Source organism: Podarcis liolepis (genome assembly GCF_965112155.1).
Source record: "Podarcis liolepis genome assembly, chromosome: 5".
Classification (NCBI taxonomy): domain Eukaryota; kingdom Metazoa; phylum Chordata; class Lepidosauria; order Squamata; family Lacertidae; genus Podarcis; species Podarcis liolepis.
In genome coordinates, this window is record NC_139556.1 from 97656824 (window position 1) to 97727627 (window position 70804).

At 45.0% G+C, this 70804-nt stretch overlaps 3 protein-coding genes across 4 annotated transcripts; 2 read left to right on the forward strand and 1 right to left on the reverse strand.

Annotated features, from left to right (window-relative positions):
* Positions 1-5776: 5776 nt before the first annotated feature.
* LOC310707429 (lipocalin-like) lies at positions 5777-14265 on the forward strand. 2 transcript variants are annotated; one of them, XM_083504635.1, is made up of 7 exons: positions 5777-5985; positions 7382-7521; positions 9399-9475; positions 9877-9987; positions 10303-10404; positions 12932-12957; positions 14086-14265. In XM_083504635.1, exons 1-6 carry the CDS (start codon positions 5887-5889, stop codon positions 12955-12957), a joined length of 555 nt encoding a protein of 184 aa, XP_083360761.1. In that variant the 5' UTR covers positions 5777-5886; the 3' UTR covers positions 14086-14265. The 2 variants fall into 2 exon arrangements, with proteins under 2 accessions (XP_083360761.1, XP_083360760.1); XM_083504634.1 differs by having other exon boundaries at positions 5784-5985; positions 14079-14265.
* A 6086-nt stretch (positions 14266-20351) lies between these two features.
* LOC310707430 (lipocalin-15-like) lies at positions 20352-28194 on the forward strand. Its single transcript, XM_083504636.1, has 7 exons — positions 20352-20701; positions 21292-21431; positions 22941-23011; positions 25229-25342; positions 26539-26640; positions 27096-27117; positions 27995-28194. Exons 1-7 carry the CDS (start codon positions 20606-20608, stop codon positions 27999-28001), a joined length of 552 nt encoding a protein of 183 aa, XP_083360762.1. The 5' UTR covers positions 20352-20605; the 3' UTR covers positions 28002-28194.
* Positions 28195-33673: 5479 nt separating this feature from the next.
* LOC310707301 (cytochrome P450 2J2-like) lies at positions 33674-53284 on the reverse strand. Its single transcript, XM_083504319.1, has 9 exons — positions 53018-53284; positions 47515-47671; positions 44651-44800; positions 44150-44310; positions 42505-42681; positions 40756-40897; positions 39053-39240; positions 37877-38018; positions 33674-35070 (listed from the first exon to the last, which is right to left on the reverse strand). The coding sequence occupies exons 1-9, from the start codon at positions 53183-53185 to the stop codon at positions 34883-34885; spliced, it is 1473 nt and encodes a 490-aa protein (XP_083360445.1). The 5' UTR covers positions 53186-53284; the 3' UTR covers positions 33674-34882.
* Positions 53285-70804: the final 17520 nt, after the last annotated feature.

Consider the following 70804-nt stretch of genomic DNA (forward strand, 5'->3'; position numbering starts at 1 on the left):
GACGTGCTTTCGAACTGCTAGGTGGGCAGGAGCTGGGACCGAACAACGGGAGCTCATCCCATCACGGGATTTGAACCGCCAACCTTCTGATCAGCAAGTCCTAGGCTCTGTGGTTTAACCCACAGCGCCACCCATTATTTCTAAAAACAACAACCCCAGAACAGTTTACAACTGAGCATAAAATCATACAATAAAACACCCAGGAAACCTTCCATTGTAGTGTGGGAAACTGGCTAATGATGATGAATATTTTTATTGTGGACAAGGATCAGCATCCTTGGCTTCTGGTTCTTTCATCGAAAGGTTTTCTCTCCTTTATCTATATGCAATAAAGATCGACACTTTTTGGATGTGTGAGATTGAATTTTTTTATTGCGAGTTTTCAAACTGTATTTTACATTCTTGTACTCTGCCTTTGGAACCTTAGGGAGATGGGTGGGTAGTAATAAAATAACAAACAAATAATTTTTCTCATTAACTGATCAAGGTTGGTTTTCAAGGTAGAGCTTGTGATGAAGGGTGGTATATAAATCTAATAAATAATAATAAAAAGACGTTTTCAGCACAGCACCAATGGGCAGTGAATGGGGCAAGGGAGACCACCAGCCCCTCCTTTATACAATGGTATCTTAGTTTTCGAGCGTCTTGGAAGCCAAACAACTTCTGCTGCTTCCCCCCTCACAATTTTCTCCATTGACTTTGCAGACTGCCCTTTGCGCCGCAGTTGTCGAATATTTCGGAAGTCGAACGGCGTTCCGGAACGGATTACATTTGACAGCCGAGGTACCAATGTATGAGTAAAAGGGCAATATCCATCTCTCTCTTCCCCTTTGCAAATAGGGGTGTGTCTCTCTGTGTATATTCTTTGCAGTTGTATAGAAGGGAGAGAATTCTTGGCTCTGCACTTCTCCATTGCGGCGTTCCAGGACTGAAGGAATTTGCAGGTCAAATAAAGGCACTGATGCCTTTCCCTCCCGCTTCTTGCTGCTTGCACTGAGTTTCCCGCAGTTGCCGTGTGTGTTGTGTGTGTTGTAGAATCATAGAGTTGGAAGCGAGATCCTGAGGGTCGTCTCTTCCAACTCCCTGTGGCAAGCTTAATGTTATGAGCACCTCTAAGCAACCGAACTACCCTGATAGTGTGTGGGCGGAAGAATGTGCCCTCATTCACTCTGCAAAACAGGTACTGGAATTGGTTGAGGAGGCGAAATGAAAATCCCTTTTGTAAACAGCCGCTCTTACGTAAAATGTTGCTTTGGCAGGGCTAAGCAGAACAACTGGGAGTTTGAAGTGTGGTGAGGGGTACTTGAAGGGGTGGCAATTAAGGATCATATCCCGCCTGGAGGCAGACTGTTACACAATGCCGGCTTAGCAGTAGACAAATGGAAAACACTGGCCTCATGACATTTGTGTTTTCACATCACTGTCCTCTGAGTAGCTCACAGCAGTGGATGGCGTGGGACTGTATGTTTGTGTGTTTAAAATCTCATTCCAGCCTTGTTAAAGGTATTTGCGTGGACAGGCGGAGTCCCCAGATCCCAAGCGGTCCCCCCCCCCCCTGGTCATGTGGAATAACGACTCAAGACAACGTGCTATGGGATTAAATAAGCCACAACTTTATTAAATTTCAAATGTGGGTAGACCTTGGCTCAGGCATTGGGCGTTCTCCCTCCCCGGTCCCCAGCCGGGGACCTAGGGAGCATCAGGGTTATCCAGTGTGGGGGGGGCGGCTCTGGAGAACATATGTTCAAGCAGAGATAGCTGCCTCCATTACACCGCCACCGCAGGGGAGAGCAATGATGACCTTTCGGCGTACGGTCAAAGCCTCCCTTCAGAAACCCCTTTAATGGGGAACCCTGGTATCGCCGCCGCAAAGAGGAAGATGAACTAAAGGATTCCGCCCAAGGCCTGATACCGCCAAAGTTGTGACGTTTTGCTATGGGAAAGGCGAAACCTGCCAATGCAGGGAAATTCCTTTCCGGCCCTTTAACAGCGACCTTAAAGTAGCAGCGCCCGCATACCTGTGAAGAAAAGTTAACCTGCAAAATAAGACATTAACTGAGGGTGGGTAGGGTGGGAGAAGCTCTGGAGCCAAGTGAGGATTCCCAGGTAAAATCCTCCCTCTATTGTGTGGGCAGGTAATCCCTCCCCTACCTGGCCTGGTCTCCTTTGCAACGCTTCCCCCAGGTGGGATTGGACAACTGACTGAGGTAGGCGGAGACCTCCAGGTATCCCACCTGAGGGAAGGCAAAGCCAAGCCTATGCTGATGGAGCCGCTCCAGATCTAGGGGATGCGTGCGTCCACGCAAAGGGTGCCCCCCATTTTAAGCGGGGAGCGGTCATTGCCAAGCAGACAGCCATCCTCTCAGTTAATGCATTTTCACATTTGGGGGGGCCAAAGGAATGAAGAACTGAAGGCGCAGGGCCCCAGAATTTTTAATTTTTATACAAATATCGAAGCACATGGTCACCCATGTAATAGTAATAATAATAATAGTAATAATAATAATAATAATAATAATAATAATAATAATAATAATAATAATAATTTATTTATACCCCGCCCTTTTGGCTGAGTTTCCCCAGCCACTCTGGGCGGCTCCCAATCAAGTGTTTAAAAACAGTACAGCGTTACATATTTAAAACTTCTCTGAACAGGGCTGCCTTAAGATGTCTTCTGAATGTCAGGAAGTTGTTTATATCTTTGACATCTGATGGGAGGGCGTTACACAGGGCAGGCACCACTACCGAGAAGGCCCTCTGTCTGGTTCCCTGTAGCCTCACTTCTCGCAATGAGGGAACCGCCAGAAGGCCCTCGGTGCTGGATCTCAGTGTCCGGGCTGAACGATGGAGGTATATATGTATATATGCAAGTGTCTGCCTCGTTTAAGGGGTCATCTGCACTTCCTTTTGTGCAGCGTTTCTAGACACAAGTCTGGGTTTTAAAGCTGTGCTTGAGTGTGAGGTTGTTGTTTTTTTGGGGGGGGGGTTGGTCCAGGCACTTTCCCAAGGAAACCCTGTTTTTTTACCACTGAGTGGGAGCAAACAGCTATCGGATTTTTTTTTTTTTATTTTTTTTGCTGTTTGCTCTGATTCAGCAGTAAAATGGATGTTTTCCCTGGAAAGTGCTTGGACCACTTTTGGACCGCTTTTGTCTGCCAGGACAAAACAAAACAAAACAAAACCCGCTCAGATCTGGACCTGGGAATGTAAGACCTATGTCTAGAAAGCACAGAGCAAAAGAAAGTGTGGATATATACTTTGTAAAGGGAATATTTGTGTGAGTTAATACTTTATTATGCCTTTGGAGTGGTGCTGTATCTTTGTACTTATTATTATTATTATTATTATTATTATTATTATTATTATTAAATTTCTTAGGTGATTTTTTTTTGCTATGGCAACTCAAAATGACTTACAAAACATCCATCCACCCATCAAAACCAAGGGGGTGGAATACATTAAAACACCCCACTGTCTCTAAAAGGAGTAGATGTGCGGATGGTCTGACCCAGGTCCAAGGCTCTTTTTGCCTTCATTTCAATGACACTGTCTTACTTATTTGATTCATTTACTTCCACTTTATACCACTTTATACCAATAACAAACTTAGTTGGTCTCTAAGGTGCTACTGGAAGGAATTTTTTTATTTTGTTTCGACTACGGCAGACCAACATGGCTACCTACCTATAATTAATACCATAGTTTAAGTGATGTTCAGAAGGATACCAAAAGGATGCACCTTAAAATCTGATAAAATTAATTGTAACCCCCCCCCCAAATCACTCAAAATGCCCACCGAAACAAGTCATATCTTTAAAAAGTCTTTCAGTTAAACATAAAGAGGGAAGCAAAGGGTGCTCAGCTGCAGAGACAGGCTTTCCTAGCAGCCAATGAGAAGGAGCAGCTCAGAGGAAGATGGACACTGGAAGAGTGGAAGTGGAAAGAGCAGCAACAGAGACCTGCTCTGGAGGAGGAGTGAGGCCAAGGTTGTTGTGAACAACTGGGTACGACCAAGGACATGGAAGGTATTACAGAGAGAAGAAGCTGTAGGAGAAGAGCAAATGTATTTCATTCTCACTGAACTTCTAGCTAATGCACATGTTGCTTCAAACCACATGAGGGCACTGGTAGTGCAACATCTATCCAGCTGTTTGTCTAAGTCAGGCACCCCCAAATTTGGCCCGCCAGCTGTTTTGGGACTACAACTCCCATCATCCCTAGCTAAAAGGACCAGTGGTCAGGGATGATGGGAATTGTAGTCCCAAAACATCTGGAGGGCCAAGTTTGGGGATGCCTGGTCTAAGTTAACTCTGTCCCTAAAAACTAAGCCATTTTGTTTTGCTATTCTCTAGACAATATATCTGATGCTTTCTTTCTCTCGCCCCCACTCATCCTGTAAGTAATTCCTGCATGAATAAAGCCTCTGAATTACAAAAACTATAAGCGATTCCTTCAATCTAATTCACCCAAGCTGCAAGGTCTGCTGACAGAAGTTGTTTCCCATCACAGTTTCCCTTGCCCCCCGCCTTTGTCCCAAGGAACAGATTGGGTGAGCTGGCTGAAAAGATGCCAAAGTTCAATGTGGTTGAACTCGGTTTTAGTTCAGTTTGCCAGGGTAGAAGGTGGAGAGCCTCGCCAACCAGGAGGCCTTGCAACTGGCAATGGATCTTGAAACTGGAAGAACAAGTTGTTGCAGGAGCATCTCAGGGTGGAACTTGCCCTTTTTGCAACACTGAGGTCAGCCCTATGGCACACTCGGAATTGAGCTTGATCAACTCTAGACTCACAGTAAAGCAATTGTTTAAAGGTTTATGTATGAACTTGCTGTTATCTGTTGCTTTTACATTATGCTCTTGTGAAAGCTGGTGAACAGGGACTAGAGACTAAAGTCTTTCCCCTTTTTCTCCAGCTGCTCTCGCCTTGTAGCAGCTTTCTTGAAGGCGTACGCATGCAGCCTTTGCCTTTGCCTTGCTCAGACAAGCTCTTGCCTCCAGCAAGACCCTGAAGGTGTTGCTTCAGGTTTTTTAACTCAGTCTTTTGGGTTGCTCAATTTCCCATTGTTTGCATGTCGTAGCTGCAGTTGCTCTGTTAGTGGAGAAAGTGGCTGACATCATTATTAACAATCCTTAATCCTTGAAGCTCTGCATGCTGTTTAGATTCCTCCGTGCTTGCAAACGCAACATTTTCCCTGTGCAACACATATCAACTTAGGAGTGTGAGTTTCTTGGCAACTCTGCTCATGCCTACATCCAAATGTATCCAAGTTGCTTCTCAGCCTTTTCACAACACTGATTTATTCTTTTTTACAGATGGCTCTGCCCTTGGTAATGGCACAGGCGAACGCCGAATAGGACATGCTTTCTGTACTCCTACGCTGTCCCTGGCTGAACTTGTTGCTCCCATGCTGTCAAGTGATCTATTGTTGTTGACATGGAAAAAATAGATGCTTTTCACCTCTTCTGACGCCTATTGCAGACGATCTGGTCATTGTTGCTTTGCTAGAAACTATAGCCTGCTCTCCTTTATCTCTATCATTCACCAAATTTCCTGCGGTGATGCAGAAGCAGAGTGCCAGCAGAGTGCACCAGGTCCCAATACTTCAAAACCCTTCCCTGCTCCAGGCCACAGTAGGGAGTCAGCATTTCAGAGGGGGAATAGCGGGTGGGAAATTGCAGCAGCTGTTCCGCCCTCTCATGTTCTTTCCCTGTTCTCTCTCTTTCTGCTTTGTGTAACAGACTATATCAGTGGGGGTGGGGGGAAGAGAGGTCAGCGTGATCCCACCCTGAAGCATTGCTCAACTGGCCAATAAATAGCCGGCTGGCCTGGGTTTCTGGACAGGCTGTGCAGAGAGAGGCCAGCAGCAGACCCAGAAGAGCATTAGGCACAATGCGGACACAATTCTTCAGCGTCCTTGCCCTGACCGTGGGCTGCCTGTCCCAGGTACAGGCTGAAGTGGCTGTGCAGCCTGACTTCCAGCAAGATCAGGTAACCGTGCCTCTCCCCCCCCCTGCCCCCAGCTCAGGGGCCAAAGAGCTGAGTTCAGTTGTCTGCATGGAGCTTCGCTTAAACCTAGCAAGCCCCGTCCCTGGATTGTCTGCCCGGGACCCTTGCAGAATCTGAAATGAAATGACTTATTTCATTTCATTTATTGCATTTCCATCCTGCTTCCCCTCCAGGAGGTCAAGGTGGCGTGCATGACCCACACACCTCCTCATTTAATCCAAACAACAACCCTGTGAGGGAGGTTAGTCTGAGAGAGGCAGTGGCTGGCGCAAGGCCACACTCTCAGGGAGCTTCACGACTGAGGGTGGGAACTGAATCCTGGTCTCCCAGGTCCTAGTCTGGTGCTCTAGCCATTATGTCACAGTGGCTGTCTTTCAGTTGACCCTGAACAGCTCAGATCTAAGATCTTGGAAAGGGACCTCCTTGGGAGAGAGACTTGGCTCAGAGGTCTGCCTGTCATTCAGTGTCTCCGCTGGCATGTTCCAGGCATTGAAAAACGTATGCTTCAACTCCAAGCCAAGTCATGTGGAGGACAAGAAGAGAGGATGACCGACGTGAGAATGTTCTCATTGTCTGGCTATTGCCTGTGCAAAAGGAATGAGAAGGAAACTCACTCGCTACCTCTTTACACAATGCCTGTGCCAACGATCTGCATGTACAGGAATTTTGGAAGCTGCCTTAGACCAAGTCAGACCCTTGATCTAGCAAACCCAGTATTGTCAGCACTGGCTGGCAGCAGCCAGGATTTCAAGTGGAGGCCTCTCCCAGCCCCACCTGGAGATGCTGCCAGTGAAACAGCTGCTCTATCCAGGGAGCTAGAGCTTTTCATATCTCAGAAGCTGGGAATAAATAGGGAAGGTGTTTTGAAATTCTGGAAATAATCTGTTTGTTTGTGCCCCCCCTCCCCCCCGAAATGTGTTCAGCAAGGGGCACAACAAAGAGACGAAGAGGGCTAATTCTGACTTAGCCTTGTTAATTGTGTGGCTTATGTGCTCCCAACTCCAAGAGAGAGTTTTCCACCAAAGTTTCTTAATTTACGGTGGTTGGAGGGGAAATCTGAAGAGGCTTCTTCTTTAGGCAAAGCTACTCCAAAGAGAGGTGTCCGTATGCCTCTCCTCTCCCTGCGTCTTTAATGCCCAGGCCAAAGAAGACCCCTATGTTACTCTGAAGCTTGCACGGTTTTTAGCACAAGTGTGAGGGAGGAAGAGCCAAAGGCAGCGCAGTGGGCTGGCAAGCAATAAGGAAAGGTTTATAAATCAGGGAACTGGGGTCTCCCATCAGCCCACGAGGCATTGCATCCCAACCCACCCCGCCCATTTGGCCAGGCAGCAGATTCCAGAGCAAAACGTTTGTGCTAAAGCGGTCCCTGTGTTTGTAGTTCACAGGGAAATGGTACAGCATCGCCCTGGGCTCCAACGCCCGCTGGTTCAAGGACAAGAAGCAGGTGATGAAGATGTGTACCACGGTGGTCGTGACCACGGAGGACGGGGACCTGGATGTCACCTCCACTTATCCCAAGTAAGGAGGCACAGGTGGGCTGCCAAACCTTGGCCTGGCGTGCCCCCCCCCCACCCGACAGATGGAATTAATATTGTGGGATGTTGCACAGGCCTCTGGTCACAATGGCATCAAAAATCAGGGATGAGCAAGATTAATGGAGGGGTGGGTCTTTTGTCAGCACAGAAGGCTAGGAGCAGAACCTCCATGTTCAGAAGAAGAAGGGTTTGGATTTGATATCCCGCTTTATCACTACCCAAAGGTGGCTAACATTCTCCTTCCCCCCCCCAACAAACACTCTGTGAGGTGAGTGGGGCTGACCGACTTCAGAGAAGTGTGACTAGCCCAAGGTCACCCAGCAGCTGCATGTGGAGGAGCGGGGTAGCGAACCCGGTTCACCAGATTACAAGTCCACCGCTCTTAACCACCACACCACACTGGAGCACAGGAACACTGATGCCCAGATATGATGGGAGACTGCGGCTGCCTTGCTTGGAAGCGCTCCATGCTGAACTGATCCTGGAGTCAGGATGCTGGGCAAGATGAGAAGAGCCAGGCTGGATCAGGCAAAAGATCCACCCAGCCCAGTTTCCTGCTTCCAAATATGGACAGACAGATGACCTGGGGATAGTCCCCAAGCAGGGCATGAGGCAATGACCCTTGCCTGTTGCATGCTCCCAGCAACTGACCTCTAAGGGTACATTGCTTTTTGACATGGAGGTTCCATAGTGCTTTCAACATTGATCACTGCTGGCAGCAATGGACTCTTCTTCTTGCATCCATAGAACCCTTTAAAAAGAAAAACCATCCAACCCCATGGCCACAAACCTTGTGACTGGGAGTTCCACAGGTTAATGATGCACCGCTTGAAGCTGCTATTATTGTTTTAGACAGTCCATAGAAATTCTGCAATAGACAGATGTTAGGCAGATGTGGAGAGAAGCAAGCTGGCATCTCCCAGGGGGCTGATTTGCAGTTGATCCGTGGAGAGTTCTCACTCCCAATATTTCAACAATAGCAGGAAAATAAAATAAATCCTCTGCCACGGCTGGCCTTGCACTGGCCTCTCATCTCTCAGACTCTGTGTTCCCCACCTGTAAAATGAGGATATTCATGGGTTGCCTTTCACCAGGGCTGTATGCAGCTCTGTGGGTCTGTGTTCGAATCCTTCATCTATAGGAACCCAGCTGTAAATTTACAGTAAAGGTAAAGGTAAAGGGACCCCTGACAGTTAGGTCCAGTTACGGACAACTCTGGGGTTGCGGTGCTCATCTTGCTTTACTGGCCGAGGGAGCTGGCGTACTGGCTGAGGGAGCTGGTCATGTGGCCAGCATGACTAAGCCGCTTCTGGCGAACCAGAGCAGTGCATGGAAATGTTTTTTACCTCCCTGCCGGAGTGGTACCTATTTACCTACTTGCACTTTGACGTGCTTTCGAATTGCTAGGTTGGCAGGAGCAACAGGAGCTCACCCTGTCGTGGGGATTCGAACCACCGTCCTTCTGATCGGCAAGCCCTAGGCTCTGTGGTTTAACCCACAGTGCCACCTGCATCCCTAGATTTACAGTATGTACTTGTTTATAAATGTGAGCCAAGAGCATTGCATAAGCGAGACTCTGCCAACCTGGTGCCCTCCAGAGGATTTGAGCTGAACATTTGGAAGAATTTTCTGATAGTAAGAGCTGTTCGACAGTGGAACGGTCTCCCTTGGGAGGAGATGGACTCTCCTTCCTTGGAGGTTTTTAAGCAGAGGTTGGATGGCCATCTGTCAGGGATGCTTTAGCTGAGATTCCTCAAACTCAAAACCCTGAAGGTTGTTCCCGTAAGCCAGGAGGCTTCCTGAGTTGGCTGCCTGTGCTTCTCCTTCTTTCATCACTGTCATGCTCTTTCTCTGCTCTAGGCTCAACGAGTGCGAGACGAGGAAAAGCCTTTTTGTCCGGACTGAGCAGCCTGGCCGATTCCTATACACCAGCCCACGTAAGTGAGAGCCACGTCACCTCCCGTCTGGCTGGGCAGCAGCCAGGCAACCCTCAGTCTGGGATGGGTTGGGAAAGAGATTGGCGCCTTTCTGACTCCTGGTTGTTTCCAGGCAGGGCAAGGAAGAGCCATCCCTTGCCAGACGGAGAGGGAAACTGGTTCTAGCAGCTGGGGGTTGGGTGGGTGCCAAACCAAACCAACCTGCCAGTGGCTAGCACCATTTATATCATAGAATTGGAGTTGGAAGGGACCCGGAGATTCATCTTGTCAAACCCCCTGTAATCCAGGAATCATTTGTGTGGTGTGCAAAGCCAGTGTCTGGCAGTGATGGGGTGTGGGTGTGTGACTGTGTCTCCTTGCTGGCTCCATTTCCATTCTTCTCTTGCCTCCTTCGATGCCAGGCTCTGGAAACCGCCATGACGTCCGTGTGGTGGAGACCAACTACGATGAGTACGCCTTGCTGTATGCCAAGGAGCAAAACATGAAGAAGTTGACAATGGTAACACTGTATGGTACGTCTGTTCCTCCCACTGCTCTGCCACCAGGGGGCAGCCTTCCTCCCTTCTGCTCCACCACCCCCGCCCTTCTGGCTTGTGCTGCTCCCCTTGGGGACAGAGGACTGGGGAGCCTGGGTTTTATTGCACCAGATAGATTGGGTGGCAGGAGAGCTGGAGAGTTGGAAGGGACCGTGAGGATCATCTAGTGCAACCCCTGCAGGGCAAGAATCCTTTTGCCCAACATGGGACTCGAACCCACACCCTGAGATGAAGAGTCTCGTGCTCTACCAACTCTCCTTGCTCAACAGCACTTTGTGTTTCTGGTGGCAGGTAGAAGCAAGGAGCTGAGTCCCGAACTGCGGGAGAAGTTCACCCAGCTGGCCTTGGCAGAGGGACTTGGTAATGAGGACATTCTCTTCTTGCCCAGCACTGGTAAGTGGGAGAACTGGGAGCAGGAGCTGGACAGGGATTGCCATGTGGGGTTTATCATGGTTTCACCTGCCTCCTGCTTGCTTGGACAGAGGGCAGCAATTCATAAACAGTTTTCAGGCCCCTTCCCCTTGGTACCATAAAAACCCATCCCAGTGCCCCCATCCTATCCTAAGAAAAGGCATTATTTGGAATAGTGCTTTGTACAACACACTATTTTTCATTTTCATTTATCTATTAGATTTATATACCGGCATTCAGCCTCTGGGTGGTTCACAAGATAAAAATACAAAGTAAAAGCACAAGTAAATAATTAAAACGCTAACAACGGAACAACAACCCCCCCCCCAAACACATTTAAACATAAATAGAGCGTTAATCAGCCCAAGCTCTTGTTGAAAAGGAACTTTTTCACTTGGCACCTAAAGGTGTATAATGAAGGCTCCAGGTGAGCCTCCCTGGGGAGAATATTCCACAAATGGGGAGCCACTGCAGAAAAGGCCCCATTCTAATGTTGCCACCTCTCGTGGAGGAGGTACACTAAGCAAGATAGTAGGGCTATGACATTTAGAGCAGTAGCCATTGATTGTGCATTGATTCAAAATCCACTTAAGACTATTTAGTTTAATTAATGCAATTGAAATTATGTTTGATCCAGCGATAGCACCTGTTTCAAAGCCTGAAGGTCATTTACACCTCCATCACCCCCTGGTGCCCCCGAGAATCTTAGCACCCCACCTTAGGTAATCACTCACCAGAAGTTTGCACTGCCCACTTGAGCAGCCACTAGGCTTGGACGTAGGTAAAGTCTAGTCCATTGCAGCACTTAGTTTTGCCTCACCAATGGCACACGGCCCCAGAGAAGTTTTCTTGAGGGCAGTGTGGTTCCCCCTCCTTGGTTTAAAGGGGTCCTGTCAGATGGCAATGGTGATTGCTCGTGAGTAACCAGTCAGGACTCCAACCTGTCTTTTACAGGTTTTATTTTGGTGCAAAACTATTTACAGTGCAGAACCACAAATTCATGTCTGCCTCAATTGCTAGCAGAATCTGGGAGTGGTCGTTTCCAGGTCCTCCCCCAACATAATAGCTTAGTCACCCCCAGCCTTTTCCTTCCTTCTTTGCATTTTACACAAAGGTGGAAGGCGCAGGGTGGAAGACGGAAGAGGCGTGCTTCCCTCCTGGCAAGCTTGGCAAGTAGTGGTGCTGAGGCTCCCAGCAGCATCCTCTGGTCCCTTCCCCTCTTTCCCACTGGAGGTGTGGCTTTCCCCACCACAGGAAGAGGAACTGCTTCACAAGATTTTCGGAGGTTCCCTGTAACCCAGCTGCCCCTCAACTTCCCTTCCCTGTTCCGATGGCAGTCCCCTGACAGGTCTAGTTCCTGCCTGGTCTGTCTGTATTTCGAATTCTGAAACCCAAAATATTCCTTCACTCTTAAGCTCTGGCTGCCAAAACATAGAATCTCAGCAGTTTGCTTGGTTTTCTTTCCCTTCCCATTGATTTAATACATTGATCACATGCCGTTTTAAGAATAAGATCTCCATGACGTGTACAAATACGGAACTCAGAAAAATCTCCCCCAAAATATGAAACACCATTTGAACACAGCTTTTTAGAAACATCAGAAATGTGCAGCAGTCTTAGAGCTGGCACAAAATCAACGAATGATGGGGCTCCATGCCAACCTATGCTGCAACAAATCAAAGTGCACAACCAATTTTTTGGGAAAGCCCCAATGTAAATTGGACTCTTGAAAATGACAAAGAGGAGATGAATCAGATAAGAACATCTGAAAATACCAGTCAGGTGGAGCTTGCCTGGTTTCACAGGGAATTGAGTTCCGCAGATCCATGTGGGGACACACCACCTGCACCCTCACCAGGACTGGTTCCCAAAGCAGCTCACAGTTAAAACCCATCACCATTGTCATGCTATAGCCCATGTATATCATAAAAAGCATATTATATCCTTTCTTTTCAGCTGATGTGTGTTCAGGATCCACAGCACACTGACAATTGATCTGCCTGCTGGTCCTGTTTCTAGATTTTTAGCAGGGGGTATATGAAGAAAGAGGAGGAGAAAAACTGAGTAGAGAGGAGAAACAGGCATAAACAAGTTTCCTGCTGAAATTAAAAACTAAGGATATCTGGCCTTATGTGTCATGCATCCCATATTCCCAGTGTGAGCAACAGAGGGGAGTTTGCATCTAGACATAGATTAATGGTTAATAAGCCATGTTTGGTCTCTTGCAGCCGGACACTCTGAATTGCATTGTGGGGCGGGTGGGGCGGGTTAGTGAGTAGGGAATGCAAGAGTGCGATGGGCTTGCCTAGTGGTGCATGTGTGGCCAAGGTTGGACTAGAAGACCTCTGGGTGCCCTTGTTCCAGAGCTGTGATTTGGTGGCCACACAGGACTGTGCCCTGGGTAGCAAAGCAACCCTTTGCTCACCAGCATGCAGCACACACACCCCTGCCACCTTCAAATGCCTTTAGACTACTCCCTGATCCCTCTCCTTGCCTTCTCTCCGGACAGATCTTTGCATGACGGACGATGTGTAGGTGAGTTGCCTTTTACTCTGTGGCTCGTGGGAGAGGCAAGCGGTGGGCAGTGTTACATTTCTAGAAATCAAAAGGTTGGGGCTCATACGTGTCTGTCCCAAGGCCTTTCCTCATAAACCCTGACAGCGCATGTGTGTCAATTGCTGGGGAAGGAGTGCACAGGGCTCTGCAAAGCATGGTTTGTCAGATATGATAGTTGTGTTATGTGTGAGCCAGGCCACTGTCTTGAGCAAAAAGTGCCGAGGGCTGCTTGTTTAAGAACATAAGAAGAGCCCGATGGACCAGACCAATGGCCCATCTAGTCCAGCATGCTGTTCTCACAGTGGCCGGTCAGATGCATATTGTAGGAAACCTGCAAGTAGCATCTGATCACAAGAGCCCTCTCCCCTTCTGGGTTTCCAGCCACTGGTATTCAGAAGCATGGCTGCCTCTGACCGCAGAGGCGGATTATAGCCATGTCTGGTAGTCAGCGATAGTTCTCTCCTCCATGAGTTTGTCCGATCCTCTTCTAAATCTCTCAACATTGGTGGCCATCATTGCCTCCATAGTTTAACTCTGTGCTTGCTTAGATGACAAAGAAAGAGAGAGAGAGAGGGAGAGAGAGAAGAGGCATGGAAGAGATTTCAAAGGAGCAAGAGAGGCCTTCATTGTTTGGGAGCATCTGTGGGGCTGCAGGTTGGCTTCGGGAAGGCCCACAGAAGGTTGGCCTGATGATCAGCCATGGCAATTCTTCAGGACGCAATGACTGCCCTGCTGCTGATTCAGGCCAAGGGCCCAGTCTCCTGTTTTCTCATGAGCTGGGCATCGATGTGATAGTTGCGCTCAGCTGCTCATCCTCAGCAGGGGCTGCTCAGAAGGAGACTGTTTCTGTACATGGATGCTCTCTTGATAGACCTCTGAATCTGTCTTTTAAAGCTAATAGAGCCACATCTGGTGGCAGGGAGTTCTGCGGTCATGGTGTGTCAACAAATACAGTTGTGTGTAGTTTGCACCCAGCAGAGGGCTGAGCTTGCTAGGACATCACCAAGGGGAATTGAGACTTCTGAATCTGTTGGTTGGTGGTTGGGATTATATCCAGAATGCAGAAATATGTGGCACACACACACCCTTTCCTTTTCAAGCTCCTAGGTTGAAAATCCAGGTTTTGCTTCGAGCAAGGAAGCCCCATTTTCTGACCCGTCTGCCAATCCTTGACTTCTCCAGCGCTGACGTAGCACCTCTTCCCTATTCAGCCATTAGCATCTTTCACCTCTAACCCACCCCTGTAAAAGCTGATCCTTGATTAAAAATAAAAAATGTCACACAAAATGGTAGTGTTGATGTTTTGGTTTTGTCATTGGGGGAATCTCCAGGAACACACTCCCTTAATCCTCAGCCTACAGGTACATTAATTATTATTTGTTACTACTATTATAATGTCATAATATGGTAATATTTCCTCCTACAAAAAGTATCAGTTCCTGCCATCAGGAAATGCTGCATTTCTTCCCAGAGTTGCCTTTATTGATACCCCCCAGATTTATTATTATTATTATTATTATTATTATTATTATTATTATTATTATTATTATTATTATTATTCAAAGGCGCTTGAAGTGTCTATCAAATGCATTAGGAAGGCTGTCTTAATCCTTCAAGCTGTTTATCCATGTAGCCCACTGCTGCCTACACTGGCTGGCAGCAGCATTCTAGGGTTGTCTCAAACAAAAAGAGCTTGGCACTCCCCCAGGTCTCTGGTCCTTTTAGCAGGGTGAGTGTCAAGCTCTTCTGCATGCATAGCTAGAGTGTATGGGTGACTGTCTGGCACAGATGCTAGAATAATAGAATTGTAGAGTTGGAAGTTTGACCAAACTGCGGGAGGCAGTAGAAAACAGAAGTGCCTGGCGTGCTCTGGTCCATGGGGTCACAAAGAGTTGAACACGACGACTAAACGACTAAACAACAACAAGAGTTGGAAGGGACACCCAGGGCCATCTAGTTCAACCCCCAGCATTGCAGGAATCTCAGCTAAAGAGTTGTTTGACAGTGGAACTGTCTCAGTTGGGAGGTTATGGACTCTCCTTCCTTGGAGGTTTTTAAGCAGAGGTTGGGGTTGGGTGGCCATCAGTCATAGATGCTTTAGTTGTGATTCCTGCATTGCAGGGCATTGTACCAGATGACTCTTGGGGTCGTTCCAACACTACAATTCTTTGGTTCTATTATCAGTATGGGGGGGTGTTGAATAGGGGTGGCTGAATCAGGAGAGAAAAGGAAGTGTGGGGAAAGTGTGTGTAGGGGAGAGTTGAGAAAATTGACAAGGAGGGTGGAGGAAAAAAGGGAGTAAGAGTAAGAATGGGGATGCAAAGCCAGTGTGGTGTAGTGGTTAAGAGCGATAGTCTCGTAATCTGGTGAACCGGGTTCGCTTCCCCGCTCCTCCACATGCAGCTGCTGGGTGACCTTGGGCCAGTCACACTTCTCTGAAGTTTCTCAGACCCACTCACCTCACAGAGTGTTTTTTGTGGGGGAGGAAGGGAAAGGAGAATGTTAGCCGCTTTGAGACTCCTTAGGGTAGTGATAAAGCGGGACATCAAATCCAAACTCTTCTTCTTCTTCAAAGTAAGTTGCAAAAAGGAGGGTGTAGGAGGCTTGGGGATAGGGTTGAAGATGAAAGCAGGGGCCTGAAAGGGCCTGAAAAACAGGAGATGGAATGAAGCTGAAAATGGGTGCAAAGCAGAGCTGCAGAAAGAAGAGATCAGCAGCTCCGGAAATGAGACCTTCCTTCCAACTCACAGGCAAACTGGCCCCAAGTTGTTAAGGGCTTTATATTCTAACAGTAACACCTTGAACCTAGCCTAGTAGCAGATTGACAACCAGTGCAGATTCCTGAGCACTGGTGTTCTATGCTGAGAAGGCCTCACTCCTATTAGCAATTGTGCTGCAGCACTGTTCACTAACTGCTGCTCCCAGTTCAAGTGCATTGCAGTAATACAGTCTTGAAGTTACCAGTGCATGAACTGCCATGGCCAACTTTTCCCAGTACAAACTTTTTCCTGGCTATATTCAATCATTTCAGTGGGTCTAAATGTGTAAATGCCACCCACGGTCTCCCATTATTTCAATATTGTTGCTTCCCCGCCCCCCTTTCAAATAGGATGCTCCGCTCCTTTCCTGAGCAAGGTTCCCATGCCTTTCAGTTGATTAAAGCATAGCGGTGACAACCCTAAGGTTGCAGGTTCGATCCCTGAATGGGACAGCTGCATATTCCTGCATTGCAGGGGGTTGGACTAATTCAGGGGTCAGCAAACTTTTTCAGCAGGGGGCTGGTCCACTGTCCCTCAGACCTTGTGGGGGGCTGGATTATTATTATTTATTTATTTATGTATTTTAATATTCTGTTAGAAGCCACCCAGAGTAGCTGGGGAAACCCAGCCAGATTGGTAGGATAGTTAGATAGATAATTTATTACAGTCAAAGACCAGCTCACATAACATAACACGATAAAACAGCATTCATAAAGATAAAATATGCAATCAGAGCAGATTGCAGCAATAGCTCATGAGTTAAAATTAATATATATGCATATACACGTACAACTGAGATTTCGGCTACCATAAAAATTGACCCTGAGGCGACTTCAGCATTTCCCTAGTGAACTATTTTATTCTAGAGGATTATCTGTGCCTACAAATCTGGGCACAGAATCTGGCTACCAGCCAGTTCGTCTTGTTATCTTTGCCTAAGAGGAGAGAATTAAGTTTAGACTTGTCTGAACGATTGGCGGGCCTCTTCAGCAAAGGATAAATGGTGTCTCTACGAATCTCAACATAAAAAGGACATCTAAAAAATATTTTTTCGGGGCTTCCTATTTCCCCTAATGGGGTGGGTGGGGTATAAATAATAAATTATTATTATTAAATTATTATAAAAATGAACAAATTCCTATGCCCCACACATAACCCAGAGATGCATTTTAAATAAAAGGACACATTCTACTTATGCAAAAACACACTGATTCCTGGACTACCAGCAGGCCAGATTTAGAAGGCGATTGGGCCGCATCCGGCCCCCGGGCCTTAGTTTGCCTACCATGAACTAGGTGGTCCTCAGGGTCCCTTTACAATTCTATGAATCTATGAATCAACCTCTACCACTTTTCTTGCTCTGGGCACACACCAACTGGGAGGCAGTTGAGGTCCTTCAGGTTTTGCTGTTTGTTTTAAGAAGCCAGTAATTTGAAGGGGGCGTATTGTGTACATTTTCTCTTAAGGCAGCTTGGCTCAGCTGGAAGGCCTTTGCACAAGGGGATTTAGGAAAGCTTCAGGAGGATTTAGATAAAGGCAGGATTAGTTTGCAGGCCACTTCCCCTCTCTCTTGATTGCGGCTGGCTGGGAGTGTCTGCCCACTGGCAAGAAAGCAATGGCTCTTGGCACAGGTTTCAAGCCAGCTCCATCTGGCAACCAAATGACACATCTAGAAGACACCACATTGGTTTCCCCTGGACTAAACAGCTAAGGCTGGGTCTGATTCCCACCCCCAGTATAGGGCAGTAAATATGGAGGAAGGCACTTGTGGGCATTGAGGTCACCAGCATATCCCTGGATAAAGCTAGACCCCTTTGTGAGTCTGTTGCTCTAGGGCCGGGGAGTGCATTCCTGTCTAAAATAGGTTCCTGTCTAAAATAGGTTCCACCTAGATCACTATTATTATTAACCAAAGACTATCACCACCTAGTTTGTATCGATCTTTAGTTTGTTCACCATAAGTTTAGTGAACCACATGCTTAACATGAGTCAACAGTGTGATGCAGCAGCAAATAGGGTTAATGCTATTCTAGGCTGTGTCAACAGAAGTATATAGTGTCCCGATCAAGGGAAGTCATAGTACCACTCTATTCTGCCTTGGTCACACCACACCTGGGGTACTGTGTCTAATTCAGGGAACCACAATTTGAGAAAGATATTGACAAGCTAGAACATGTCAGTATATGGAAACATCACCGCTGCAGACAGACAGTTTGTTGACAAAACATGATGTGCTTATCTGTGGGAAAGAAGAATTTCCCAGGAAGTTCACAGGCTGGATAAGTCTTTGTGAAGAGTGTAACTTGAAACCCTCTGACTGCGCATGTTCAGGAAGTTTGTCAGACTTGCTAGAAGAACTGAACTGAAAGGATGTGTTTTTCTCTAGTGCTGTAATGTCAGAAATAAACATCATGTAAATAGATTTCTGACTTATTTTCTTTCCCCTGCGGAAGCAGAAGGGAGGGGTTGTGCATTTTACCCACTCTTGGGAAAATGTCGCCTATCAAAATCTCCCTGGTCTGTCTGGATATCAGCCAGAGGAGGTTACCGGTAAGCAAGCTCCGAGGACAGTGAGAGGGGCCAGCCTCTGTGGAGGGGGCTTGCAAACCGACAGAACATGTGCAAAGGAGGGTGACCAAGATGATCAAGAGTCTGGAAACCAAGCCTGATTGAGGGAGTTGAGTATGTTGAGCCTGGAAAAGAGGAGACTGAGAGGAGACAGGATAACCATCTTCAAATATTTTAGGGGCTGTCACATGGAAGATGGAGCAAGCTTGTTTTCTCCTGCTCTGTGTGTATCTTTGTGTGTGTTAAAAATTGGATTTTTTAACATTTCTGGGTAGGGCTGAGAGTGTCCCTTGCCAAAACCCATTGAGAGTTGCTGCCAATCAGTGTAGACAATACAGAAGGAGATAGGCCAATGGTCTAACTCTGTATAAAGCTGCTTCCTAGGTTCCTAACTTGTGCATGGATGCAATGAAGCCTTTTGGCCACAAAAACACAAATGTGAATTGCCCAGGTCACCTGCCAATCTGGTCTGGCCCAACCGAATAGACAGCCAGGGGCTCCAGCTAGCAACAGGGGAGAGTTTTGATTCAGTTCACATTTTCAAGGTAAACCTTCCAAATTTTCACTTTCTGGAGCAATGTGCCAACTGAAACACGGCTGCCCTTCGAAATTCTCTAAATTTCGCAGCTAACGTAAGTCAAGGAATATATCCAAAAATGAACATGCTAGTGCAAAGTGTGCATGGAATGCATATGCTTCTGAAAACAATATACAAAAATGTGTTGTATTAGGAAAAAATGCTTTGTAAGAATGTGAATGCATGCAGGTCTTGTGATCCGAAAATTCGTTCTATGAAAGTTCACTAATCTAAACACAAGGAATTAGTACTGAAACATTGCTATACACACTGCAAGTTCAGATATCCAAGCAGCCAGGCCTGCATAAAGTACTATAAACAGATAAGCAGTCTTAAACAAGCCTTCTTCTTTTTTACTGTTTTACTGGTCCTCATAAGCCTCATAAGCAGAAACAGTGTTGGGTGGGAGCGGTAGAATTTGGACAAGGTTTCAGAAGGTTTTTCTGTCCCATCCCAACCCCCCCCCCCCATTTTGAGGTCAAAGTTCCACAGTCAGGAATGCTTAGAAATTTCCCCATAGGAATCAATTGAGAATGTTGACTCATTATGTGAACGCTTGTCTAACAAACGGATTGCGTTTATTAGGCAAAAGTGCATACAAAATGTGCATTTCAGAAGAAATTTGCACTGAAATGCTGGCGAATTTTCACAAGGACTTGAAAAAAAATGTTCAACTGGTATGGAAATAATAACTTTAAGAATGGGAAAATGAGAAAAAGAGAGAAACCAACAGGGACAGATTTGCTCTTCCTGAGCGCTAGTAGATTGGGAAATATCACAAGGGGAGTCTCACAGGCTTTGGGGCAGCAGAGTCAGCAATGTGAGGGATGCTAGTGCTTTTCCTCTTCAGGGGGATCTTAGTTTGGGGGTCGCAGCTCAGTGGTCAGAGCACCTGCTTTGCATGCAGAAGGTCCCAGGTGAGGCTAGGCATCTACCGGTATCTCCCTTGCCTGAAACCATAGAGAGCTACTGCCAGTCATTGCAGACAGCACTGTTCAAAGGGACCTTAATGGTCTGATACAGTATGAAGCAACTCCTTATGCATTCCTTCCTTTGTCTTTGGGGGGGGGGGATTCCTCCCCATTTCTGCCCGTGCAAACAAATGGACCAAAAGTGCACATTCTCTCATGCAGAGTCAGGAAAAGGGGTCTTGGTTGGGAATACCCTCGAGGGCAGAATATTTGTGTACTGCGAACAATCTTTTGGATCATGGGGAGTCATTTTGAAGCGCCCCTTCATCCAACCTGCCTGTTCTCTTTTCTTGTTGTTGGGTCAAGCGAAGGGGCTTACTCAGAGCTGTAGCTACGGGGGAGCTGGCGAGGGTTTTTGCCCCGGTTGAAGCCTCCAGTGGGGTGCCATTGAGGCTCCCAGTCTCTCTCTCCCCGCCCCCTCTGTGCACAAGTACGGATGGGGAGTGTGCCAAACTGGGTCTTTGACTTGGGTGAAATAAAGCCTGGTTTTGCCCCTGGTTGCTATCCAGTTGCAGCCCAGCAATTATCACTTAATAGGGTGTTACCCAATACCACCTATCCAAAATAGCAGTTCCACACTTGGCCAAAGTGTTACATAAGACGTGGGAGGAGACGCTGCACAGCACCCTGGCTGCTGTGACACCCAAGGGGAGAGGTATAAAGTTGGGCGCCTTCGAAGGAAACAGCATCTTCCTCTGCCCAGCTGCTTTTCTCTTGACAGCACGCAAGGAGCAAGAGGAGGCACCCGCAGGATGAGGTCCACCATGCACAGCCTTTTGATGCTCTTGCTTTGCTCATTCTGCGTTCGGGCAGACATTGCCATGCAACCAGACTTCGATCTTCAGAAGGTACTGAGCTGTAGGGAAAGGGTGCGGTCACTGCTGTGTGGAAGTTGCACCCCTTTCTTTGCTTCCAGAGCTAGCCAATTAATTGCTCACACTTCTGCAACCATGTGCCCTCCAGGAGTTGGTGCTGAAGGAACTCCCACCAGTCCCAGGTAGCCAGAGGCCAGTGGCAAGGGGATGATGGGAGCAGGAGTCCACCAAGTACCATCTAAATTTATACTCGATTTGTTGCTGGCCATTTTCTCTGTTGTCTTTTGATTTTATAATGCTATCTGGTTGCCAAATTTGAAAGCCTTGTCATCACCTCATGCACTTGCCAGAGTCAGCTTCCCTGACGCCGTTGTTGGTTTATTGCTGACCTACGCTTCAGTCCAGCTCCTGAGATTTAATCTGGGTGTGCATTTATTCTCCTTTTTATTATAGGCTTCTTTTCCTTAGAGGGGTTCCTGTGCTCCACTCCGAGCCTTGGCACAAATAATGCAGGTTAATTGAAATGCACAGAAATGTGGGAAATGCCAGATTTGGCCTCGTCTGGATGGTGGAGTGGAGGGGGGGGGTGAGACCTCTGGTCTGACTGGAATGGTTTCCTCCAGTTTTCAGGGATGTGGCACATCATGGCCGGATCGTCAAACTGCCCTGTATTCCAGGGCATGAAGAGCCTCATGACAACATCTGCTGCTCTAGTCAAACCCCTTCCAAACGGTGACATGAAAATACTTACTGGCTACCCTTTGTAAGTAACTACTGCTAGTCCCTTAGCTGGCCTTAGGAGCACTTTACATGATTAAGAATGGGGGGGCACACTTTGCAGGGGGGAAATACGCCCCTCCCAAATACCCCCTCCCTGTGAAACCCTTTGGAAATGCTGGGGTAGGATGAAAATGTTCCCTCTTCATTAGACCAAGCACTCTGGTTTCCCTTGGGGGTGTTGCCATGTAGACTACAATGGATTGGCGATCCCCGATGGCTGGATCATAGAGCCAGCAAGGAGAAGCACCCTCTTTCAGAACAGATGTGCCAAATTCTCATAAAAATTTCCCTATAAGGAGATATTTAATGCTCTGGCCACCCCACTCCTCCTACAAATCAACACTGAAGTGTTATAGTGTTCCAATACTAATTTAATCAGTACTTTCCTAATCTTATACATACTGGAAAAGTGACCTGATGCTAATTAAAATACACAAGTGGGATGATAAAATGAAACCTGCTGCAAATGTTATAATTTATTTGTTTATTTCATTGCATTTCTATTCCACCTTTTCCTAAGATGAGCTCATGGGGGTGTATATGCTTCTGCCTCCTCGTCTAATCCTCACAATGACCATGTGAGGCAGGTTAGGGTGAGAGGCAACAACTGGCCCCCAGTGAGAGCCCTGGTCTCTGAGGTCTTTGTGGTTGCACCAACTATTACACTATCACTGGCTCTCATAATGCAATTTTCCTCCGTGTAGGGCTTTCTGGGTGTTTTGGACTCCAGTTCCCATCATCCCTGACCATTGATCTTGCTGGCTGGGGCAGATGCAACATGTAGCCCCCAAACACCTGTGAATATGTTGGGCAGCTAAATCTTCCCCAGGTCAATAGGAAGGAAGAGTCCTAGCTCAACATATTGTCAGCAACGGCAATGATGCTCCTTTCCCTGTTCTCCCCTCTGAGAAAGGGATCACGATGTCAAGTGTGCCCCTCACCCGCATTAAAATATGGGTGAATGAGACAAAGCACCTCTGCTGAAAATGCCCCACGGGGAAGCAGCCTCCGTAGTCTAATAGCTCAGTTGGTAGAGCATGAGACTTTTGATCTCAGGGTTGTGAGTTTGAGCCCCACATTGGACAAAACATTCCTGCATTGCAGGGGATTGGACTAGATAACTCTCAAGGTCCCTTCCAATATGATTCTATAATGGGGGGGGGGCTCAACCTCTTGCTAATATTAAAAAAAAAACACAGGCAGATTTTACTATCTGGGCCCAGTTGCTTAGTCACATTAAATAGGTCCTTGTAAGTGTAACTTTGCATACTTAGTGTTTTGTAAAGTTTGTGGAGGCTTTAAAGCTACTCAGAATCAAATGATAGCTTAGTAGATAGAGCATGAGACTCTTAACCTCAGGGCTGTCGGTCTGAGCCCCACATTGGGCAAAAGATCCCTGAATTGCAGGGGGTTGGACTTGCGGTCCCTTCCAACTGTATGATTCTGTGATTTCTAAACCCAGTATGTGTCTTTCCCTCATTTCTCTTTTCAGCCCTGAGGAGTGCAAAAAGGTAGAGATGTACTTTAAGAAGACAGACCAGCCTGCACACTTCACAAACGACGGTAGGGCACAAGTGCTTTAGGGCGTAGAGAGAGGGGAGCAGGACTGTGCATTTGATCCCGGAATTGCATTTTGCTGCCCCCCGCCCAGCCTGCCATGATTCAGATGAGGGGATGGACCAAGCAAGGGGTTTCCCAGGCACGGCCAGGGCAGGCAAAAGTCTGCATCTTGGAGGAAAGTCAGGACCATGGAGAGATCCCCTTCTCCTGAGGTCAAACAGCCATGTTGCCTCAGCAAGGTCTTAGGGCCACAGACTTTTCGAGCAGGACTAGCTAGTCATTGACTAGAGGCCTTGCTCCTTGAGGGTGAGTGAAAGAACTGTAGCTTTCTGCTGCAACCCTTGGTTTCTTTGTGGGAATAGGATTTTCAGCTGCAGGGATCTCTCCTGAGGACTCTCTTGATTTCTCATGGAGTCTGTGGACCAGCCATCAGAGTCTGGTGGCCAAGGTGTCTACTCAGGGAGAGAGGAAGACGTGTCAATGGACCCCCATGAGATGGACAAGGGCATGGACTAATTTCCTTCTCAGAGCTGCAGTTGCCTGAGGACTTTGCCTCTGCAGGATTTTGGTCCAGAGCCAGGACACAACCACATCTTGTGTGAGAGGAAAGCCTGGCACGTGACCTCTTTCTGAGTAAAGGCTACCTGTGTGGGTAACTACACATGAGTAATGTGGCAACAGGGACAGTGGGACTCTGCAAAACTGACCTGCCAAATGGTTATGTGTTTAAAATTCCTGTGTGCCCCTGAGTCTGTGCAGAGTGCTTTTTCCTCTCTCTAAAAGAACCAAGGTTTTGATAAAAAGGCTTGAGACAGAGTGATCCTGAGCATGTACAGGGTACTTCTTAATGCAGGTTGAAACTCACATGTTTTGGTATATATATTCCCTTGCCTGCTAAGTGCAAGAACACTGCACACACATTTTTTCAAAATTCCTAGCAATTGCCAAATAAATTCTGGTTTCTCTGCAGCCTAGCTGGCAAAAGAGCTTGCCATTCACATTAGTGGTTCTTGGATCATTTCCTCCTCTCCCATCTAGGAAAATTGGTGCGGACACTCTAGAAGAAGTCAAGAATCCTTTGAAGGAATGGGTTTCCCAAATCTAAAACCTGACTGTGCAGTCAGTCTGAAACGGGCCCCCAAATCCCCATTTTTCCTTCTCCATTAGCTAAAATGCATTAACTTGAGCACTTGAGCCAATGTATAAAAAGAACCCAGCTGTATAAACAAAGCCCTCTCCTTTATCAGTACATGACGCTTAATGGATGGCCTTGTCAGTTCTGAATTTGAGACGGGACGGCAGAGCTGGGGTTTATCTTATCTTGTAGGTTGTAAATATCCTGACACACTGACGCACAGGCTCTGCAAGACAGGGTCTGTCAGCCCCCAAGGCCGGAGATGGAGATAGTGTCAAGGGAAACTCCTATAGCTGGGTGACCTCCTTACCCCAAGATAAGAGTACCGGTACAGGAACATCTGTTTATTGTCATGGATGTCAACTTACGTGTATGAACGTACGAGGCTGGATTCCTGGGGAAGGGGGGAGAGGGTGCCTCGAGGGGATATATACTGTGTGAAATTTCTCTTTCTTTGGGCTTGCTGTGAACTGACCACGCAAGTGCCTTTCTGCTGCTCCGGAGAGCAGAAATAAAGAACTCTTTCTCTGAATCAACCTTGGGGTCTTTTGGCTCCTTCCTTCCTCTTCGGGAGCAGTGCCCACCCAACCAGTTGGTAAAGTCTAAGAAGGCTACATTTCTTGGTGCATTGGCCAGGAATGTGTTCTCCGAGGATGAGGGACGAAGGTCCGAGGCATCACTGCAGGCGACTGATAAAGGAGAGGGCTTTGTTTATACAGCTGGGTTCTTGTTATACATTGGCTCAAGTGCTCAAGTTATTGCATTTTAGTTAATGGAGAAGAAAAAATGGGGATTTTGGGGCCCGTTTCAGACTGACTGCACAGTCAGGTTTTAGATTTGGGAAACCCATTCCTTCACCTTGAGGTGGCGATCTTTGTGATGCTATGTAATGCCACACGAGGGAAAGACAGAATGTATTTAGGGTGGCATGGGATAACCTCAGAGTGTGGCCTGGTGGGTGATTATCAATATTATCTGGCTCTGGAAAGATGGGAGGAAGGAAAAGTTGAAAGGACAGAAGAACAGATTCTGATCCTCCTTCCATGGCCAGAACTAATCGGGGTTCCATCTCCTCCTTCATTCAGAGAATGCCAAGAGAGATATGCGGGTGCTGGAAACCGACTACACCAACTTTGCCCTCCTCTACACCTTCAAGGAGATCGAAGATGAGCCCAGCAGCACCACCGTCCAGTTGTACAGTATGTGCTCCAATGACCCATCCTTGAGCAAGAGAGAGGAGGGTGGAGGTGGCATCTTACTTCCTGAGCCATTGATGGCAGAGCGGTGTTGCTAAGTTGGGGCTGCTTCTTTGAATGAAGGGATTGCACACCCTCTGATGCATCCCAGGCAAAAGCAGGGGCCCCTGATTGAATCCCCTGATCGGGACCCCTCACTGAAACTCAGGAGTTGCTTTCTTCTCTGTCTCCTTGGTGCTGTGCTGATTAACTCTGCAGCCACTTGTCTTCCATGGAGGATGTTGGCGGGTGGGGGGGGTTGTAGATAAAACTAGCAAACCCTCATTTCCCTACAATAGATTATAATACAGTACAGTACAGTACAGTACAGTACAGTACAGTACTAAACAGGGCCAGCACAAGGCAATTTGCTGCCTGAAGTGAAGGATAAGATGGCATGTCTCCCCCACATATACTGGCAGCTGAATATTATTTTAGCACTGGTGATGGGGACAGCAGAATTTCAGGGCAGGCTATGTGGCACAGCTCTCCCCTCTGATACTTCGCTGCTGCTGCTGCTACCCTCCTCCCCTCCAGCTGCCTCACACTTCATAATGGACAGGCTCCATCACCAAAATAAAAAGTAGCATCCATTTTATGACACTTTAAATTATCTGGAATCCTGGGAATTGGTGGAGGATGCAGAGGACTCGATGCCTCCCATAGAACAAGAGTTCCAGCATTCCTTGCAAGGAGGGAGAAGGTTGTTAAATGGTTTGACTGGACCACTAGTTTTAAGGCGGGACGAGACAGATGTTTTGTTATATGTACAGCAGCATCAGCCGGCAAGAGGCACTTTATAAAGCTTAAGAGGCCAGGCCTTTGCCCCAATAAGTTTACAGTCTAAAAGTTGATGGAGGGAAGGCCATGAAAACAGAGGTGCCAAGTTGCTCCCAAGACTGAGGGGGCCCAGAGCATGTCATGCGAAAGTGGGGCAAGTGTCCAGGCCATGAGGTGCAACCCCTCATTCAAACCACTTCTGAAAGCTCCTCCTCCTCCCTACCTCCAGCCTCAGCCCACAGACTGGAACCCCCTTAGGGTGTTCCCTCCACATGGTAGCCTCTCAAGATTCTACCCTGCCCTGCCCACAAACTGGAGGTTGGTGAAGTTATTGCTCACCACCTCAAACAGAGTCTAATTCTGACCTCCTCTGGATGCAGCCCGCACTCAAGACATCAGCAATGAAGTGCTGGAGAAGTTCAAGGAGCATTACCACAAGGTGGGGCTCACAGATGACCTGATGGTAATCCTCCCCAAGTCTGGTGAGTACAGCATTTGTGATTTGTTTTCCTTTCAGCCTGTCTGGTTTAGCATGGTGCTGGTACTCACCATGAAGTTGCTACAGTAATCTCACACTTTTAACATTTGAAAGAAAAAGGTACCAGTGCTGCATACCTTTGAGTGCCCCCAGAAAAAAAATTGCTCATTGCGAGGATAACACTGATTCCCACAAATTGATCCAGAGGGTGGGTTGTGAGTGAAACGGCAGCAAAGGAATGGGCCAGGTGAGATTTTCCAAGCTAGCATATCAATTGGGTATAAGCCATACCACCAGACATATTTTTTTAAAAAAACAAAAACAAAAAGACAACCTACTTGTTTTGCCTAGTGGGAGTCAATCCTGACCATTATGGCCTCCCATGCTTGCTTGACAACTGGATTTCCTAAAGTCTGTGTTCTAATATTTATGAACTTCTTTCCCTTTTTTGCATTGCAGATGTTTGCTACAAGCTCCTCAGGTGAGTGATAGGTCTGGCAAAAGAGGGGGTGTTTACTACATCTGGAAAACTGGAAGCTGGAGGATAGAGAGTTACTCCCCCCTTTGGTGATGTAGTAATGGGCAGCCAGTGTCCAATGGTGGTTTAAACTACCTGGAATCAAGCTATCTGGGTGCAGAGAGACAGGACAACACTCAGATACCAGGCACTGGAGGCTCTCGTGGTCTGTTGTGGGGATGGGAAACATCAGCAGCTGCCTAGATGCAGTTGGGCTACAACTCCCATCAGCCTCAGCAAACATGGTCAATGGCCAGGGATGATGGCAATGAGCATCAAAGACCAAGAAACCTCAGGAGAGTTTCCCACTCCTGTTTGCAGCCAATCCTTTTTCCTGGGCACAAAGTGACTGTCATTCAACAATCATGGGGAAGCCCAAGGAATCCTCAGACAAGTCCAGAAGCTTGTTTGCAGGCAGATGTGGGCTTTTCTCTTCCAAGGTTGTCAAGGGGAGGGAGGTGAGGAGTGCATCCATGTGTGGGAGCAATGGCAAACCAAGCCCCACAAGAAGGGCCTGCCAACAGCTGCCCCAAGGAAACAGGGCCCTGCATTTTGCTGGCATCACACCAGGGCAAGTGTGGGGAAGCCTTGGCCATGCTGGATGGGGATGATGGGTGTTGTGGTTCAGGAGCTGCATCTGGAAGTCCAAACATTGACCAGCCCTGCTGCAGGGCTTTTCTGAGCAGATCTGCCATCTGTTGGTTGCTGTGGAGAAGGTTTGTGAATGGACAACCCAAGAAGAAAAAGAGGAAGAGGTAGTAGTTAGGACAAAATTTTGATACAGTGCCAGTTGCACAGTTCAATACTTTTTCCACATACCATCCTGCCTTTTGTTTTGCAGTGCCTGAAGAGGACCCAATTCATCAGCGGCCAAGGCTTAACCTCCACCCCACTGCAGAAGTCCGGCTGATTCAGAAATTGTTGCTGTTGATCAGATCTCTCGCTCCCTTCTCCCACTGCAAGCGTTCCCCACTCTGCAATCTGACCTCTGCTTCATCCACACCCCACCCTTTCCTGCTGAATAAACAGCTTTACAAGGTGGATTCTTTTTTAGCAATGTGTTTCTTTGAGATAGGCTGTTTTTAGCAAGGATGGTGAGGCCTATTGCAGATATTAATATTGCACAGTTTGAAGCGACTGGATGCATGAAAACTGACTCCTTTTTGGAAATAAAACATTGTCAAGGTTAAGAACTTTAATTAAAACTTTACTTGCAGAACTTTCTTCAAAACATGACAAAAAGCAGAAAATGATACATCCAAACAGTTCCACAAGACATGTGCCTGTCCAAAGCATAGGCTCAGCATTTTAGAAAATATGAAATCCCCCAAACACACCTATAAGCCTTCTTACTTCCACAGAACCTGCGAACAAAAAACACAACGGCTGCTCCCTTCTCATGTGAGCTAAGGTTAAACACTCACGCGTTAGCTAGCAGAAAACAACAATAGTTAATGATCAACTCAGTTAAAACTCAGTCTCCCTTAGAATACTGCAGTGGAATTTCTCCATGTTAAACTTTTTCAGCAAAACGCATTTAGCCATTTAGCCATTTCAGTGTCAATTAAACAATTATACTAACAAGGTCCCTAGACCATTGTGTAACAGACAGTGGGCATTTAACTTTCCAGACTCAAAGTATGTCTTCTGGCAGCCATGAGGGAGCATACCATCCATTTGTATTGTCCTGCTACTAACCCCCATACTATGGGAATATAGTTTAAACGTACCAGAACATCTGAAAATATCAAAAATATTAATTTGGACAACAACTTCAGACCAAAAGCAATATATCAGTGGACATACATGTACCATTTGCTTCAATGAGGCCCTTGCAGCATCACAACCCCAGCATCTACCTGCCTGAGATGATGGCTTCCTGTACACCCATTTGGGTGGACCAATCTGCATTTCAAATCCGTTCTGTATAGATCCTCGAGCGATTTCCCATTGTTAAGGTTGTATAGAACATTTTAATTTCCTATACCACAACTCTCTACATTTTTAAACATCTGCTTTACAGAAATCCAAAGAGCATTTATAAATAGCAGTTATAGATGTAGCTTTCTGAGAAGTTCTGGAAAGTCCCTCCAACAATTTAGGAGATGCCAAAGTGCTCAAAGCAGACACCAGCAGATGTTGCCTTTCTAGATATTGCCATTCAGCATTCGCTGGTAAATGATATTTAAACCTCAATGTAGGAAATGACCAAAATTCTCCACCTGAACCTATCTGCTGATCTAATATATACCTAAATCCCACATATCAACCCACTTTTTCCAGAACAGAGGCTGACTTTCCATCTTCAAATCTGTATTGCCCCATCAAATTAATCTGCCATGAGGATATGGACCAAATTATAACTGATGAGACAATACATGCCATGTCTTTGCAGTTGCTAAAATTGTAGGTGGGATAAGGTGGTATTTCTCTTTTTCCCAAAGCTACCCATCGTAAGATAGGTGCTAAGAAGTTTTCTCTAAAAAATACCCATGCTGAGGTAGTCATAGAATAGTAAGGATTCAAAGGATGGCTGTCTCTCTGTTCCTGTACTTTTTCGGGAAGGATGGATGTATGTTTCTCATTCATTGTGAGCTGAAGGCGATGTTCCCCTCAGGGAGACCTCAGTTCTGCAACCCTGGTAGGTGCTGATCTTGTTATGGACACCACACACCCCACAACCCTGGGACTTTCATTCACCCAAATGCACAGAGACTTATCTCTCACCCCCTGTCTCCTAGCCCCTTCCTCACTTTCCTGCCTTGCAGATCCTCCTATACACCCTCCCCTGCAGCTCTGAGGACCCCCACTTTGCCCAAATGCACAAAGACTGGGCTAGGTGCTCAGCAGATTCGAGAAGGTGTTAGCGTGCAGTGCTCAGGAGGGAAAGAAGCCAGCCAGGAGACTGGCAGGATAAGACTTGTTGAATTTATTTGTGATGCAAAGCCATGGAAAGGACTTTGGGGGTGGAGTGGGGGACAAAATAATAATTCCTCTGCAGCATGATTCCTCCTTCCCACATTCCTCTCCTCTCCTCTCCTCTCTGGGATGGAGCTGCGCACTTGGGAGGGGAGGGAAGAGTTGCCCGCAACAGGGAGGGGAGGAAAGAGTTGCTGCTGTCACCACCACCATTCAGCTGGTGCCTTTGGAGAGGCAGCCAGACCACTTCGCTTGGTGGGCTGCGTTCACAGCTGCCTCTTTTGTGGGGCTGACATGAAGATTCTGGCTTCTCCTTCCTGGGCTGGAGGGTGGGTCACTCCAGCTGTAGCCAAGGCTCAGAAGTGGGGAAGCATCCCTCACCCAACTTGCACCCTTAATTTTTTTGCACCCAGGGCAACTGCCCTGATGGCCCCTACCATGCTATGTCCCTGCCTCCTTTAGCCTACAGTGGACTGACACCAGCCTTCCATGTTATTCTCTTTCTTTCAATTATTACAGTTCCACATACTACAATTAACTATACTGGTGGCGCAGTAAAATTGAATGGTTAGCATTAGCATCAATGCCTGGAAGGTTTTGTTCCAAAACTGTTATTATATGGTCTCAGACCATTAGCCTAATTGCCCTGTATAAAAGGGTGTTGTAAGTACAGTATGTGGACAGAGAAGGAGCATCCTACACAGCCAGAAGTGCTAGACAGAGACAAGTGCCAGAGTGTGAGAGAGAAGGCAGGGAAATGTTGGGCATACGATTTTTGATTGCTCTGCTGGTGGGTCTTTTGATTCTGTACTTCCTGAAACAGCTCTGGTGGTCATGCAGACACTTCCCTCCAGGGCCCCTTCCACTTCCTTCCATTGGAAGCATGTGGCAGACTGCGATCAGGCTCTATCAAGAGACATTCGCTAAAGTACTTCTTTCTAAATAAACTAGCTGAGAAGGAGAATTCATGAAGCGAAGCATGAATTATTTTCTTCTCGTGGTAACTGTGGATAACTATGGTCTTTGTGAAACCTTCTGGCATGAATTTTATAGGAGAAATCAGTATGTGATATCTAGGAGACTTGGGGTCCAATCTCCTGGGAGGTGGGGGGTGTTGAAAGGCAGTTTAAGCACTCATGTTATTTTCACACCAACCCTGTGGTTGGGCTGAGAGCTAGAGACTAGCCCAAGGTCACTCAGTGAGCTCTGGGGCAGAATTGTGCTTTCTACCTGCTTCTCCCCAATCCAACACTCTGACCACTGGAAAGTCATCAAAGAAAAGCATCTCCCCAGGCCTGGGTACTCTAATAGTTCTAACTTGAAATACATTTTGAAAGTGCCCAACCCAGGGAATAAATATCCTAGTATTTCTCACAAGTATATAGGCGGTCCACTCAGGAACTGTCTTCTTGTTAGCATCTCTGGGTTACAGAAAGATCTCTGAAATGTCCTCAGAGGCCAGTGCACTCACACACACTTGTGGGCAGAATGAAGATTCAAGGACAGAAAATCTGATAGCTTAGTTCAGACTGGAGAATAAATAGACTTCTTCTTTTTTCAGCTGCCCAGATAAAAAGTGAAATGTGTAAATACTTTAAAATCCGATTCACAGTATGAATGACCAATGCCAAATGGGCAAACCCCCACTTGCTCAAAAAAGTTAAAGGGTCATGAAATGTTAGCCATGGAGGCATGCCAGGATTGAAACATGAGGTTGTACAATGAGAGTGGCTCAGAAAACTTTACAGAAGCAGGAAGAAAAAAGCTAAGCACTTTATCAGGAACTAGTGATCAGTGTGTCTGTTTCAGTTCAGAAGCATAACATCCAGTGGAGCCACAACTTACACTCTTTGCAATGATGTGTTCCCTTTTAACTTCCAGCTAGGAGGTTTACAAGCTCATAAACACTGATTCATTTATCTGTTTTAAAATGTTGTTGCACCAGCATTCCTCAAGCAGTTAGTAGCAGTTGGCTCCAAGGGTGGATGAACTACAAGTTAGTGAAGTTATCAGGCACCCCATCTAAAACATACCACAAAGCTAGCTGAAGCATTTAATATGCTCCATAAGTAATATGCTTCAAAGTAGGTGGAACAAAACCAAGAGCACATGCATCTCTGGGTGCCGTCCTGTCTCTTTGCAACATCACTTTTTGGTGTGGCTGCATAAGGAGCTTACAGATGGGCTGAGATCTAAGATGGGCATGTACAGGGAACCCCTGACTTCTGCAGGGGTTGCAGTCTGGGTCCTTGCATGCAACAGTGGAGCACACGTAAGTCCTATTAAGCATAATTATTTAATTGACACTAAAATGGGGAATGCCTGTGTGTAATTGAAACGGACATGGGGGATATTTCACTGGAGTATTCCTGTAGGGACTGGGCAGAGGAGGAATGGTGGAGACCGCCTCCCCATGCTGACCCTTCCAGAGAGAAGGAAGAGGAAGACAGTATAGATTTACATCAGGGGGTTGAGGGAGGTCGCAGCTCAGAGGCAGATGAGGGGGAAAGCTGGGAAATCATGGGAGAGCCAGAACAATACCCAGCTGATATGTTGTCATTAGAATGCATTCCAGACCCTCCATCTCCCAGAACCCGGTGAGCCTTAAAAAGCAGAAGAGCAAAGAGGTCAAAGACAGAGGGCACGGAGCAGCCCATGTAGAGGAGACCATGAGAATGACAAATGAGGGAGTGGGCGAGACAGGGAGAGGGGGTGGAGATTCACTTGGGACAACATCATTATCCAAGAGGATGGGTTCTATAGCCTCTCTCTGTAAAGACTGAAATCAAGAAGAATGCTAAGAGACCTTTCCTTGTCTTTATACTTTCCTGGGCAACTACTGGGAGCCACTAACAGCATCCTGACAATACCAAGTTAGAAACAGATCTCCTTGAGTGCCTAGAATAGTTGATTCAGGTAGGCATCTGGGTTTATTGCAGGATCTGGTACCAGTGTCCATGTTAAGTCTGGTTGCTGTATTATTGTGGGTGAGGAGATGTTTAAGATTGGGTGGCTGTCTGTAGGCAATGAAAGGTCTTCCTCCCAGGAGCTTGAGAAAGAGAACTGTTGTTGTCTAGGAGAGGTTGTAAATCTCTGATGATGCACTGAACTATTTTAACTTGGGAACTGTATGTGATTACTAGTAGTGTTCTGTTATTTTCTCTTTTGGGTCTGTCTTGCAGCAAGTTCTCTCTGGGTATCAGTCTGTTTGTTAATCTGTTGTTTAACTTCATCAGGTGGGTATTTTAGTTCCAAAAAGGTTTGCTGTAGATCTCTTAGGTGAGAAACCCTGTCTGTAGAATTGGAACAGACGCGGCTGTAACATAGAGCCTGGCTATGTAGAATTGATTGCTTTGTATGTTTGCTATGGTAGCTGAAAGCATGTAGATATGTTTGTCGGTCAGTTGGTTTTCGGTATAAGGTGGTGTCTATGCATCCATCCTGTATTTTTATAGTAGTGTCCAGAAAATGTATTTCTTGCATAGATTGGTTCATTGTTAGGTTGATGGTGGGGTGAAAGTTATTGAATGACTGGTGGAAGGTGTCCAGGGTCTGCTGAGCATGTGTCCAGATAATAAAAATATTGTCAATGTATTGCAGGTGCAAGAGAGGTAGAATAGTTTATTAACTATTGTTTTTGTTAATTTATTCATCTACTTTAAATATATACTCTTATGAAACTGCAGGTTATTACAATGTTCCGATCTGTTTACAATTTGTCTGTAAATATTCAATAAACCATTTCCATTCTTTTATAAAAAGTTTGTTATCTTGATTTCTTATTTTTCTGGTAAGTTTTGCCATTTCTGCATATTTTATAAGCTTTTGAATCCATTCTTCTTCTACTGGAACTTCTGCTTCTTTCCATTTGGGGGCATTCTTGCTGCTGTAGTAGCATACATGAATAAGTTGATGTACAATTTGGGAAGTTATGTCCTTCTAATTCCCAAAAGCTTCTGGGGGTTGTTTTTTTTAACAAATGTTATTACAAACATCTTTTTCAATTCATTATATATCATTTCCCAGTAAGTTTTAACCTTACTACAAGACCACCACATATGATGAAAAGAACCTTCTTTCTCTTCCAACACTTATTTAATTTAGATTTATACATTTTTGCCAATGTACTTGTTGTCAGATTCCATCGATATATCCTTTTCATATAATTTTCTCTAAGACCATAACATGCTGTAAACATCAGGAAGAACTTTCTGACAGAAAGATCTGTTTGTTAGTGGAATGGACTCCCTCAGGAGGTTGTGGACTCTCATTCATTGGAAGCTTTAAAGCAGAGGTTGGATGGCCACCTGTCATGGATGCTTTAGCTGAGATTCCTGCACTGCAGGGGGTTGGACCAGATGACCTTCAGAGTCCCTTCCAGCACTACAGTTCTTTGGTTCTATGATCAGTATGGAGGGGGTTGAAAGGGGGTGGCCAAATCAGGAGAGAAAAGGCAGTGCAGAAAGAGGAGTGATCTGTGTGTAGGAGAGAGTTGAGGAAAGTGACAAGGAGGGTGGAGGAAAAAAGGGAGTAAGAGTAAGAATGGAGATGCAAAGTAAGTTGCAAAAAGGAGGGAGTAGGAGGCTTGGGGATAGGGTTGAAGATGAAAGCAGGGGCATGAAAGGGCATGAAAAACAGGAGATGGGATGAAGGCGATAATGGGTGCAAAGCAGAGCTGCAAAAAGAAGAGACCTCAGCAGTTGCATGAGATGGGAAGGGGAAGCTCTAGGGGGTTAATATGTCAGGAATGGCAAAGAGTTTGGCAAGTGGAGGAAGCATGAGTGCAGCCTCCTGTAACTTTCCTATTGTATTACGCCTTGCAGCGGGGAACAGCACAGAGTTTATAAGGATGGGGATGTGTTGTACCCCCTGGTATAGACTCCATATTGACTTCTTTAACTCCTTCTGGCAGCTGGAAGCGGAACATTCTCAGCAGGCTGGTCAGGAAGATGAAAATTTCGGTCTTTGCCAGCTGCATTCCCAAACACATGCGAGACCCTGCGGAGGAGACAAGGGGAAAGCAGCAAGTGAGCAATAATTTACTTTCCAGTGTCCATTTCTTTGTACTCTACACAATACTATGGTGAACTAGACATAGTTAGGACGGAGAAATAATCAAGGCTGTTGTCAATTCCCTAGCCTGCTGAGTGCCAACATTTCATAGTTGATTATGAGAGGCAAACTTTGGTCAACTGCCCTGAGCAATAGCAGGATAAATCACAAACCCAGATTGAAAGAAACTGAAAGAGATAGGAGGAGAGGGAGGAGAGGTTGTAGAAGCTGATTTCCTTGTGCTTGCACCCCTGGTTTCGGTGTCAAGGTTTCTGGGTTTCTTTGTTTATTTGGTGCTGACACAAAGAGAGCTGCAAGGCTTTTTAAAAAAATACTCAACTGCCTCTGCACAATCCCCAAGGGTGATGTTCTATGAGCTTAATAATCTTCTTAATAATCTTCTTCTTAACCTTGCATTGTGCAAGAAGGTCCAGCACAGGGCTAATCATTTTTTTTTTATTTTAAAAAAGAAATCATAGTACTCTGTATTCGCTCTTCCCTCCCTCCCACCCAACAACATAAAATGTTTGGAAGGGTATATTGCTGGTGGGCAGGGACAATAAGGAAAGCGCCATATAATATCTGCAAGTTTAATATTCCAAGGGCAGCTCATAGAATGCCTAGTTGTAGGGTCACAGCTAACCGGGCAGAGATAAAGTCTCTGCCTGAGAGCTGCTGTCAGCCAGAGGTGACACTATAAGACTCAGTAAAAGAACTCTTTGATGTCTTATGGAAAAAGTAGAAAACTCATTATCTCTAAGATGAATTAGGCACTTTAATTTGCCTTTCAACTGTTTCATCATCATAGTCTTAGAATATGATGGGATTCTAAGTGTAATATGAGAATTATGGCTCAACAAAACCCAGCATTAACAATGCAGTTGAGTCAAAATAAAAAAATTCCTTCCAGTAGCACCTTAAAGACCAACTAAGTTAGTTCTTGGTATGAGCTTTCGTGTGCATGCACACTTCTTCAGATACACTGAAACAGAAGTTGCCAGATCCTTCTATATAGTGAGAAGGTGGGGAGGGGTATTACTCAGAAGGGTGGTGGGAATGGGTGATTGGCAGATAACTGAGATGAGCCTGTTGACGACTCTTAACGACTGCAATAGGTCTTACAGGAAAAGGCAAGGGGTGAGAAGGTGAAAAATGGCTTAGTCATGTATAATGAGATAAGAATCCAATGTCTCTGTTCAGACCAGGTCTCTCCATGGTTTTAAGTTTGGTAATGAGTTGCAATTCAGCAGCTTCTCTTTCCAGTCTATTTCTGAAATTTCTTTGTAGTAAAACAGCTACTTTGAGATCTTGTATAGAATGTCCTGGGAGATTGAAGTGTTCTCCTACTGGTTTCTCTGTAATGCAGTTGAGTGTACATTATGAATCGACCCAGGTAATCAGGCCTATTGTTCTCCGCCAGGCCACCTGAGAAGTTCATTGCAAAAGAGATCTGAGCTGGTGCTCCAAGCTCAAACTGCATGGCTCTTACAAGCCATTTTTAAGTCTTTATACCCAGTGCTATTTTCCTAGAAAAAGAGGTGCTAAAACTTACCACAAATACCTTTTATAATGGCAATGATGCCCACCTGACAGGTGCTGGAACTGAGTTCCTGTGAGTTCCAGCTGGGAAAAAGCCCTGATCATACCGATATTTTAGGAACTTTCAGCTCTGTAACTAAGTCAAGTTTTACTGCCTGTGCAATGTTTTCTGAATGCTGTGTGGAAAAACAAAGGACTCTGACCTTTGGAGAGTTTGTATGTGAACCCTTATAAACTTACCAAATGTGTGGTCTTTTCCCTCTTCTTGGAAGAGGGAAATTTTGAAAAGAACTCACAAGGGCATATATTAAAGATCTAGCATCCTATATTTCCACACTTTACTTTGCTGAATATTTTTTGATTTAAAATCTTTGCTGGGGTGTTCTCACCAAAAGAATACTTGCCTCAAACCTGGATCTTGGAATTCTCCTTTCTATATACCTATTTTCCCCCCTGACAACCAACCAGAAGAACCTGTATTATCATACAAAAATGGCTGGCTCATCTTTACTTTAAAACATCATCTACAACAATTGAATAGGCATACAGTGGTACATCAGGTTAAGTACTTAATTTGTTCTGGAGGTGAACCTGAAACTGTTCTTAACCTGAAGCACTACTTTAGCTAATGGGGCCTCCTGCTGCCGCCGCGCCGCCGGAGCCCGATTTCTGTTCTTATCCTGAAGCAAAGTTCTTAACCTGAAGCACTATTTCTGGGTTAGTGGAGTGTGAAACCTGAAGCGTATGTAACCCGAGGTACCACTGTAATTATTTGTATAAATAGGTTAAGAGATGTTTGGAAGTTAGCAATGAGGATGTCTGCTGAATTTCTGCAGGAACAATACTTTACAGCACGTGGCAGATAACATTAAACACCCAGCTCCTGACAGATACGGGACAAAAATACTCCTTTGTTCTTTGAAAACGGAAAACTGGCACATACTCCAATCTCCTATAGAGGTCAGGATGAAAGAAGTAGAAAGCAGGGTGATTTCATTGCAGACTCAGTTCTGAGTGTGGTTTCAGACCAGGCTAAATTACATCCCAGGAAAAATGTAGCGTAGCTTTAGCCTAAACATGCCCAGCAGTGCTACTCCTGCCAGAAGGATGTTATTTCTGCTCTGCCTCCCTTGCTGCTGCTGTTGTCATTTCCTGGAATCTCCCCAATAAGCATGCCTACAAATCACAACATAGCTTGGACACTGGCATTTACCTGCACCAAATGGCAGGTATTCTTCTCTAGCCACATATTGTCCGTTCTTGTCCAAAAAATGATTTGGGTTGAACTCTGTTGGCTTCTCCCATCGTGTTGGATCAAGAAGAACAGAACGCAGATCGGGAATAATAGTAGCCCCCTGCAGAGAAGAAACAATTGAAAGGGAATGCACTCAGAACACTGGATTGTCCTTCACTACCCTAGGGATAATATATGTGAAATTCAAACTGAATTTAAACTGGGTGGGGTTTTTGTGGGGAGAGTGGCATTTACCAGTGGCCAGATTCATCTCCAACTTTTTTCCATTTAAAAGCTGCCTGTATGGGCAGGGGAAAGGACGGTCTCGTTCTCTCCATCCGTCTTTTAAAAGGGAAGATCCAAAACCAGAGGAAGACTGCTGGTCACCATAATTTCCCCTCCTTGATACATGAATAATAGAATTCTAGAGCTGGAAGGACTCCAAAGGACATCAAGTCCAATCACCTGCGATACAGGAATCTCAACTAAAGCTTAAATTACAGAAGACCATCCAACCTCTGCTTCAATGAAGGAAAGTCCACAACAGCTCTGTCAGAACTTGAAGCCATTGGTTTAGGTCCTGCCCTCTAGAGCAGGAGAAAACATGCTTTTCTATTTTCCATGTGATAGTCCTTCAGATAGTTGAAGATGACTATCATATCTCCTCTCAGTCTCCCTTTCCCCCAGGCTTTAGCATAACTAGCTTCCTCAATCATTCCTCACAAAGCTTAATTTCCATACCCTTTATACTCTTGCTCACCCTCCTCTGCACACGTTCCAGCTTGTCAATATCCTTCTTAAACTGTGGTACCCAGAACTGGACACAGGACTCCATGTGTGGTCTGACCAAAGTAGAATAGAGCAGTACTATTATTTCTGGACACTATACTTCTGTTGATGCAGCCTTGTATAGCATTAGCTTTTTTTTATGCTGCATCACACTGTTGACACTATACTCCTGACAAAAAAAATAGCACTAGCCAATGGTGAAACAAGTCTGCAGATGGAACTCCTGCTCTTGTGTGGTTTTCTTGCTCTTCGGGTTTTAGACAACACAAGCTCCTGAATGGCTGCCTGCAACACTCAATACACTGCAGCCCAGTGATTCTGTTTGTTCTTGGGACACAGGAGTGCAGTTGTATCATGCTTCTATACCTTGGGAATGAGGAAACCGCAAATCTTCACATCCTCTGTACATTGCCTGACAACCCCAAAAAGTAAAGCATATTTAAAGCGCTGTGTTTCATGAATCACAGCATTGATGTAGGGCAATTTCTTCTTATCTTGATAGCTGATTGAGTGAGCAGAACCTATGACATCTTCTATCTCCTTGTAGGCTTTATCTGAAGATAACGATAGAAACATATGGTTTATTTTGAATATTGCATTCCCCCCCCAAGATGGACATTTATTTCCCATGAACCTATTCCATACGATTCTGTGAATGAGTCCCTGTTTCTTACATTTATAGCCCACCTATTCCTCCAAGGAGCTCATGTCAATGTACATGGTTCTTCTCTACTCTAGATCCCAGGGGTGAAAAAGGGGAAAGTGAACCTCCGCTCAGCTGTTTCCGGTTACTAGAGCTGGCTATAGGGCTATGATCCAAGGCTGTCTGTTTTACACTTAAAAACAAACAAACATATCCTCCACCCCACAATATTTCCTACTTTCTTTCATTAATCCTCTTTTCCTTACTTGATCTTGGCAAACATCAATCAGGGAAAGGGCTCAGGCACTTATTTCACAGCAGAGGCAATGATGGCATCTGCTGGGGACCTCTTGGCCAGTCCTCTGCATGGGATCCAACTGTTAGAGGTTGAGGTCCCTTTGCTCCCCCCCTAAAATATTTGAGGGGCCCGGACCTCCCAAAGTTGATGGATGTTACCATTCAAATGTGGACTGGGGCTTACCTGCCCCCTAATAATTTATTTGATTTGGCACCCCTGCCTCTTTATATCAAATAAATGAGCTTCTCTCAAAGAGAAAATCACCCGCTAAACTGTGCAGAGGAAAAGGTGGCTTCATTGGCTATGTGTTAAACTGCCATTTATATTTCCAAAGATTCCAAAGTCCTTTTATTATGGCCAAAGAAAATGCAAAAAGGGAGTGAGTGAGCCCAGCAGAACTCTTCCAGGCTGAATGTTGAGCAAAGGGGGGGGGGAGAATAAGAAAACAGGAGGCTTGTTACTGAAGTCATAATCTGTGCATTAGTTAACATTTCATATTTGTTGCAGAGTTTTAGAAGGGGTATGGCTTACAGGTTGTCATGAAGGAACCTGGACTTCAGGATTCATCACTATACCCCTGGCAAAAACAATGACCTCTTTATGCATCTTTCTCTCCCTTCCTTTGGCCATGCCATTTCCCAATCTTCAAATTGTCTTCCCTCTATTTGCAAAGCCATTCCTCTCCTTCAGAAAAACTTTAATTGACTCACTTAGCTTCATCCACTACCCACAACTGCCTCCTGTTCCAACTTTCTTACACATTCAGACCCTCCATCTCTTCCTGTCCCAGTAATAATAGATTGGAAGCTTCCTATGGGGACAGGGCATTCAGGGCATTTTACATTTCTACTTCTGTTGACCTTGATTTTAGGTTCCAGAAACTATGTAGGAAAATGTTGGTGGGAAAAAGGGTTCTTTCTAGATGAGTAAGTCAAAAGCATTTAACTTATTTTGATAACCCTTTGTCTTCTAAAACTTATATCATAAACTCACTAACTTTTAACTATTTCCGTTCCTTTAAGTTCCTTGTTTTAGCAGCACATCAGATATGAATGAAACCTTTAAAGAATTACAGTCCACTGTCAAGAGGTCAAGAGAAGCCCAGGCTCCCATAGCTCCCTCTCTCACCTTGGATATCTGGATGACTTGCCAGGAGGAGAAGCGCCCATTTCAGAGAAATGGTGGTTGTGTCTGACCCTGCTATAAAGAGGTCAAAGATACACTGAGCCATGTTTTCTTCATCATAATTAGACTCTGGGTCATTCCTGCTCTGATGTTGAAAATAGGAAAGGTGACATGTCATTTACATGCATTAAAACCTGTCCTTCAGCACTTATTTTATCTATTTTCACCCATTTATTACCATACCACCAGGAAATGCTTAATAAGGGGTCAAGGGTCCCATCACACCACCTGAAGTGACATGGGAAGGTGCCACCACCACTGCCCTGATGCTGCTGCTTCCTCCCTTACCTGCATTGCATAGCAGTGCCTGCAAAGTGACAGCAGCAACAGTGGTATCCAGTAAGATCCTGTGAGTTTTTGATGAAACCTCACCGAAGCTGCCACCACTGCCAGCACTGCTTCTTCACCAGTGGCGGACTCCGGCAATTTGGCTCCAGGGACCACACATTCGCTCCATAAGACGCACTTTTTTCCTCTTAAAAAGTAAGGGGAAATGTCTGTGCATCTTATGGAGCAAATGTGTGGTCCTTGGAGCCAAACTGCCAGAGTGTGACACGCTCCTGGCTGCTCTTTGGGGGTGGGTGGGGAGCCGCGCTGCTCTGCTGGCAGCCTCCACTTCCCCCTGCAGCCCCGGGAAGCTTTGGGAAGAGCGGGCAGGCTGCGCGCAGATGCCCCATGCTCCTGAGCTGCTCTTTGGGGGTGGGAGTCGCACTGCTCTGCCAGCAGCCGGGGCTTCCTCCTGCAGCCCCAGGAAGCTTTGGGAGGCTTTGCATTGCTTTTGCTGAAGCTAGAACAGCAAGAGGGATAGCCGCGCAAACGCTCTTCAACAACATTTGATTCAGAATATATATTTTTTCTTGTTTTCCTCCTCTAAAAACTAGGTGCATCTTATGGTCGGGTGCGTCTTATAGAGCAAAAAATACAGTAGGTGGTGCATCAACAGGGATGTCTCCTGTTGGCACTCCACTGTCCAAGGCTGTTAGCAATTTCACCCCTCCCAACCTTCTTTTTAAACCTCGTTTGAACAGTTTGTTATAATACTGTTGTTGTTGTTGTTGTTGTTGTTGTTTTAAAATAAACATTTTAAAAGCCTTAGCCCCACCCACTAAATTGCTTCATGGATGGATCCGGAACAGGTGGTCCCCGGGGTGGCCTACAGAAAATTGGCCTGAATTGAGAGCCACAGATTGAGGCCACAAGGCACACAGGAGGGATTGTATATATTCCTGCAAAGGATAGCATGAGTTAGAACTATGCACCAACACATCCTCCACTGAAGAAAAGTGAGATAAAAAATGAAACCATTGAACCAGTAGAGCTTTCCTGTTGTCTCTGCCCATGTTTGAATGCGAGATGAACACCAATCCAGAATAATTTATGCACAGAAGCAATCCTCCAAAGGGAAGACCCCTTAATTGGCCCACATAAATTTCCACTCATTCACACTTACATTTGGGGTTATGGAAATATCTGGCATTTCCTACCCATTTCAATAGATGTTTATGGATGGAAGTCAACCTACTTTAGAAACTAAAATGACTATGAGGGAAATTTTTCGAAACTCGATGTGCTTTTCAGCTGAGATTCAGAATAAAAATATTGGTGTCTTGGCAAGACATTAGTATTCACATGTAGGACGGAATATAACGATTCCTTGGATGAGCAGGATTCAGTTTCAAAGCAGGTACTTACTTTTTCCATCTCAAGTAGATAGAAATCAATGAAATCCTGTGGTTCATGCAGAGCCAGATTCTCCTTATGCTTCTCTATCTCCTCCTTTGCAAATGACACTACCATCTCCATGCAGGACAAGGCCTTCTTGTGGGGCCCTGGGAGATGTTTCATGAACCATGGGAATATTTCATACAACTAAAGGAAAGATAGCAAAAATGCTGTCATTACCATGAGGAAGCTTGGCCACATGTTTCATGTTTTGGATTAGCACTTTAATAATCTGCATAATCCTTCAGGGCTAGCATATTACTTTGAGTCTAACTGAGAAGAAGGAAGGTTTTGCAGCTTCTCCTGAATCTCACAACAACTGGTTCTGGGAATTATCCCTAGCTGAAATGTGAAAGAAAAACATTGCTCAATATATTTTACAGCTCCCAGACTTCATTCCAAAACTGGGAATAATCCCAGGACTCCTCCTGGAACAAGTGAGTGGTCTTTTTGCAGGAGGTGGGGATGGGTAGAGAATATGGCAGGACGGACGGACATTCAAGTAAGTTGACATTTCAACATGAAATTGTCTAATATGCAAATTCAAACACAGCCATCCTTTGAAATGTGCACTTCTGCAATTTTTATTATTACTTATTTTATTTATTAAATTCCCCAGTTGCCCTGTCAAATAATGCCCACCTTTCCTCTACAAAACATCTTTTAAAAAGAAAACTTTTCCTTTTTTCTATTTTCTGCATTAAAGATCAATTGTATACCTTTTCTGAATGCCATATATATATATATATATATATATATATATATACAACGACAAAAAAGTTGTACATTTATGTCGTTTGTGACAAGGGAAACAAAGTTCACAACAACAACAAAACAAAAAAAAACCCAAAACTCATATATTCTGACAATAAATCTTAGTGCACAGCTAACTTCCTGTCGTCTCCATACTTCACTTAGTATTTACTAACTTATTGCATAAACATATCCATTCCTTTTATAATAAAGTATTATTTCTCCTATATCCTTTTTTCTTGCTTAATATAGCTACAGAGGATATTCAAAGGCTATGACCGAGTTCAAACTGCAACAACTGTTCTTAAGATATGTTTTTAAAACTACCCATTTTGCAATACGATGGTACCTCTGGTTACGAACGTAACCCATTCCGGAGGTCCATTCTTAAGCTGAAACTGTTCTTATCCTGAGGTGCACTTTTGCTAATGGCACCTCCCACTGTGCGCACGCCTCTGACACGCGACTTCCACTTGCATCCTGGGGCAAAGTTCACAACCAGGAGCAACTACTTCCGGGTTAGAGGAGTTCATAACCCGAAGCATGCATAACCAGGAGCATTCATAACCAGAGTTACCACTGTAAATACTTGTTTTGAATTATTTTTCATTTTTTTTGTTAATTTGGCTAGCATATTCAACTAATTTTTGTAACCATTCTGACCTGAAAGGGATTTTATCACTCTTCCAGTTAGTCGCCATTAGGATTCTCGTGGTGACAGTGGCATATAATTAGATTTAAACCTAATCTATCTTCTCCAACACTCTATCCTCTATCATAATGGATTCCAGAAGGCTGAATGGGGGCCCTAAGATCCTTGGGAGACCTCTCTGGCTCAGTAGGAATGAAAATGTCTACTCACAGAATGCTGGATGCTGCCTTGAAATTTTAGGACAAGATCCATGGCTTCTATCAGCTTCCGGAACCTTTCATCTTCAAGAGCAAACCGGTACCCAAAAGCCACAGCACATATCACGTTGGAGACTGAATTAGTGATGGGCATGGAGGGGTCAAGTGGTTGTCCTGCAAAATAAAGTCATACTAATGTGAGTTCAGTTGCTCCTATTCATGCTGAGAGTGAGATTTTATGATGGTCAAGAGAAACCCGCTGTGATCTCCAGCACAATAGCGCAGTGTCTCTCACAGAAGGGTGGTGGTTCAAGTCCACCCAGGGACAGCTGTGGTCAGGATTCCTGTATTGCAGGGGATTGGACTAGATGACTCTCTGGGTCCCTTCCAAGTCTACCATTCTGTGATTCTAAAGCATATTACATTCCTTTCCAAAATGGACAGAGGCAGTACACATAGATTTCTGCAGACTGGAAAATAAGGAAACCCATCACCATCACCTAGGATCATGTACCCTTTGAACTTGCAATGACCTCCACAAGCTGACGGGTCTCCTCTGCTATTTGGTGCTCCATGCCTTTCTTCCCCAGCCCCAGCTTCCGCATAGTAACCACTCCAAGCCGTCTCTGTTGCTTCCAGACGTGTCCATTTGATAATATAATACCTATGGGAAATCATTGAGAAATTATTATTTACAGAAATTAATGTAAATAATTAAGTTGCCAGCCTGGAAGAAACTATGTTCACTGAAGTTCATGTCCTTGAATTTAATAACTACTTGGTCTCTCTGAAGCAAAGAATTAGAAGATGATACAAAACCCATCTCAGAGTATTATATGGGTATCTCTACGATATTGGCATAACAGAACCTCACTTTCTATTGCCTTTCGTCATTCAGAAATTCATTATTCATTATTGTGTGATAACAGAACAGAAATCAGGTGGTCCCAGAAGTCCCTGCACTTTACAGTATCAGAAAAATGTGAGATCTCCAGATATGTGATATCTACAATGGGGGATTTTGTCTAGCGTTTAAAATTATGGAAAACTCAGGTGATACTTGCAAATTCAGTGTTTGTTGCACAAACAACTAGTGTTGATAAAGATAAACTGAACTCCTTCTGTGGCATTAGCCACAGTTTGGTGTCCCAGTTTGGTGTCATCTGCAAATTTGATGAGCATCCTTTCAATTCCTCCATCCAAGTCATTTATAAAGACATTGAACAACAACAACATGCCCAGGTCAGAACCTTGCAGCACCCCCTTGTCCTCCTTTCCAAAGTGATGAGGAACTATTAATGAATTTGGGTTCTGTCAGTTATCCAGCTAAAAATCCACCCAACAAGTACCTCATTCATGCCACATTTTAGCAACTCCCTTGCAAGAATATAATGGGGGTTTTTGTCTTTGACTTCTGGGAAATGAAATTGCCAGCGAGGCAATGGAGGAATTTGCCGGACCTTACATTCTTGACAGAGTTTGAGTTCCAACAGATTTCAGGGAAATTGAAGTCTCATTTTTTGAATGTTTGGTATTCTGTTCTAGGGAGGCAGCATCTAAGTCTTCAGTCTGGTTTGGCAGTCTATAGCAGAGTCCCACATTAAGGTCACTGATGTTTCTCTCTCATACAGTTTTTACCCATATAGTCTCAATCTGCTTTCCTTGCTCAAGGTCTCTTCAACAGGTGTATATTTTGTATTGTTTTTGACTCATATTTAGTTTTTCTGCACTGTTTGAATTTTAGCTGTTTTTATATGTCTGTAAGACGCGGGTGGCACTGTGGGTTAAACCACTGAGCCAAGGACTTGCTGATCAGAAGGTCGGCGGTTCGAATCCCCGCAACAGGGTGAGCTCCCATTACTCAGTCCCTGCTCCTGCCAACCTAGCAGTTCAAAAGCACATCAAAGTGCAAGTAGATAAATAGGTACCGCTCCGGTGGGAAGGTAAATGGCATTTCCGTGAGCTGCTCTGGTTTGCCAAAAGCGGCTTAGTCATGCTGGCCACATGACCTGGAAGCTGTACGCCAGCTCCCTTGGCCAATAAAGCAAGATGAGCGCCGCAACCCCAGAGTCGGTCATGACTGGACCTAATTGTCAGGGGTCCCTTTACCTTTAAGTTGCTGTGAGATATTCATGCAGAAGGCAATTGATAAATTAATAAGTGACGATGATGGTGACTGCCCACTGGATCTACCCTACGTAGGATTATTGTTCAGTACCACCAAACTCAGCTGCTCTCTATACTCCTTCCACATGTACTTGAATTCTTGTATGTGGTGCAATATCGCTTAGCTGTTACTATGCTATACACATATACCTATATGCCTCTTAAATACTCCCCTCGGTTTCCCTGATCTTGCCTCTCATTAGTTTCCAACTCCTGCACCTGTCATCTGGCACCCTGCTGATTTCAAGCCAGTAAGATTTGCTCTTGAAGCCCCTCATCATCATAAATTTAATGACTTTTTAAATCATTTATTAGTGTGTTTATACCCCATTCTTTCTCCCAAAGGAATTCCAAAACTGCAAACAACAAGCAACACAACAACAATAAATATTTTAAAAAATTCAAATACAGATGCAGACTGGGAAAGTTCTCAAATGCTTCTTGGAAGGGGAAGGTCTTTGGAAAGTGCCGAAAAGACAACAGGGGGGACACCTGTCTACTATTCAAAGGGTGGGAACTCCAAAGGGTAGGGACCACAACACTAAGGGTCCCATGCCTATATTGTGTGGAATGGGCCTTCTTTGATGGTATCTGCAGGAGGCCCTCACCCACAGAGTCTGGTTATTGACTAGGTATATAAGGAATGAGATGATCTTTTGAGTATCTTGATCCCAAGTTGTATATGCCTTTATACACCAAAACCAACATCATTAAATTATTCTGTGAGCCACCCCAATATTTTTTGATGAAGGGCGGTATATAAATAAAATAAAATAAACCCAGTAGCTAATTGGCAGCCAGTGGAATTCTTTCAACAGTGGCGTAACATGTTGGCTGTTCCTGCCCCCATGAGCAGTTGACCCATTGCATTATTCATCAGCTGCAGCTTCTGGATTAATTGCAAGGGCAGCCCCTAATAACAAACACTGCAGTAATCCAACCTGGAGATTACTAGTGCATGAATGGCAGTAGTTAGGCTATCCATAAAACACTTGCTAGAGGATTGGTAAGTTTTACTCAGAGAAGACTCATGGAAATTCATAGACCTTCATTAGCCATGCACATTAATTACAATGGGTCTACTGTAGGACTAGCATTGGCTCCAACAACCCATTTCCTGCAGTTAATAGAGAAGCTTTGTTTATCCAGACAGTCATTTAAATTTTTCTCTGGCGGAAATGCCAGTAGATTGTCTGATTCTTCACTACTCACCCTTTCCTTTTGTGCTAAAGAAAGACGACACTGGTCGCTCGTCAAATTGTTCAGAGTGGTCAATGAGAGCTTCTTTCACTGCTTGGAATCCAGACAGGACTACAAAGGGTATATGTCCCATCCACATGGTGTAAACGTTTCCATATTGCTTTGCAATCTACCATTTGGGTCAAAAGAGAGGAGATGAACGTTATGTTCAAAGTAAACAGGTAAGTATTTCAACTTAACACATGAGCTCCAGCCTTCCTTACCTCTACAGCTTCTCACAGCTTCTTTTGCCAGCATCTCCTTCCCTCCCTCCCTTCCTTCCTTCCTTCCTTCCTTCCCAACCCATTTGTTTTACTCTCTCTTGCACATTTTGTGCAGGAATGTGGAAACTGGAGCCCACCAGTGACCGCAGAACTGCAACTCCCTGCCCATTGGCTATGATGGTTGGAGCAGATGGGCATTGTAGTCTGGAGGGCACCAGGTTGGCATAAACTGGGCTAGAGCACTGGGTCAGGTTTCTGACCCACGGTGGGTCACAGCAGGAGCATCGCCACCAGACAAATATATGGTAAGGAATTAAAAAGAGGTCTCCCAAATATATCTCTGGGCTAGAGATTATTACCAATTTCAGATGTTTTAAAAGTTATGTTCTTATCTGAAGGCCGAGTAGTCTTGTATTCTTTGAATTGTTTTCTCTGGAAAAAAATGGCTTATAAATGGATTAAATAAACAAATAAATAAAAGAAAATATAGACTGACAAGGAGTGAATTCTTGCGCAGAAGGCAATGGAAAACTACCTGTTTTGATTTTCTATTGCTTAGATTGCTGCAATGTGTTATACATAGGGCTGCATCTAACAATGGTTCAGAAATTTCAGATAGTGCAGAATTCAGTGGCCAGGTTGCTCATCAGGAGAAGACTGAGCATATTACACTGATTCTGCTCTGACTGCATTGGCTGCCAATTAGTTTCTGGGCCCAATTAAAAGTATTGGTTTTGATCTACAAAGCCTTAGGATCTCAATACCTCAAGGACTGCCTCTCCCCATATGATCTGATCAGGACCCTGCAATCATCATCTGGGGCTCATCTTTGTGTGCTTCCTCTACAAGAGGTCCAGGGATGGCAACACAAAAACTGGCATTTTCTGTACTCTCCTTTTTGTGGAATGTTCTCCCAAGGGAGGTTCAGCTGATGCCTTCATTATACACTTTTAGGTGTTTAAGACGAAACTGTTGCTCTTCAACCAGACCTCTTGCTGATTAACATCTTACACCTTTTCAAAATTTATTTGTGGGAAGGGTTACTGGTTTGTTAGTTTTTTGTTCTTGTTTTTATCGTGTGTTTTATGTATGTTGTATTCTGTTGTTGTTGTTTAGTCGTTTAGTCATGTCCGACTCTTCGTGACCCCCTGGACCAGAGCACGCCAGGCACTCCTGTCTTCCACTGCCTCCTGCAGTTTGGTCAAACTCATGCTGGTAGCTTCAAGAACACTGTCCCACCATCTCGTCCTCTGTCATCCCCTTCTCCTTGTGCCCTCAATATGGAGCAGGAACTGGCAAGCCACTCCAGTATCCCTGCCAAGAAAACTCCATGGACAAAGACAACAGGCATGTTGTATTCTAACTTATAGAAAACACCTGAAGGCAGCCTTGTATTGGGAAGTTTTTAACATTTGATGTTGTATTATGTTTTTATATTCTGCTGGAAGCCACCCAGAGTGGCTGGGGATACCTAGCCAGATGGGTGGGGTATAAATAATAAAATTATTATTAATTATTATTATTATTATTATTATTATTATTATTAGGTTGTGAACTGCCCTGAGCTGTGGATTAAGGGTGATATTTATAAATTTAATGACTAATAAAAGCCACATGTGAGTGACAAGCTCCTTCATTTTCTTGGAAAGAGATGATGAGCTCCTACTTCATTGCCAAGAGAACTTTGTGCCCATTAATCTGTTGGAAGGCGGGAGGTTCCCAGCATTCTAGGTCATAGGCAGAATACAATGGAAGAGAAGGAAGACAAATTCCAGAGCTTAGCGTAATAAGCTGTTTGATTAGCTCAGCTTTTGTTTCGCAAGATCTGTTTCAGAGATAAGCCTCCTTAATCCAGCAGCTACAAGCAAGGCACACAGTAATAATATTAAAACTAATGTAAAAGAACAAGGTTCTTATTAATATTGAAAAGTACAAAACCATGTAAACAAGGTCAGTTATATTAGAATAATTAGGGCATGGGTAAGGTTATATTAGAATAATTAGGGCATGACAAAAAGTTGCTGCATTTTCTATATGGCAAGTGTTGAATTGTAAATGGTAGCAAGATCAGTCTGTGAACTTCCTATCCCAGTGCCATTTGTTTCACAGTGGCAGTCAAGGGCAAAGTTTGTAATAGGATGCTCTGGGCGAGAACAAAATTTGACACCCCCAAATAGACCTTCTCAGTTAAGGATCTTCTCAGTTTTGCACACACACCCTCGGTGCCCTGGGTGCTGGACCTCAGTGGAGGCTGAACGAGGAGGGTGGAGGTGCTCCTTCAGGTATACTGGGCCAAGGCCATTTAGGGCTTTAAAGGTCAACACCAAAACTTTGAATTGTGCTTGGAAACGTACTGGGAACCAATGTAGGTCTTTAAGGTCTGGTGCAATATGGTCTCAACTGCCACTCCCAGTCGCCAGTGGCGTAGCATGGGTTGTCAGCACCCGGGGCAAGGCAAGTAATTTGCGCCCCCTAACCCGTGGATTTGCGCCCCCTAACCCAAACCCCCAGATGTTGCGCCCAGTGCGGCCGCCCCCCCTGCACCCCCCACGCTACGCCACTGCCAGTCGCCAGTCTGGCTGCTGCATTCTGGATTGGTTGTAGTTTCTGGGTCACCTTCAAAGGTAGCCCTACGTAGAGTGCATTGCAGTAATCCAAGCAGGAGATAACTAGAGCATGCACCACTCTGGCGAGACAGTCTGCAGGCAGGTAGGGCCTCAGCCTGCGTACCAGATGGAGATAGGAGACAGCTGCCCTGGACACAGAATTGACCTGCACCTCCATGGAAAATTGTCAGTCCAAAATGACTCCCAGGCTGCACACCTGGTCTTTCAGGGGCACAGTTACCCTATTGAGGACCAGGGAGTCCCCCACACCTGCTCGCCCCCTGCCCTCCAAAAACAGTACTTCTGTCTTGTCAGGATTCAATCTCAATCTGTTAGCTGCCATCCAACCTCCAACCAATCTGAGTAGGCTGAAAGCAAAGAGTAAGGTTACCATAACTTCTGTCATAGAGTTTCAGTATGCTGTGTACACACACAGAGGATGACCTCCAAACCATCCTAAATATCTTCACAGAAGCTTACGAAAATCTTGGCCTATCGCTCAACATCCAAAACCCCCCAAAAAATAATGCTGCGCCAACAACCCCTCTGCAGCACCACAAGTCCAACTCAATGGTGCAATGTTGGAAAATGTTGATCACTAGGCAATTATTTTTCCACAACGGTTGACATTGATGCCAAAATCCACCATCGCCTGAGCTCTGTGAGTGCAGCTTTCTCCCGGCTAATGTGTAGAGTGTTTAAGGACCAGGACATTCGCAGGGAAATCAAAATGCTTGTTTACAAAGCTATTGTACTACCAACCTTACTGCATGCTTATGAAACATGAATCACGTATAAATGCCATCTCCAATTCCTCGAAAGACTCCATCAACGGTGTCTCAAAACAATTTTACACATCACTTGGGAAGACAGGCAAACTAATGCCATGGGTGACCAACTTACTTGGCTAGAGGTGATGGAAGAAGAAGGAGGGGGTGCTCTTGGTGAGATTATTACCTGGAGATTAGTGTTTACTGCTGAGACCCATTAAGAATGATTTGCTGTTTTATTAAAAGTGTTTCTTGTTTGAGTGACCAATATGAAGATTTTCCAAGGCTTAAGAAATTGAATAGCATATGCAGGTTAGTATCTGTTGAAAGGTTGCCATGAATGAAGGCTGTGCACCTACGTTCCCTGTCATTTTTTAATGCCTTTTCTTACATGTATCTGTTTGGTACTGTGCGGTTTAGATATGATGTGCATATGCACCAGAAGTGATAGCTCCAAAAGACTTGAAAAATGGGGGCAAAGATTTTCATATTAAATCTCTGGTTGGTCATAATCATAAGTGTAATGCGCTTTCTCAGTGTAACAGTATACAACTTACATTTTTTATTTGTGATTTTTTGAATGCACATTTTCATCTTTTATACGGTTTTGTGGTTTTCAGTATTATTAATTATTATTACTATTATTTGTATTGCGGATAGCTTCTGACAAAGGAATGATTTGCTCTAGGAAACAAAGGAAGTTTATCTCTAAAATGCATCCAGCCAAACATACAGTTGGGCTAAATAAACAGTTCAGCACAAGAACCAACAGAGCTTGTCTTGGCTGTGTTCAATTGTCCTTGGTGCTTTGCCCCTCTTCTTGCTTACAAAACCCACTACATTAAGTGTGGCCCCCACCAGAAGTTAATAAAGTACAATTTCCATCAGCCCCGGCAAGCACGGCTGGTGGCCATGGAAGATGGGAGTTGTGTTCTGCAGTGGCTGGAGGGCCAAAGCTTCTGCACAACTGCCCTGGATTATTTACAAGCAGAGGGGATAGACATGCAGAATAACCACCAGAAGTGGTTTTAGGGTAGCATGACCGGTTCGGCCACACTGGGTGCCAGTGCCTCAGGGGGCACCACAACAATGATGTACAGTGGTACCTCGGGTTACAATACGCTTCAGGTTACAGACTTTGCTAACCCAGAAATAGTACCTCGGGTTAAGAACTTTGCTTCAGGATGAGAACAGAAATCGTGCTCCGGCGGCGCGGTGGCAGCAGGAGGCCCCATTAGCTAAAGTGGTGCTTCAGGTTAAGAACGGACCTCCGGAACAAATTAAGTACTTAACCTGAGGTACCATTGTATAATGGAGAGCAAGTGGTGAGTGGGCAGTGCCAAATTTTAGTGCTGCACAGGGAGCCACTGAAATTCGAGAGCCCCAAATCCTCCTCTTCTTCCATCATCGTTCTATCAAACTTTTATCTTCATGGCAGCTGCTAGGTCTCCCTGTGTATGGCCTATATAACACAGCAGCAGTGGCAGGAATGAACTAATTCAGATTAACAGATTCACAGAATTAATTCCAAAATCTCTGAATTGTTTTTGTTTTGTTTTGTTTGTTTGTTTATTAAATTTGTTAGTTACTTTTACTTGCCCTTATTACACCTGAAAGCTGTTTGTAAAAATTCTTGAAAAGGAATTAGGTTACTTTAGCAATGGAACCTTGGGTGATTTTTAATTAAATTCAGTCTTAAATTTAATTCAATGATTTTTAAGTGTAGGAGTTTCATCGCATTTAATTGTGTATTAAATTGTGGCCCTTGCAGTTAGCATTTAAACCCATGGTACTGTTTAAGCTTAAATACCAGAATGGTTGGGGAAAATTGATAAAACAATTATTGACATTAGACTGAGTTATTACTAAAAAGTACCTTAATGAAAGTATCTTCACGAAGCTTCGCCCCGGATTTCCACAAACTTCCAATGAGAGGAAGCGGAAAAGGTCCTGGAGGATATTGCCTGCGTGACCAGAGTTGTTTCAGGAAGTGCAGAATCAGAAGAACCACCAGGACAGCAATCAAAAATGCCCTTATCTCCATCCTTCTCTTGCTGTCTCTTTCACCTTGTTTCTTTCTAGGATGCCTGGTTAGGTTCAACTCTCCTTCTTCAAGAGCTTTTTGATTCCTCAGAGACCTCAGTATTTCTCTCTCTCTTTATATACTCTATTACTAAAAGCAATTAAGCAATAAAGGTTCTGACATCCCATCAAATAGCCCTGTAATGAGACCTCGTGGCACGCACCACAGCCGGACTCTATAATCATTCTAATGTGTGTCACTCAAATGTCCGGGGGGGTGTTTAATATGAATTGCAATTAGAATTCTAGGTAGTGTAAGACTGATTTGTGCCACAAACATTCAGGGAAATGCATACCATACATTCATGAAATTAAAAAAGTATGTGAGAAAAGGCCTGCTGCATCAGACCAATCAGTCCTATCGAGTGCAAGTGCCCATGGGAAGCCCTCAGGCACGACATGAAGGCAATATCCCTCACCCACTATTGTTCTCCAGTATTTGCAGCATCTGATCCTGGAAATCTGGCATTGTCCAAGGGTGCAATGGGAAGCCTGAGCCCCCCACCCACCCACTTGCTGCCTCCTTGTTCACGAGGTGGTTCCCTATTTTTCTCCCTTGAAAAGTACATAGAGCTAAAGGAGGAAGCTGGGACATGGGCCTGCTGTCCCACATCTTCTTTCTGCTCCATGTGTACTGGATCCAACTTTGGAAAAGCAAAGTGTGTTTGGGCACATTCTCCTTCTCTCCTTCTCTCCTTCTCCTTTGGTGGTGGTGGGGGGGCTCATCTGGGAGCCAAGTGCATGGTGCTCATAGGCAGGGATAGGTAACCTAAGGCCCAGGGGCTGGATGCATCCCAATTGCCTTCTCAATCCGGCCCGCGGATGGTCCGGGAATCAGCATGTTTTTACATCAGTAGAAAGTGTGCTTTTATTTAAAATGCATCTCTGGGGTTATTTGTGGGGCATAGGAATTCATTCATCCTCCCCCCCCCCAAAAAAAAATATAGTGTGGCCCACCACATGGTCTGAGGGACGGTGGATCAGCCCACAGCTGGAAAAGGTTGCTGACCCCCGCGACTAATCCCAAATTCCCAAGATGTCCATGGGCCTAAAAAGGTTTGTGATCCCTCCTGGAAATGGAAGAGAATCATCATGAATGATGTCCATTAGTAGTGTATCCTTCATGAACTTGTCTAATATCCCTTTAAAGTCATTTAAATTGGTAGCATCATGGTTGTGTGAATGTTTTCTTTCTTTCTTTTATATTTCCATGGATTTCTCTGCTTCATCTCTCTAATGCTCAGGGAAGTCTGAGGTATCTGTCATATAGCCTTGCTTTTCCAAACCATGCCTACAGGCAGGTCTGGCACAGCCTTTCAGTGGGGTGAAGCCATTTCCTCAGATGGTGGAAGCCCCTGTGTTGGCATCCCCATGCCAGTGGCAGAGAAGTAATGCTGGCATAGACAATGATTTTGGATAAGATCTTCATTGAGATCTAGGTGATTTTTGACTGAGATCTCAGCATAAATCGCTGAGATCTTTCCTGTCATGGACTGGCTGGAAGCAGAGGAGTGGTGGGAGGCACCAGCTGGGGAACCCCTGAGGGAACCCCCAAGGAAATAAGGCTGAGAGTCAGGGGATTGGTGGTAGGGTGACAATGAGTGGGCAGAGGAAGAAAAGGGAGCAGACGGGAGGAGGAGGTATCAGCAGCTGAAGAGACAACAGAAGGGGTCTGTGGCAGGGAGCAGTCCAGAATCAGAGGCTGGAAAGGAGGAGGGTCAAGAGGCAGAGATGAAGGAGTCTGCTGAAGAAGCCAGGGGATCTCTCCTTCTTGCTGCAACATTTACCACACCCTCGTCTCCTGCAAGAAGAGGAGAGACGGACTCTCCCACATGGGTAATGTGGGCAACCAAATGGGGTGATTTGCCCTATAGGGGAGAAATGAAGATCAGACTATTTGAGCCCACTTCGTACCATACTGCACACTCACCTCTTCTCATTTTCTAGAGTGGGCTCTGCTGTTGACTTCTTTGAGGGGACTGAGTATATATATGTACGGTATATGGTATATATATATGGGGGGTGACACTAATTGGCCTGTGTAACATCTTTTTTGCCTACTTCACATCATTGAGTGTCATCTGTGTGACTGGAGTGGTGTTTTGTTAGAATTTAGCTCCAGGTGGGTGAGTGGATTTTGGATAATATCTGACTAATATTGGAGCCAGCGTGGTGTTCAGGTCTGTCAGGCGCATCTGGGTCAATGCTCTCCAATGGGGCCACATTGTGCAAGACAGGTTCAGATGCCAAATAAACAGGGAGCATGCAATAAACAGAGAGGAGTTTCCAAGGGCTTTGAGCAGCTGGCATCTAGCTCGAAAAGATGGGAGAGATTAAATCCTTCCTTCAGTCCATTCACCTCCTGGATCTCATTGGTTTTGGTTAATTTGGTTGAATTATTCTGATTGCAAATTCTATAGTTGTTACATTTTAATAAATATAACCAGTTAGCCACCTTTCTGGTCTTGAGTCTTCTTGGGTGTGTTGGCAATTAACCATTAGTACAGTGGTACCTTGGTTCTCAAACTTAATCCATTCCGGGAGTCCATTCGACTCCTGAAACCATTCAAAAACCAAGAAACAGCTTCCAGGTGGCTTCAGGAGCTTCCTGCTATCAAGTGGAAGCTGTGTTGGACGATCAGTTTCCAAAAAACATTCGCAAACCAGAACACTTACTCCCGGGTTTGTGGCATTCGGGAGCCAAAACGTATGAGTACCAAGGCATTCAAGAACTAAGGTACAACTGTTCTTCAAAAGAACTGGGTATTAGTTATTTAGGAACAGCAGAATGAGGAGAGATGGCTTCAGGAAGCGGAGAAGGAATCTTGATTTCATGTGCCCTGGAGACCAAGATAGGCAGCAGAGCAAAAAGGAGGCATGTTCTGGGCTGCTGCTGCTGTGTGCCCCTCCACTGAATACTAAAGGTTGTATATATGTGTAAAATAAGCCATAATCTTAAAACACTATAGCCTCTGCCATGTCTCAACTCCCAGCAGAAACATGACCCTGGGTGGGTGCCTGGAACCCTTGTGGCTGGATGATGAGGAGTGGTGGGAGGATCTAGCTGGAGAACCCCCCAAGGAAGCCTCAGAAGAGGCGGGCTTAGAGTCAAGGGAGTGGTGGTGGGACAGGTCAGAGGATGAAAGGGCAGCAGAATAGTTGGATGCTGAACAAGCAACAGGCTTGAGTGAGAGAGAGGAAGAAGAGGCAGAAAGCACTGCAGACATAGGTCAGGAAGCTGAGGAGGACGATGAGGGGACAAAGGCTGTGACAGCTCCACAGGAGCCAGCCAATCCTACTGTATTCCATTCCCTTCCTCCGTTTTCTCCAAGGACATGGAGGGCCTTGCATGTAGCAGGGCCAATAGCACAGAGAGCACAGCCCCCCCCCCTCCCTGACAGAGTTTAAGACTGCTGGGGAAACATCCAGCCAAAGGGGAGATTTAGGGGAAAATAGGAGGCACAGATTGTCAACTGGTTTACTGGGACTGGTCTTGCCTGTAGGTTTTCTGTTTGTATTCTGTTTCCTTGAATAAAGAATCAACTTCACTGCTCATCCCTGAGTCTCTGTGCTGACCTGCAACAGAACCAGCTCTGACATGCTGGAATCTTGCCTTTGCTCAGCAGAGATTGGGGGACTTGGCACCCAACCTTTGTAGCAACATATATACCACATCTTTGTGAAGGGGGAGTGAATAAATAAGTGCATCTTTTCTGCTTTTAAACAGAACTTTTAATTTAATTGTAAACATAACTTTTAATTTCTAGAGTTCTCTGGGGAAAATTGATAGATTGTTAAAACTCTCTGGGAATTTTAACTCTGTGAGGGGAATAGGGAACCTCTAACAACTCAAAGGTCCGCGGTTGGCGCTGTGGTCTAAACCACTGAGCATAGGGCTTGCCGATCAGAAGGTCGCAGTTCAAAGCCCCGTGACGGAGTGAGCTCCCATTGCTCGGTCCCAGCTCCTGCCAACCTAGCAATTCAAAAGCACATCAAAGTGCAAGTAGATAAATAAGTACCGCTCTGGCGGGAAGGTAAATGGCATTTCCGTGCGCTGCGTGGTTTCGCCAGAAGCGGCTTAGTCTTGCTAGTCACATGACCCAGAAAAACTGTCTGCGGACAAACGTTGGCTCCCTCGGCCAGTAAAGCGAGATGAGCGCTGCAACCCCAGAGTCGTTCGCGACTGGACTTAACTGTCAGGGGTCCTTTACCCTTACCTTTTAAACAACTCAACACCCTGAAGAAACTACACTTCCTATTATTCTCTGGGGGAATCCATTACTGTTGGTGCAGGTGGTGCCTGGTACAGAACTTGCACTTTATGCCGCTCATGAACCAACATCCTTCACATGGATAAATAAGGAAGCATTTCCTTCTATGCAGCGGAAACCAAACAGTGTGCACTTGAAGAATAATAAGTTGGTAGCATCAGATAGATAAGAAACCTGGGAATATAATAATTATACTATGATATCTGATGTGAATTAGCCTATAAATATGGCACACAGGTAAAGCTTGTTGATTAATGCAATATGGATGACTCAAGACCTAGCAAACCTCTCCAAACACAATGCCAGAGCAGGGTCATTGGCTGGTGCATAATGGCAGTGGCAGGTGAAGGGAGGCCACAATAATGACACAGGAGACAGGTATTGGGTTGTATAAGGCCACAACGTGATTGACTGCAGGAAAGAGTAGGTTTGGCTAAGGCATTGGGCACGTGTCCTGCATCAGGCAGCCCGCCTGCTATCTGATAGTAACTTGTGCTGGGGAGTCACCCCCAACGTGAATTGAATGGCACAATCCCACACAGGCTGCCATTGGGAGAGGTGTTTTGGTCCATTGGTCTCCCAGAGTCACCCCTCCTGGACCCCCCTACCTAGGTACCCCTCTGACTAAGGGTGCAACCCAATGCCTTTTTTTGCCAAAGTTGTGAAAACCTACAAGCTGGTCAGTTTGCTTGCAGGATTAAATTCCTCCCTGGCCCCAAATATGCTGACCAAATAAACCACAGCAAGGTCCATAGGTAACGTGCACACTTCCCCCTCAGGCAGGACCCTAAGGACTGGGTGGGTGGGGAAATCCCAGAATGACTGGCTAACAGGGCGGCCAACACCTGCCCACCCCCTTAAATACTTGCAGCCCCCAAGCCCCAGCCCTCAATTGGCTGAGCAGGCAATGCCCGCCCTTACCTGAGGGCCCGATGCAGCCAGAGGTGAGCAGTGCCAGCCATTCCCTCCCCTGGCTGCGCCAGAAGATGGCTGCCTTCCTGAACCCACCACGGCCGTGCCACGTGACAGTGGCTGCCCATCCAGAGTTTCAGGTGACTGGATAGAACGGAGACTTGGAGACTCATAAGTCAGTTTTTTATTCAAGAAAATAGTATACAAGCAGAATGCCCACAGGCATGGCTGCCCTCAGTGGCGATGTTGCCAAGACTTGGCCCCTCCTGCTTCCTCCTAAAGCCCCTCCTCTGGATGTTTCCCAAGCAGGCGTAAACTCTGGTGGGAAGGGTCCCCCTTGGGCTTTCTGAGCCTTCTATTCAGCTACATGCAAAGACCTGCATGACATTGGAGTCAAGGGAGGAGGTGGGACCAGGTAGCTGCTGAGAAGCTGCTTCAGCTTTTCGGTTGCAGCTTCTTCCTCTTCTCTTTGAGGTCCCGGACCTGAGGTGCCTTCCTCTGCACCCTGCCCTGCCTTTGAAGGGTTTTCTTCCTCTGGCTCTTCTTTTTCCCTTGAGCCTGTTGCTTCTTCTGCCTCCCAGACTCCCTCCTCCTCTGACATGTCTTCAGAGTCCCACCACCACAATCCTGGCTGTGAGTCTTCCTCCTCTGCTGCTTCCCTAAGGTGTTCCCCAGCTGGAGCCTCCAACCACTCCTCTTCATCCAGAAAGTCCTTGGCACACAACCATGAGAAATTATTATTGGCTGTTAAAAATGAATTACATCAGTAGTCACGGGTAAACAATTGTGGCACAGAAAAATATCTGTTTCAAAAACAATTGAATTCTTTGCTGGGGGTTCACTATAAAACCCTTGATGATTGTGAAAATATTTTTGTAGACTTTACTTGACAATAGAAAAGACTTGAAACAGAATCCAAGACTCTGTGTAATAAAACAAAAGGGTGGACTATTTTTTCCTTCAGTTACTAGATATTACAAGACTCACTTCAAAAAATGGTTTCACTTGGGTACACCTTTAATTCTTGAGCAGATTAAGGCCTTGTTTTTTAAAAAAACACAACAAAAAACCCACAACCCTTTCTGGTACTGTATGATATCTGAGAAGGAAATACTTAAGTCATGAGTTAAAAATAAATAAATTGAGATATATACATACACCTGTACAACTGAGATTTGAGCTAACATAAAAAATTGACCTTGAGGCACCCCAAAGGGCTACTTCAGCATTTCCCTAGTAAACTATTTTATTTTAGATGATGATCTGTGCCTATAAATCTGGGCGCAGAATCTGGCTACCAACCAGGACGTCTTGTGATCTTTGGTCAAAATAAAAAAATTCCTTCCAGTAGCACCTTAAAGACCAACTAAGTTACTTCTTGGTATGAGCTTTCGTGTGCATGCACACTTCTTCAGATACATCTTTGACTAAGAGGAGAGAATTAAGTTGTCTGAAAGATTGGCGAACCTCTTCAGCAAAGGATCAATGGTGTCTCTACGGATCTCAACATAAAGTCAAACTCTGTACATCTGGGTATGGCTGAATGCACCACAAGACACCATAAGCCTTAAGGAAAGTTTCTAGAAATTTATCTTTAGAAGGCATTTAATACCAAAGTGTATTAATTGCATATACTCAACAGTTGATAGCTTTCGTTAGAGGTGTAAAACGCCTCTGTCGATACACTACATATCTTTCGGAAATGTCCCCAAATAACAACATTCTGACCTGATGTTATCAAGGACACACAACACATTCCTACGTTTGTTCTGAAAATGTTCCATTGATACCTGGGTGTAAGCGTTACTTGCAAGAGCTACTGAATACAGAGGGAGGTGCACAGCAGCGATGAGAGAATCATAGAATCATAGAGTTGGAAGAGACCACAAGGGCCATCGAGTCCAACCCCCTGCCAAGCAGCTCAGCGAGAGTAGCCGGGGCCATATGAGGTGAGAGAAGGAGGGATGGACTGCAGTCAGGATAAGCTCCTGTAATTCCCTGTCCAGCTGCCGCCACTTTCCTCCTGCTCCTTGTCAGAGGTTCACTTCAGCCAGCAGTGAGCCTGACTGCTTTCCTTGCCAGTCCCTCTCCCTTTCCCTTTCAGTCCTTTTGAGTTGCATAAGCACAAATTTCAGTGGCGCACTGTAACGCCAAAATCCAGCGCCTCTCTCTTCTTGCCGTCCATTGCACAAAATAGTGGTGGCACTTGTTGGGCTGCCCCAGAAGCTACGTGCCTTTGCCACTGATATCTGAGCACCATAACCCTGAAGCAAACACATCACACACAGCCTGCTGGGCTGCTGAGCCTGAGCAATCATTTTCTGACAGTCTCAACCGCAAGGCTGGTTATTCCCAGCCTAAGCTCAAGATAAGGGAAGTCCGGGGACACACCTTGAGCTAAAATATAGCAACCACTCTCTAGCCAATTGTGAGAACAACTGGCTTAGGCATGCTTTGTCCATGCATATTCTCAGCCAATCTTCTTCTTCTTTGGCAATCACTCGTAGCCGAGTAAGATTGTCTTCCAAAACAGGGTTTTAGCATCCGCACAACATGACCAGTCCAACAAAGTTGATGTCGAAGAATCATTGCTCCAACACTGTTCCAACAGAAAAAACGATGCTTTTGTGTACTTGCTAGGATAGTATAAATGCTTTTGTATTTTGTGTGTTCATAATAATAATATAATCATTTATTATTTCTACCCCACCCATCTGGCTGGGTTTCCTCAGCCACTCTGGGGGGCTTCCAACAGAAGGTTAAAATTACATTAAAACATCAGTCATTAAAAGCTTCCCTAAACAGGGCTGCCTTCAGATGTCTTCTAAATGTCATATAGTTGTTTATTTCTTTGACATCTGATGGGAGGGTGTTCCACAGGGTGGGCACCACTACTGAGAAGGACCTCTGCTTGGTTCCCTGTAACTTCACTTCTCGCAGTGAAGGAACTGCCAGAAGGCCCTCAGTGCTGAACCTCAGTGTCCGGGTAGAACGGTGGGAGTGGAGACGCGCCTTCAGGTATACAGGACCGAAGCTGTTTAGGGCTTTAAAGGTCAGCACTCAGTCTTTTGTGAAACATCCTATCAAGTCTGTATTCTGCAGGATCAAATAAACTTTTTTCACCCTTCCACCCATTGTGTTTTATTGGCGTTGGAAAGACAGAGAGGAAGGTGTTGTCTTCAATAACATCACGTTGCCCTGCTTGGAAAAATTGGGTTTTGGTGGGACACAGTGTGAAAGCATGGTTGCTAAGCAGTTTCTGTGGCTGCCAAGGAAGAAACAGGGCAGTTAACGGTTATATTGTGTGCTGATTTGGGCCTGTGTACAGATCCTTTTTGAAAGTTTTGTCATTGCTTCTTGAAATGCTGTTGCTTTGTCCTTTCTTAATGACATTTTTAGGAATTGTTCTGATAACTGAGTCTGTGTTTGAAAGCACAAAGAAAATAATGAGCCAGGCCTTTGTGTTATGCTGCTCTGGTACCGAGGATTGCCCTCTGGTGCAAATACGCTGGAAATTCGCCAACTTGAATCCTACAATGGGTGGGGACTGGGTAAGTTGCTGGAATGCAGAACTGTGACTGAGGGTGTGCAACAAGGAGAAAGTTGAAGGCTTGAAGAAAACCTGAAGGACTGGAATTTTCTTGAAAGAAATAAGCTATAACTGTAATTGTTAAAAGTGTAATTGTCTTTTATCTTCTGTTTTAATTATGTGAGTTCTAATGCTTTCATTAACTTGTATGTAATTTCCACACAATAAGTGGATCTGCTCTGTTTCAGCACCCAGAAAAATGTCCTAACACTTGCAGTCAGGAACCTTGATAGAGTTTCTGATTCTGGGCAGCCTCTAAAAACGTTGAAAATAAAACAAGTGAAGAAACACAAATTGAAGAGCAGCATCAAATAAAACCATATAAAGGGAATGAAACTGATTATACCTGAAGGAGCATCTCCACCCTCATCGTTCTGCGTGGACACTGATGTCCAGCGCCGAGGGCCTTCTGGCTGTTCCCTCACTGGGAGAAGTGAAGTTACAGGGAACCAGGCAGAGGGCCTTCTCAGCAGTGGCGCCCGCCCTGTGGGACGTCCTCCCACCAGATGTTAAAGAGATAAACAACTACCTGACATTTAGAAGACATCTGAAGGCAGCCCTGTTTAGGGAAGCTTCTAATGTCTGGCATTTTAATGTATTTTTAATCTTCATTGGAAGCCCTCAGAGTGGCTGGGGAAACCCAGCCAGATGGGCAGGGTACAAATAAATTATTATTATTATTAAAGGTTACTGGGATAAAACAGTTTTCAAGGACTGTTTAAGGGTAGCAAGAAAGTAAGTCAAGCAGCGTTCAAGTGGAGGGCCACCACTGAAAAGGTCATTTGTCACTGAAACTCATGAATCTGATTGACCTTAGTGGTGTAGACTAGAGAGCAGAACATCTAAGCCTTGGAGCTTCTAAGGCCATCTTCAAGCCCAAGCTGATTTACATGGGTATGGGTAGCTAAGACTGCCCTTGTAAGTGCCTGGCTGACGTATTCAGCTATGCCATTGAAACCCTCATTAATCTCTGGCATAGGGACTCGTGCCCATCATATGCGCCTGACTCATTCCCCTTCGTGGTTCAGTCAGTGTCAATAAGATTATTTTGATTTGCCTATGATTACTGCTTTACTGTGAAGTGGCACTTCCGCAATTGAAAGAGGCTTTTATTATGTTATTACACCTCTTTCATCTGACCTCACATATTATAGATCAGATTACAATTTGCTATATTGATTTAAGGTAGTGCGCACCAGCTACAGGCCTTCTCGGGATGGCACAGGGTTGTTTTGTGGATTGAAAGTGCCTCTTCCTCCTGGTTGAATTACTGGCACTGGGAGAAGGACAAAGGTAGGGAGGCCCAGCTATCTTCTTAGGCTATCAGTACTATCTTCCATGGCTATCAGTACTATCAACCATATTTCCTGTTCATCTCTCTGTGTAGGTTTACGCTGGCTGACACGGAGATGAAGTGATTCCCTACCTACATTATGGGTAGGTGCCAGAAGTAGGCTCTGGTAGACAATTAACTTATTGCAAATGACTTTCCTATACTATTCAGCAGGATTGTTTGCCATGCTGATTCATATTCACATGAAGCCTTCGTACATAGTCACCCAGAGGATCTTACAGTAAATACCATGTCTTTAAGACTATATGGAAATGGCGGAAATGACTGGCAGAATCCGAGACCAGGGAGAAGAGTTGGTGGAAGAAGATTGGAGGAAATTTAAAACTTATTTACAGAAACATTGTAAAATTTTTGAATGCTGATGACATTGAAACGAATTGAAGGGGTTCTAGCAACAAGGTAAAATGTAAGATGGGATTGACAATAGATAAACTAATAGGACATGAATTTGCTGAACTAATTTTTAAAAGGGATACAAAAAAGGGAGATGTGAGGAAGTCAGGAAAATAAGTTAACTAAAGATGAGAAATCAAGAAAGAGGGAGTTTTGTTTTGTTTTATATGTGTTTTTTCTTCTTTTTGTGTTTAATGTTTGTATTTTTGTATTTTGTAATTTTGTATTTTTCTGTTTTTGTATTTTTCTGAACTTTTCTATTGATAAAACCTAATAAAATATTATAAAAAAGTAAATACCATGTCTTTAGTATGCTGTCGTAGCTGCAAATCTCCTTTTCATTTAATCCGCAGGCAGCAGGGATTCTGTAACCATGACATGACATGAGTGATAGATTGAACAAGGAAGAATCAATCAAAGATCAATCTAGGCAAAAATTGTAGAAGAGAGAAATAACAGTGACCTTATTGTGGGTGTCTGCTATGCACTGTGGAGTCAGACTGAAGGCTTGGATGATGTCCTCCTAGAGCAGATTGCCAAACATTCAAAAAGGACAGATAAAGTAGTCACAGGAGACTTGAACTTCCTCGAAAACTGTCGGAACTCAAAGTGATCCTTAAAATTTAACAAAAATATTTTTTAACAAAAAACAGTGAGTCTGTAAGTGACTGTGGAGGCCTATTCTGGATCCACACGTCCTTTCACAGTGGGGACATACCGTATTTCCCCGTGTATTGGGCGAGGTTTTCTGACTCAAAAATCACGTCAAAAAACTGGGGTTGTCCAATACACAAATAGTAGCATGGCGGGGGGCGAGGAGAGAAGTGCCGCGCCGCCAGCCATTCGGTTGGTGGGAGCACGGCTTCCCCAGATGCCGCAGCAAGCAGGGAGTGATCTGGGGGGTGCTTCCTGCCCACAGCTGGGGGGAGAGAGAAGCTGCGTACCGTAAGCCAGCTCTTTGGCTGGAGCACAAATTCACTCGATGCCACTTTGCACAGGAAGCACTCCCTGGATCGTTTCCCATGCGTGGCGGCATCAGGGGAGGTTGCGCTCCTGCAAATCGGATGGCTGGAGGAAGGGAAAATTCATCCGATGCTGCTGTGCGCAGGAAACGATCTAGGGATTGTTTCCTCCCCGCAACCGCGTGAGGAGAGAGGCTCAACAACTTTGGGCCATCTTCCCTCATTTTCCTAAAATTTAGTCCCCCAAAATGGGGGGATCTTACACAAGGGGCATCTTATAGATAGAAAAGTACGGTAGGTTTCTGGGTGGGAGTTGATCATGGTAAGGGTTCACCAAGCATGCCTTTCTCTTAGCACGTTTGTCCCTTTTGTCCTGAGTTTGAGTGTCTTCAAAGCCCATGACATCTTTGGTAAAGGCTGTTCTCCAACTGGAGCGCTCACAAGCTAGTGTTTCTCAGTTGTCAGTGTTTATACTACTTTTTTTTTAGATTTGCCTTGAGAGAGTCTTTAAACCTCTTTTGTTGACCACCGGCATTACGCTTTCCATTTTTTAGTTCAGAATAGAGTAGTCGCTTTGGAAGACGATAATCAGGCATCTGCACAACATGATCAGTCCAACGAACTTGATGTTGAAGAATCATTGCTTCAGCAATGGTGATCTTTGCTTCTTCCAATACACAGCCTTAGTTTGCCTGTCTTCCCAAGTGATGTGTACAAGTTTTCAGAGACACTATTGATTGAATCTGTCAAGGAGTTGAAGATGGCGTTTATAAGTGGACCATGTTTCACAAGCATACAGTAAGGCTAGTAGTACAATAGCTTTGTAAACAGGCATTTTGGTTTCCCTCAAACACTCTACACTTCAATCGGAAGAAAGCTACACTCACAGAGCTCAGGTGATGCTGGATTTTGGCATCAATGTCGGCTCTTGTGGAAAGATAATTGCCCAGGTAGGAGAAGTTTCAAAGAGTATCTTAGAGGGTATAATAGTCAATTTAACCTACAATAGGAATGAACATATGAACAGCAGAAAACATTAAATAAAGGAAGATTTGAGATGAAAATGAGTGGAATAATAGATTATGCAGCCAACGAAAGACTACCTAGAATGCCATGGAGAGAATGCCTGGGAAGTCCAGGGAAAAGATAATGATGAATTATTATGAATGATGAATGATGAATTATATATAAGTTGTAAAATGCATAAGCAAAACAAACAAACAAACAAAAAACCTCAAAGTTCAGGGTAGGTGTGATCCCAGCTGTACATTGTCGTACTTTTCCCAGAGTCACTCTTGACAAGTTAAGATGACAGGTGGCTATGGTTTCACTGGAGATGAGATTTGCAGTGCACCCAGCCCCCTTGTGATCCACAGGGGGAAGGAAAACAAAGGAAGGTCCCTCCACACATGCTTGGTTAAGGGTGGGTAGATGGAACACAGTAAGTAAACTGAAAGGAACAACCATAGTCCAAAAGACTTGGTGTTGTGGTTATTCACTCACTAAGCAAGGCCTCCCCCTTTACACATAGAAGTTAGTTAGATACCAACTTCCAAGCGTATTCAAATTAGCTTAGCCATAGTTAGCTAGCTAACAACTCCAACAGAGCCTCCTTCTGGCTACACATCAGTCTCAAGGAACAACCCTAGACTTCACTGGCACATGTACCAAAGGAACAGGCGAGACTTCTGCTGCTTTGCTGGCACAGGATTTTAAAGGGGGCAACTTAACTTACTGCTCAAGGCACAGATTGCTGGTCCCTGACTTTGTGCTCCTCTTGCTTCAAGATCAGGTATACCCACCTTCCTTCCTTCCTTCCTTCCTTCCTTCCTTCCTTCCTTCCTTCCTTCCTTCCTTCCTTCTCCACCCCCGCTTTTCCTTTAGTGTGAGTCTGTAGCAAACTGTTGAACTCACTCTCTGGGCTTTTGGGTAGCTAGGGATTCTTTTAGTCTATAGAATGAAAGTGTGTGTGTTGGTTTTTAATATTTGTCATTTGGTTGAAAGGAAAAAAAATACTGGATATAGTAAAATAAAATGAGAATTCCCTGGATGCCTAGATCCAAGTTTAGGGCAAGTACTATGTTAGAAGTGGGTCTTGAGACCCTCAAAATAAAATCTGAATAAAATTGGTGAAGCAGCAAAGAGTTTATTGATTACCAAACGTTCTTGCAAGAGCAGGTGTCCAAAGTAGGCCCACCCCGGCTTTGGCAAAGCATAAGCTTATATTCCCTATACCCAAAGTGCAGGTCCCCTCCCTTGTCTCCCCATTGGCTGGATACTACAAGGTTTACAGCCTATCAAGACTGCCTAATTTCCCTACTAACATTATTTATTATTTCCCTTATTTGCAATTACTTGCTAAACCAAGCAAAAATGCTGCCTTCTGATCACAAGCTCTAACATCTCCAGTTAACAAGTGTGAATCGATCTGGACTGCTGACAAATGTGTACTTATTACAACCACATCCTGGCCACAAACTCTAAATATCTCCAGCTGACAAGTGTGAGTCGATCTGGACTGCTGACACTTGTCTACTTATTACAACCACATCCTGACCACTAACAGGTGTAAACGAGTTCTATACTTGCTGAAGAGTACAAAGAAATTGTATTCCAGCTGTAGGCTGCCCTATCTACTGTGGTTATCTAGCAGTTGAAGCATTTTGGCTTCTTGTAAAAAGCAAAATTATCATTACTCACATACTATTTGATGAGACAGCCCCGGCAGAGACATAAAATCACAAGACATGCAGCATAGTAAAGTGTGGAAATATAGGCTGTTAGAGCTTTAAAATGTCCCCTTGTAAGTTCCTTCCAAAGCCACACAATTCTCTTAGCATGGAAAGAGACTGTTGGTGTAATTTGGAAAAATGGGTGAAATTGTGCTAAGTGCTTGGGGCATGTTTTGAATAGCCCATCCTCCATGTCTGGATTCTGCTTAGAGCTAGAGTTAGCATACCAGCTGCACTGGGTGGCTCAGAAACAGTCCAAGACTAAATATCCGGAGCATGACTCACCCACCTTCCTTTTCTCTAAGGAATGTATGGAGGTGCAGAGACAGCTATAAGGCCTGTCTCTTCTTATTATGGAGAGAGGCAGTCCTTGGGACACTGTGGTCCTCAGCCGTTTAAGGCTTTATAGCTCGAAACCAGCACTTCGAATTGGGCCTGGAAACTAACTGGCAGCCAGTGCAGTCTGACAAGGATCCGTGTAATATGCTCAAACCATCTTGGTTTCCAAACTGTCTTCAGAGGCAGCCCTATGTATAACACATTGCAATAATCTAACCTAGAGGCTACCAAAGCATAGACAACAGGAGTTAGACTGTCCCGGCTCAGATAAGAGCGCAGCTGGGCCACCAGCCAAAGTTAATGGAAGGCACTCCATGCCACTAAGACCACCTGAGCTTTGAGTGACAGCAAAGGATCCAGGAGTACCCCAAAACTATGTGCCTGCTTCTTCAAAGGGAGTGTGACCCCATCAAGAGCAGGCAACCTCCCAGCCATCAGGTCTAGAGAACCACCCACTAACAGTGCCTCAGTTCTTATATGGATTGAGCTTCAGTTTGTTGGCTCTCATCCAGTCCATTATTGGGGAAAGATGTGAAGTACAATCAGAACTGTGTGTCATCAGCATATTGCTGACAATGTATCCAAACCTCTAGATCTTCTTCTTCTTCTTCTTCTTCTTCTTCTTCTTCTTCTTCTTCTTCTTCTTCTTCTTCTTCTTCTCTGGCGATCATTCATAGCCAAGTAAGATTGTCTTCCATAAACATAGTTTTAACAATGAGTCCATAAGTGACTGTGGAGGCCAATTCTGGATCCACATGTCCTTCCACAGTGGGCACATTGGTTTCAGGGTGGGAGTTGAACACGGTGTGGATTTGCCAAGCATGCCTTCCTCTTAGCACATTTGTCCCTTTTGTCCTGTGTTTGAGCATCTTCAAAGCCTTTGGTAAAGGCTGTTCTCCAATTGGAGAGCTCACAGGCAAGTGTTTCCCAATTGTTGGTGTTTATACTACATTTTTAAAAATTTGCCTTGAGACAGTCTTTAAACCTCTTTAATTGACCACCAGCATTACACTTTCCATTTTTAAGTTCAGAATAGAGTAGTTGCTTTGGAAGACAATAATCAGGCATCTGCACAACATGACCAGTCCAATGAAGTTGATGTTGAAGAATCGTTGCTTCAACACTGAAGATCTTTCAGTACACTGGCATTAGTTCGCCTGTCTTCGCAAGTGATGTGTAAAAATTTTCAGTACACTGGCATTAGTTCGCCTGTCTTCGCAAGTGATGTGTAAAAATTTTCAGAGTCACTGTTGATGGAATCTTTTGAGGAGTTGGAGATGGTGTTTATAAGTGGTCCATGTTTCACAAGCATACAGTAAGGTTAGTAGTACAATAGCTTTGTAAACAAGCATTTTGTTTTCCCTGCAAATGTTCCGGTCCTTCAATCGGGAGAAAGCTGCACTTGCAGAGCTCAGGTGATGCTGGATTTTGGTTATCAATGTTGGCCCTTGTGGAAAGATAACGACCCAGTAGGAGAAGTGATCGACATTTTCCAATGTTACACCATTGAGTTGGATGTGTGGCGCTGCAGAGGGGTTATGTTGGTGTCACACTTTGTTTTTTTGGATGTTGAGTGACAGGCCAAGCTTTATGTAAGCTTCTGTGAAGATATTTAGGATGGTTTTTAGGTCATCCTCTGAGTGTGCACACACTACATTATCATCAGAATACTGAAGCTCTACGATAGAAGTTATAGTAATCTTACTCTTTGCTTTCAGCCTGCTCAAATTGAAGAGCTTTCTATCTGTTCTATATACGATTTCTACTCTGGTGGGGAGTTTCCCTTCGACAAAGTGTTGCTGCAATATTTTCATGGAGGAGCCGAATGATGTTCACAAATTTATCTGGCCAGCCAATTTTCAGAAGGACAGTCCACAGGGCTTTACAATTTACAGTGTTGAAGGCCTTAGTCAGGTCAATAAACGCCATATACAGGGGTTGGTTTTGCTCTGTGCATTTTTCTTGAAGTTGTCAAGCAGTGAAAATCATGTCCACTGTCCCCCTAGAAGGCTGAAAACCATTTGGGAAGGGTCACCTCGGAAATTGTTAAGAAACTGTTGGCTAAGAATTTTGCCGGTCGCAGCTAATAGAGATGTCTTGATAGTTTCCACAATCATGTCTGTCACCCTTTTTTAAAGAGATTGATAATCTTGGCATCCCTAAAGTCTGCTGGGATCTCTTCTCTCTCCCAGACTTTTTCAATAAGCTTGTGAAGTTGTTGTGTAAGTTCAATTCCACCCACTTTGAAGACTTTGGCAGGCATCCCATCAGGTCTGCTGGCTTTGTTGTTTTTCATTTGATTAATAGCTGTACACAACTCTCCCAGATATGGAGATACTGCAAGCTCATCTCTAACTTGGTTTTGCGGAATTTGTGAGAGGACCTCAGCAGCTACGGGGGAGTTGTTGGTAATATTCTTTCCAGTGTAATGCAATAGCTTCTTTATCTTTTAGAAGTATGGTACCGTCTGCTGAGCGTAGGGGACATATGCCATGATTTATTGGCCCATAGATGATCTTTGTGGCTTTAAAGAAACTCTGTGCATCATGAGTGTCAGCTAAGTGCTGGATCTCTTGAGCTTTTTTAATCTACCATGTGTTTTTTAGTTCTCTGGTTCTTCTTTGAACCTCAGCCTTAGCGTTGGCATAGGTCTTTTTCTTAGTGGCACAGTTTCTATCTCATCATAGCTCTGATAAGGAGCACATCATGGCGATCTTTAGCACGGACAATAACATAGTCTAAGAGGTGCCTGTGGTTTGACCGAGGAAGCCTCCATGAAGTTTTCAAGTTATTTTTTCTGTCGAAAGAGTGTGTTGGTAATAACAAGATTGTGTGCTGCACATATCATCAAAAGTAAGATTCCGTTCTGGTTGCTGCTGCCAATTCCTTCTTTCCCAGTAGTCCCAGGCCACAGATTGAAATCTCGCCCAACTCTTGCATTAAAATCACCCTCCTTAGGCATCTCTGATAATGTCTTTGGCTGCCATGCTGCTCTCCTGCAGCCATTTTGTTGTATTACTGTAATTTTG

Coding starts and splice junctions, on each gene's coding strand:
- LOC310707429 (XM_083504635.1), top strand. CDS start 5,887: ATGCGGACACAATTCTTCAGCGTCCTTGCCCTGACCGTGGGCTGCCTG. Junction 5,986..7,381: donor CTGACTTCCAGCAAGATCAG/GTAACCGTGCCT, acceptor CTGTGTTTGTAG/TTCACAGGGAAATGGTACAG. Junction 9,476..9,876: donor ATTCCTATACACCAGCCCAC/GTAAGTGAGAGC, acceptor CTTCGATGCCAG/GCTCTGGAAACCGCCATGAC.
- LOC310707430 (XM_083504636.1), top strand. CDS start 20,606: ATGAGGTCCACCATGCACAGCCTTTTGATGCTCTTGCTTTGCTCATTC. Junction 21,432..22,940: donor ATACTTACTGGCTACCCTTT/GTAAGTAACTAC, acceptor TTCTCTTTTCAG/CCCTGAGGAGTGCAAAAAGG. Junction 26,641..27,095: donor GGTAATCCTCCCCAAGTCTG/GTGAGTACAGCA, acceptor TTTGCATTGCAG/ATGTTTGCTACAAGCTCCTC.
- LOC310707301 (XM_083504319.1), bottom strand. CDS start 53,185: ATGGAGATAAGGGCATTTTTGATTGCTGTCCTGGTGGTTCTTCTGATT. Junction 44,801..47,514: donor CTTTAGCACAAAAGGAAAGG/GTGAGTAGTGAA, acceptor GATTTCCCATAG/GTATTATATTATCAAATGGA. Junction 42,682..44,149: donor AAGGCAGCATCCAGCATTCT/GTGAGTAGACAT, acceptor TCTTTCCTTTAG/TTGTATGAAATATTCCCATG.